Source organism: Sus scrofa, chromosome 7, assembly GCF_000003025.6.
Source record: "Sus scrofa isolate TJ Tabasco breed Duroc chromosome 7, Sscrofa11.1, whole genome shotgun sequence".
NCBI lineage: Eukaryota > Metazoa > Chordata > Mammalia > Artiodactyla > Suidae > Sus > Sus scrofa.
In genome coordinates, this window is record NC_010449.5 from 118,470,052 (window position 1) to 118,542,140 (window position 72,089).

At 46.8% G+C, this 72,089-nt stretch overlaps 1 long non-coding RNA gene across 1 annotated transcript; it reads left to right on the forward strand.

Annotated features, from left to right (window-relative positions):
* LOC110261732 lies at positions 18,076-42,139 on the forward strand. Its single transcript, XR_002346202.1, has 5 exons — positions 18,076-18,366; positions 32,134-32,367; positions 33,210-33,281; positions 40,493-40,640; positions 41,869-42,139. It is a non-coding gene; the product is annotated as an uncharacterized LOC110261732 (long non-coding RNA).

The window sequence follows — 72,089 nt, forward strand, 5'->3', positions numbered from 1 at the left end:
ATAGCCCAGGGAACTATATCCAATCACTCCTGATGGAACAAGATGGAAGACAGCATGAGAAAAAGAATGTGTTGTGTATAACTGGGTCACTTTACTGTACAGCCGAAATTGGTGGAACATTGTAAATCAGCTATAATAAAAACATTAAAAAACATTAAAAACCAAGAAGAAGCGTTGCTCGGTGTGTGGCCCTGCAGAAAGGAGCACTGGAGTAGGAGTCCAGTGTGCGGAGTCCAGTGTGCGGAGCTGGGGTTTTGGTTTAATCCTTGAGTGTCTACTTGTCTTGCCAGATGCTGAGGACTGATGGAGGCGTGGAACCTGATTCCTGCCAGCAAGGTGTTTGCCACCCAGTGGGAACAGGGACCCACAAGCAAAACCGTCAATGCCATGTGAGGCTGTGGAGAGCTGAGCAGAGCTGCCTGGGAACCCAAAGTCCAGAACCCAAGTCCACAGGGCGTGGGGCTGGGGTGCCCTCGGCCAAAGCTTCGGAGAGCAAGTAAGCTCTGCTTTGCCTCTTCCAAGATCCAGAGAAGATCTCTCTGTGGGAAAGTCCTGGAAGGATTCGAGCAGGGAGAGAGAACAGTGGAAGCAAAAGTTTGAAACAGAACCGTGTGCTCGGTCCCCTGAACCGCTGGAGCGTGAGAGGTGAAGGTGGCGACGGATGGAGGTGGCGCTGGTGGGGCCTGGCATCGAGGCCCATGGTCCCTAAATCAGGCTGCGTGGAGATTATTTTCTAAACAACAAGAAGAAAAGAGGTTTCAGCCTAAGACCTCCTTCGCTATTTCTGAAAGGACACCTTGGTTACCACCCAAGAGCCGTGAAGCCTCGTCAACTTATTTCATGCATCCAACCTGGAATTTCTCATCCGGGAAGTGGGAGTTTGATGCCATGGTCTCTGAGGTCCCAATAAGCATGTATTCCCCATACCTCTTTCTTCTTCTTCTTTTCTTTCTTCTTTCTTCTTTCTTTTTCGAACCCGTGGCCTATGGAGGTTCCCAGGCTAAGGGTAGAACTGGAGCTGCAGCTGCTGGCCTACACCACAGCCACAGCAACATGGGATCCAAGCCACGTCTGTGACCTACACCACAGCTCACGGCAACACTGAATCCTTAACCCACTACGCAAGGACAGGGATGGAACCCACATCCTCATGGATACCAGTTGGGCTCTTAACCTACTGAGCTACAACGGGAACTCCTCTTTATTTTTGTACTTTGATATCTTGGGGCTTGCTGAGCCTAGGAAACCTGCCACTCCCAGGGCTGGCTAATTCCTAGAGATGGCCAACCGCCATTCCTGTGCAAACCAGCTAACCCAAGCACCCCCTTTCTCAGTTCTCACATTCCAGGCCATTCTTCCCCTGCCCTAAGCACTCGGAGCCAGGGACCAGCCAACCTGGGGCAGCCCGAGGACCCAGAGTTGAAATTCGTCAAACTAGCCCATCATAAACTGGTCCCCCATCTCCCGTTCCTTCTGTGAAACCGCAAGGAAAGTTCACTGACCGCCTCCTGACTTTGGTGCTTCCCACGGGGGCTCCGTCGAGTGGCTGCTCCCTCCTCTTGGGGTCTGTGAGTAGAGCAAGTTGTCTTTCAGTGGCAATTGCCTCCTGACCTGCTGACCTCTAATAAATAATAAATAAACAATAAGACGACCTAGGAGTTCCCGTCGTGGTGCAGTGGTTAACGAATCCGACTAGGAACCATGAGGTTGCGGGTTCGGTCCCTGCCCTTGCTCAGTGGGTTAACGATCTGGCATTGCCGTGAGCTGTGGTGTAGGTTGCAGACGTGGCTCGGATCCTGTGCTGCTGTGGCTCTGGCGGAGGCTGGCAGCTATAGCTCCAATTAGATCCCTAGCCTGGGAAACTCCATATGCCACAGGAGTGGCCCAAGAAATGGCAAAAAGACAAAAAAAAAAAAAAAAAAAGACCACCTAGATTTAAAAAATAAATAATAATATAAAATGAAAAAATAATAAAACCTAGATTTTTAGAAAATAAGTAAGATAAAATAAAATCTGATTTAAAAAATAATAAAATACTGAAACCTAGATTTAAAAAATACGAATATAAAATAAAAATAATAAAATAATAAAACTTAGATTAAAAGATAGGCGCACCTGTCATGAACCCGACTAGGAACCATAAGGTTGGGGATTCGATACCTGGCCTCCCTCAGTGGGTTAAGGATCTGGCATTGCCGTGAGCTGTGGTGTAGGTCGCAGACGCAGCTCAGATCCTGCGCTGCCGTGGCTGTGGTGTAGGCTGGCAGCCTTAGTTCGGATTCAGTCCCTGGCCTGGGAACATCCATATGCCTCGGGGGCGGCCCTAAAAATCAATAAGTAATAATAATAAACAAACAATAATATAAAATTAAAATAGTAAAACCACCTAGATTTTACAAGACAGCAGGACTCCTTTTTTTTTTTTTTTTTTTTAATTTTATGCCCACGCCTACGGCATATTTCCCAGGCCAGGGAGTGAATCTGAGATGCAGCTGCCACTTAAGCAGTAGTTGTGGCAAAACCAGATCCTTTAAGCTACTGCTCCAGGGCTGCGCATGGAACCAGCACCTCTGTAGTGACCTGAGCTGCTGCAGTCAGGTTCTTAACCCACCGTACCACAGCGGGAACTCCAAGACAGCAGGTTTCTTGAATGGAAAAGACAAGGGGGCTCCTGGCATGGGAGTGGGGCTGAAATCCAGCCTTTGGCCGAGCCAGGTCCCGGTGTGGGGGTGGGGGGCATGTGTTTCCAGTTTCCAACAGAGGTCCCTGTGGACTAGCAGTAGTCCAGAGTCAAGTCATTGCCACTCTTTGAACCTCAGCGTTCTCATTAATAAAATCTGGGCATTGGCTGAAAAGTTGACCAGGTTTCCCAGATTTGAGATTCTGTGACAGTAGAGTTCCTCTCTGCGGGATCTGAGGCGAATCTGTGCCCCAGATTTTGCCAGGTGTCAACCAGGCCTGAGGTCCCCCACGTGGGTCCCTCCTGGGCCTGCTGACACGGAGTGGGAGAGGCCTCGGAAATGGCTTGTCCACTGTTGAGTGCGGTCCTGCCGGTGGCCTGCGATCAGCATCACTGGTGGGTGCGTCTGAACTGGTCCCCGGCTGTAGGTGTGCGAGGCGTTCAGGGCAGTGCCATGTGATTTAGCCAATTATCTCTTCAGTGTGCTAAAGAGTCCGCCAGGAGTTTGCTCACTGCAGCGTGAGGGAACAAAAGACCTCGCTATATTCAATAACAGTGGCTTAATTATCATGATTATCTCGCATTGGTACAAAGTCTTTGCTTTCAGGATCTCCAAGTACTTTATAAACATTAAGCCTCCGGGTCCCCACGGGAGACGTTACTTGATGCCGAGTTTGTGGGTCTCTCTGCTTCCTGGCTTGGAAGGGGTTTCCTCCCGTTCAGGTGAGGAGAGGGAACTTTACATCTAAGTTTGGGCGCGTCAACATCAGAAGTTTCCGTTTTGTGGGTTATGGACCAAGGTGAAAGGACTGGGAAGAGGAATGACCTTGGATGGAGAGCCAACCAGGCCCTGGACCTGCATTAGATCCTGTCACAGCAGGAAGCAACCTCCACTTCACAGACGGGGACCGAGGCTCAGAGAGTTGAGTTGCATCCTCAAGGTCACACAGCCAGGGAGAGGTGGACACTCACTGGTAGGTGGGACGCAGCTCTGTAGTTCTCACTAAGACCAAAATTGCCTGTCTTTGGACTGAACTCAGTGGCCCTCCGGGGCCCTGCTTGCTGCATGATTTTTTCTTTGCTTCTGTGGAGTCAGAATGACTTCTTATCGCTCTGGCCTTGAGATTCAGCTGAGGAGAGCAGGAGACAGTAAGCTTCCAAGAGGACGCAGGGAGGGGGGTCTGAGTCCTCTGTCCTTAGCCAGACCTACACCTCTGGCCACTGCCACCTCTGTTCCAGTGACTACTGCTGCGAAGAAGTTACCCCTAAATTTAGCAGCTGAGAACCACCCTTTTTATTATCCACACTGAGGAACTGGTGCAGTTAGAGCTGGGCACTTTTCCCCCTAATCCATGATCTCTGGGGGCTCCCCCAGGGAGACTCAAACGTCAGGTGCGACTCAAGGGCCAAGGGCTGGAATCATCGGAAAGCATCTTCATTCACCTATGAGGCTCCTGGGACAGTTCGCGTGAGTCATGTACTCACGGCCTCTTCACGTGGCCTGGGCTTCCTTCCAGCAGGGCCTCCGGGGGAAGCCAGACTTCTCACGTGGCTGCACTGGGCTCCAGGCGTGAGTGGCCAAGACAACAACGGGAAACCTGCTGCTTTCTTTTCTGCCAAGCACTGGCCGTCGCATGTGATCATATCTTTTGTCTGCTGTGGACGAAAGGTGGGTCACAAAGGCCAAGCCGGCTTAGAAAATGTGGACGTCAGTGGGCCATGCTCCCGTGAAGGCTCTAGGGGAAGACTCCTCCTGGCCTCTTCCAGCTGTGGATGGTTCCAGGCATTCCTTGGCTTGGGGCTGTCTGACGCCGATCTCTGCCTCCGCCTTCTCTGGCCTCCCCGGTAACTGTGCGTCTTCTCCTTTTCCGTCTCTTGTGAGGACACTCACCCTTGGAATCAGAGCCCACTCTAATGTGGGGTGCCTGCATCTCAGATCCTTAGCTTAGTTCCATTTGCAAAGACCCTTATTCCAATAGTCTGAGGTCCCAGGTCAACATAGCCTCCCCCATCTCCAAGGGAGGAGGACCAAAGAATTTGAGGACATGTTTTCAAGCAGCCAGAGTCCTGCTCAAGATCCTTCCTCATTACTGAGAAAGTCATGCGAGCACTAAGGGCTTGGACCCCCATGATTCTGTAGGTGGCCATCCTAGCTTCAAGTCCTAGTCCAGGTACTTCCTCGCTGTGTGACTTGGCCAGGTCACCTTTCTGAGCCTCAGTTTTCTTCATCTGTAAAATGGGCAAGACCTTACGTGTCTTTCGAGAAGATATTTAATTTATAATGTATATAGCCTCTAGGATATAAGAATTGCCAATACACCATGGTAATGATTACCAGTGGTTTCATCTATGACCTCGTTTGTGTCTTTACAGAAATAAGTCTACACAGAATCTCCACATCCTTCGGCCTCTTTGCTCACTGACCCATTTACAGCCGCCACATTTGCATTACGAGGCTACTGTGGCTTAAGTGTGGCCCACCCCCAACTCATATGTAGAGGCCCTAATCCCCAGGTGGTGGTGTGTGGAGACGGGGCCTTCGGGGGGAACTGAGATTAGATGAGGTCGTGAGGAGGAGGCCCTTGTGATGGGATTATAAGAAGAGATCCCTTACAAGAAGAGACATCAGGAGTTCCTGTGTGGCTCAGAGGATTAAGAACCTGGCCTGATGCCATGAGGATGCAGGTTCAGGTTCAGTCCCTGGTCTCACTCAGTGGGTTAAGCATCTGACATTGTCACAAGCTATGGCATAAGCTGCAGACGTGGCTCAGATCTGGCACTGCGTGGCTGAGGTGAAGGCTGGCAGCTGCAGCTCCAATTCAACTTCTAGCCTGAGAACGTCCATGTGGCACAGGTGCAGCCATATAAAGGAAAAAAAAAAAAGAGAGAGAGTGACAGCAGAGAGCTTGCTATTCCCCTTCTCTGTTGTGGGAGGATGAGCTAGAAGGCAGCCATCTGTAAGCCAGGGAGAGAGCCCTCACCAGACCTTGACCTTGCCAGGGCCCTGATCTCGAACTTCCGGTCTCCAGTACCGTGGAAAAATAAACGCCTTTTGTCGAAGTCTCTGGTGTTTTGTTATGGCAGCTGGAGCTGACTAAGGTAGAAGCCGTGCAGAGCCGTTTCGCGTGCAGTTTCTTTTTTTATATATATAATGATTTTTATTTTTTTCCATCATAGCTGGTTTACAGTGTTCTGTCAGTTTTCTACTGCACAGCGAGATGACCCAGTCACACATACATGTACACATTCTATTTTCTCACATTATCATGCTCCGTCATAAGTGACCAGACGGTTCCCAGTGCCACGCAGCAGGATCTCATTGCTTATCCATTCCAAAAGCAATAGGCTGCATCTTTAAACCCCAAGCTCTCCGTCCATCCCATTTGCTTCTCCAAAGAGCAAAGTGGTCTGGGCAGTTTTACCAATGAGGAAACTGAGGCCCCGACAAGGGGCCACCACAAACCAGTGGGCTTAGAAGCTTAAATGCTATCTTACTTTTTTGTGCAGTCAAGTCCAGCTCAGACCAACAGACCACTGCTGGGCCTGTGAAGGCCCCTGGGTCATCCAGAAAGGGGAGCTCACCAGGGCCAAGCTCTCCAAGGAACTCTCCCTACCGGGTAGCCAGGGGGCGGGGGGGGGGTGTCCTTGCATAAGTCAGTCACTCTCTCTGAGCTTCAGTTTTTTCAGTGGTCAGTGTAGGTTATAATAGGGACTCACAGGACAGTGCAGGGGCGGAGCCACAACTCGGAGGTCCCTGAAAACCTGCTGTGTCTCCAGTTCTGCTGCTGACCCCCTATCTGATGTGACTGTGCCTTTCACTTCAGGTTCCTCACCTCTAAAATGAGAAGGGTCCCTCGTTACAGCGTTGTTGTGAAGTTTTAGTGAAGACGACGTTAAGTGTGGAGTACAAAGTGCTTCATGGATGGAAATCATTATCGAGCTTAATACACAAGCCACCTGCTCTAGGCAATGGCGATATTGGTATTTGGCTTCTTCCAGGATCTTTCCGATATTCACTTGCCCATCTCCCTGTCACTAGATTATGACCCCTAAAGGGCAGGAAACAAGTCCAGTGGATGCCTGAATGTACGGAACCCGGTTCTGGATCTAGCGTACAGACGGTGGCCAGGAAAGGTGCAGCGAATGAGTGGATGATGGAATGCGTGAATGAATGAGCAGGTGGAGGCCCTGGGATGGTCTCTCTCTTCATAGCAGCCTAGTTGCTAATAATGTAGACTCTTTTCTGCACAAACGGGTGGTTGGTTTTTTTGTTTTTTTGGTTGTTCTTTTGGTTGGTTTTGTTTTTTTTTTTTTTTTTATTTTTTTTTTTTTTCATGGTCCTCCCTGCCCCTCAGAGGAAATGAAACTAAGGGGCAATTTATATAGCCCAAGAGGGAGTTTCTGAATTGCTACAGGGCCGGAGGGGTGGATGAACTGCAGGTGTCTTTTCGCCTGTTTTTGAAAAGGCGGAGCCTGCGGTCCTCTTCCAAGACTAATGCTGGGTTTGGGGTTTAACCGTATTTCCCGGTCTTCTCTAGAGATTGGATCACTGTCTGCGTCTTCCATCCGGAGGAGCTGTGAATTCAGAACCCAGGCCTTTGGAAAACACATCCACGTGGCCTGTGGGCTGGGAGGTATTCCAGGTGCATCTGCAAAGCCAGCCTCTTGCTCACCATCCTGCTGCTGCCCTCACCGCTGAAGTTAGAAGAAGCTTCCATCGGCAAAGTGATTAGCAACAGGGGGACAGAAATCCTTCCCATGAATACTGTTTTTGCCTGGGCGGCATCTCCAAATTGATGTTTCCATCTCATTGTTTTTGTATTTGTTTTTTAACTTTATCTAAAGATTTTTTTTAAATGAGAATTATTTAACAAAAGGAAAACTCTAACCACTCTCTTATGTAAAGCTAATGTGACAATGCAAGTGTCAACAAGGGGGCAAGATCTGTCTCGGGGAAATCTTGAAACCTCTAAGTGGAATTTGCATAAAATAGTTCTGGTATTATTATTCACTATTCTTTCCGTGACAGATATGTCAGGGCCTTGAAACCTAAAAGAACAATTATGCTATTGTATCTCTCAGAGGATTCAAGGGGTGTGTCTTCGGTGGAAAAAGTGCTATTAGAGCTTTGAAAGCAGTTAAAAGGCAGCCCAAGGGACTCTTTAGCTAGTCATTTTATAAAGAATGCCTCAGCTTTAAGTGTCTTAAAGTACATTTATTCAACTCGCACTTTCGGCTTTAAAAAAAAAAAACCTACTAATAATTAATGGCTGTACTTTTTTTTTTTTTTGAACGTTTGCATTAGCTATAAATAAAAACTCCCGATGAAGTCATCATTGATTAAGTTAAACTATGATTCTTATATGAGGGGACCCATATCTTTGTCAAGCTTCTTGCAACGAATTACCTATAAGCTTTTTCTTTAAAAGATTTTTTTTTTTTTAAATAGCTAACATTGCAGAAGTCCTTGCCATTGCCAATAATGGACCAGATCAGGAACTAATCAGTAAATCCTTGCCTTGCACAAGCTGGCTTACCGTCATGTCTGAACATTAAAAACCGAAGCATTGATAAGGCAGGTGTCTCACTGCAGCTGGATGAGGGTGCAGTAGGCAGGGATCTGACTTTAATTTCCTCTGAAATCTGCTGATTATGTTATTCTTCAGTTCGGCTGGGCTTCCCTGAGAAAAGGCAAAGGCAACTTTTGATGGGAATAGTTTTGAAATTCAGGAAAGACATGGGGAGGCACAAAAACGCCTCTGTCACGTCAGATGATAAGTTGGTGTGAAAAATGAAGGAGCCAGGAAACTTTTAGTCAAGATGCTGCCAAGACGGTGGGTTCGGGGGAGGGGGGGACTTTTGATTCAAATGTACAAGAAGAATTTGCACAGGCATGGATGGGTGGTCTGTGTCTTTAACAAGCTCTAACGTGGTGTTCATTTCGTACACTTTATAAAATCAAGATGATCCTGGTTTAATTGCATCCATGCCTTCTTCTTCTTTGAATTTATTGGGAGCAACAAGGTTCCCTTGAAACCGTCTAGTCCGATTTGTTATTTTATGGATGAGCAAAAGGAAGGTTCCGCGTGGGGACACCTCCATCCAGTCATTCCACGATGAAGGGCAGAAGAGAACTGTATCTTCCGAGCAGCAGAATTCTGGCCAGCGCAAGAGCACCTTAAATAAAGACTTCCCATCATCTCATGCAGCCATAGCTGCCCTTATGATAACCTTCCTGACTCCATGGGGTACCATACCTGTCTTGGACTACCTGCCACTGCTGCTTCCATGAGAGGGAGGAAAACTTGGTCTGTTAAGTCCACTGTCATTGGGGGTCCTGCCACTTGCATCCATGTGCAATCTTAAGCGGATAGAGTTAAGTATAGCAAATGCTCGTGAGCCTCCAAGCAGTGTGTGCACTGAATGGATTTCTTAGGCCATTATTAATAGGCCATCACATTCTTTTCTCTTCTTTTTTGGCTGCACCCTGGCATGCACAAGTTCCTGGGCCAAGGATCAAACCTGCTGCACAACAGTGACTGGAGCCACAGCAATGACAACACTGGACCCTTAACGCCCTGATCCACCAGGGACCTCCAAAACCATCCCACTGCAAGCACCATGGCACCACTGCTAGCATCTGGTTGTCTTTTTTTGTTTTCATTTTTTTTTATTACTCAAAGGAATTTATCACATCTGTAGTTGTATAATTATTGCCTGCTAGGCTCTGTAACCATGACAGATGACTATATCATTCACTTAAAAATCTCAAGCACCCAACACAGAGTCTGACACATTCTGAGGGTGCTTGATAAAGTTTTATTAGCAATCCGTAGACAAACATCCCATGGAGAGATGAGTTGAAGAAGCCGGTGGGTGACTTGACTCTACCCCTGTGTGTCCTGGGTGAGCTCTGGAGAAGTGCAAGTCTAAGCACGCAACTTGGGCCTGACCCCACATTACCATGGATCGTTTGATGACAAAAAGATGTATTAAAACATCATGGATTTGTCGTTCTCTCCTTTTTTCATTTCTGGTATTGTATCTCAATGTGCTATATACACAGCATAAATCTTGGCTCCTGCCAACTGCTCTTTTCTTAAAATTGCCTCTATGGTCTTGGCATATGTCAGAGTCTTTAAATTAACAGAGGAGAGAATTGACTTTAAAAATGGCATTTGCCTTAAGGGCTATAAATGGGCAATTTAGGAAGCACGAGGATATACATAAGAAGTTATGCACAAATATTACGATGAGCACAGCAGTGAGGTTTTGACTCCACGAAATATACATTCTTGAACACCCAGTGTGGTTCTACTTAGGTGCAGAAAGTGTGTATGTGGCATCGTTTGTCTATTCCAGGCTCCAGGAGAGTTGTAAGGTCACTATCCATCCAGACAAGCTGTGGCATCTTGGATTCTGGGTAGATTTTAGGCATTTTTCGTTTTTTGTTGGTTTTTTGGTTTGTGTGTATATGTGTATGTGTGTTTCTTCCTGACTTCCTGAATTTCCTAATACCATTGTCATCGTTTTGGACATAACTTATTTTTACTTATGATTCATGTCCAGATCAGAGCTTAAGCGACTCACACTACACCCACGGCGAGGAAAGCCCCACTAGGTTCCCAGATAATTAGAACAAAACCTAGACTACCTACCTCTAATTACTTGTGACACCTTCCTTCTCTCCACCCATTTAACCGTTGACCTCTTGTCTCAACATCTAACTGTGTGTCTGCTTGAACCCGCTGGTGGCTTGATTGAGCTTCTTCTGGTTCAGCAGTTCCATGAATTCTTGGGAACCAACGTCTTCCCTCGATGTTTCATCTGACCATCGACCACCCATCTGCCTTGTATGTACTGGGCTGAGATGAAGAAGATACAATCCTTCTCCTTGGAATTGCTCACAGTTTGGTGAAGGACACAGACAAGGACAGAGGTCAAAGGAAGCAAAAGAAAGGAAATTAGCCAGGGAAGGAGGTGGCCCCTTCAGTGAAGGCAAGAGATAGGCTAGGAATTCCCAGCAGGACACTTCAGAAAAAGCTCCAAGAAAATAAATACTGATTTACAGACACAGCTCTTCAAACCCTTAGCAACACGTGTGTGTTTTTTTAAATTATCATTATGGTACCATCATCATTGTTGGTATGGATCCAGCAGAGAACACACATTTTCAGAGAAGAGCACGAATAGCTCTCCTGGATACACAGAATGTTTATTTCCGGAGACTAACTTGACATTGCTGAGTAGACATGGGGCCTGGGTGGAGGATGGCAAAATTCAACGCCTTATGCTCACAGGTAAGCTGACTTCGATTGTGCAATGCTAGAAACAAGTTCCTATTGCAAAGAAATCATTAAATTCGAATACGAGTCACATGCCAATGCAGAGGCTTAATTCCCTTGATTCTTGCTTCCTGACACCCAAATATAAAGGTTCTCATTGCATTTTTACCAAGATAAGTACAAGCACTAAGAATAATAACAATGCCAGCAAACACTTCCATAGTGTGACAAACATCACTGGATAAGCACCACTCCAGGGTTTTTATTTCTCAGTTGGCATTCCTTACAGCTCTATAAGGTTAGCATCATGGTCATTCCCATTTAACAGATGGGAAAACTGAGGTAGAAAGAGCAAGATGCTCTACCCAAGTTCACACAGTGAGTGAGGGGCCGAGATTTGAACCCAGGACTTCTGAGTGCAGGGCCGAAGCTCTGATCCCCTGTATAATGCAGCAGAGACAAGCTCTGATTTTGTGCCTAATCTCCATTTTACAGGCGAAGAAACTAAACTCAGCAACGTTAGCTGATAACCGGCCTCTGCTCCTGCACTGGGAGTTAAGGTATGGCTCCAACTGGAGCTGGAATGATTTTCATTCTCTTTCCCAATTTTAAGCTCCTTGCAATGCAAGCAACCCATTATGGCATCCACGTGAACCCTGCACATTACCTGGGAAGATTTTATTTGGGGAGATGGGCTCCCAAACTGGGTTGACATTTTCCACCTGAAAAGCCTGGGGATTCGTCACCGTGTGGGCGTCATCTGCCCTCTGCCAGCCCCTCCCGTGCTCTGACTCATTTCTGTTGCTCTTTCTATTCCTAACCTCTTGATTCTCCCAACGAGTCTGAACCACACCACAGGGATGCCTCAGCCATCAGACTCGAGTCCTCCCTTGTTTCTCAAGGTCCCTTTGACCCGGTTCCCCTACCCCCAGCTCAACTCCTGTTCAGCTTCGCTTTTGAAAGCCTCACCCTCTCCCGTGACAGCGGGAGCCTGCAGAATCCTACTCAAGTTGTCCAAGTTCAACTCTGAGCCGTGCCAGTCAGATGATGAATTCAGTGCCTGGTCTGACGGGAGATTGAAGCTAGTGAGTGAAAGGGAGGGAACTTTTAAGTAGACTGAACGCGAAATTATTGCTGGAGTAAAAAGTGGCAAAGGAGACGGGAAATGGGCATTCTGCTGAGTCTCAGCATCCTCAGACAAAGGGGAACCTGTTAAATAAGGTTTTAGGAAAGAGATGGAGCAACTGAGAGTCATGGGATGAAAAAGCAAGACTTATGAGAGTATTAGCAACTGCGCCATGCTGGCATGGAGCAAAGGTCGCTGAGTCTGGAGACTTTGCTTCTAGGACAATTTCTGCCTTTACCTGTGTCTGGGGCATCTAGGTGGTGGCACATCTGTTTCTGTCCATGCTCCTCTCTCTCTGTTTCTTCCTTTTAACCACAGCACCTGCTGCATAGGGAGGTTCCCAGGCTAGGGGTCGGAATCAGAGCTGCAGCTACCCGCCACAGCCACGGCAACGCCGGATCCGTGCCTCATCTGCAACTTATGCCACAGCTTGTGACAACGCCAGATCCTTAACCCACTGAGTGAGGCCAGGGATGGAACCCCCATCCCCACAGAGACAACAGAGTTTTACCAAGCACTCCTCTTTCGCAAGCTTTTCGAGCACACCTGGTCTGAAAGCTGTGCCCAAAGCAGAGAGAGACCCTCCAAGGTATATCCAGTGAATTCAAATGACCAGAGCAGGTGATTGAAAATTCTGGTTTAGCCAGAACATAGTCCTGAGGTTCAGGACTCTCAGTGCTAAAACCAGGAAAATTCCAGGTGAACCAGCTTGGATTGATGCCCCCGACTCCAGGACTGCTCAGAATAACCAAGCCACAATGCCATCTCATCAAGCTGTTCTCTGTCACATCTTTAGGGCACCTGGAGCCATCTCCTGTGAGCTTCACAAGATCCACAGCGGTTAAGAGCCAACCGTGCCCCGCATTTTCCAGATAAGAAACTGACACCTTAGAAGATGTAGGGACTCCCCTGAGGTCAGAACAGGGCTAGTCCTCACTCAGGTGAGCTTCAGCCTGACCCCAGCAGCATCGGCCAGTCCCCGTGCAATGGCGTTCTACTGTTCAAGGTCATCCATGCCAAGAGGGGCTCTCTTTTGACTCACACACCAGAATGTGCAGACTCCCTGAACACAAGAGGCGCTCAATAAAGAATTGTTGCCTCAACAAATGGAGAAATAACGCAATGAAGCCTCACTGAATAGAAACAAGGGTAGTTATTTTTCTCTATCCGTCTCCACTGGACAACTGTGCCATGAGGGTGGGATCATGCCTGCCTGTCCTGCCATGGTGCCCGTTCTTACAAGAATGTCAGGGATGGTGTGGTCACTTGATATAGACATGCTGGATTGCTGACTTGAAGGCTAGGTTGGACATTAGGATGAAAGTGACAATTGGTGGCCACTTGAGACACTTAGCAGAAAGAATGGCCATGGCATTGTTCATGACAGTTCACCCTGATGGAAATGCAAAATCATGCCATTGGCAGCAACATGGATGCAACTAAAGATTCTCATAAGTCAGACAGAGAAAGTCAAACACCATATGATATCACTTATATGCAGAATCTAAAATATGGCAAAAATGAACCTATCCACAAAACAGAAACAGACTCACATATGTAGAGAACAGACTTGTGGTTGCCAAAGAGTAGTGGGGAGGGAGTGGGATGGACTGGGAGTTTGGGGTTAGTAGAGGCAGACTCTTATATTTGGAATGGATAAGCGATGAGGCCCTACTGCACAGCACAGGGAACTATATCCAGTCTCTTGGGACAGACCATGATGGAAAATTATAGAAGCAAGGGAGTATATATAGTCCCTTTCTTATATATTTATATACATATATGAATGACTGGGTCACTTTGCTGTACAGCAGAAATTGGCAGAGCATTGTAAATCAACTATACGCTAATAAAAATATATGTATATCTTTTAATCAAAATTATTTAAAGTAACCTGCCTGAAACCTATGACAACAAAACCGTATTCTCGAGATGGCTTTTCATGTGCAACACCCGGTAGCTCAGAAGGAGGTAAGGTAAAGTAGAGATTCTCGAAAGGAAAAGGGGTGATGACTCCTTCAACAGGAAACTCTGTCCGTCTCCTGGGCACAGCTGGACATTGACTCTTGGGTGCTCACAGTAGTTGACAGCTTGGTGGAAGTCCCGGAGCAAAAATCTGGTTTCAGATGAAAGGCGAAGGTTCACCTCTGATGGTCCTGCAGATTTTCCAAATTAATCTGGTCTGTTCATCTCTCAGAGAGGGAGCTGAGACAACCCCGTCATCTCTTGATCTGTAATCCCCTTCTTTGGGGTCATGGCTGAGCCCCAAATGCCTCAGCAGAGTTGGGAACTCGAACTAATGTGACTTCTGGTTCAAAGATGATTTGATAGGCAGGCCCGGTTTCAGAAACAGAAAGAGGGACCGTGGTCAGCGTATTTCAGAGAAGGAAGCTGGGGAGACATCGTCAGCCAATAACACATTCCCTGCAAAGGAAGCAGCCCCGATGAGGTCAGGGGTAGAAGATTCTGTAGACGAGATCCTATTTAGTGTGGGCACTTCTGAGCCCTCGTGACGTCATGCTCCAAACACTGATTGAAGAGCGCAGATTTTCTCCTGCAAAGAAAGGCTGGACAATTTGTGGGGTTTTTTTTGTTGTTTTTTTTTGTCTTTTTGCCTTTTCTTGGGCCGCTCCCGTGGCATATGGTGGTTCCCAGGCTAGGGGTCGAATCGGAGCTGTAGCCACCAGCCTACGCCAGAGCCACAGCAACGCAGGATCGAGCTGCGTCTGCGACCTACACCACAGCTCATGGCAACGCCGGATCGTTAACCCACTGAGCAAGGGCAGGGACCGAATCCGCAACCTCATGGTTCCTAGGCGGATTCGTTAACCACTGCGCCATGACGGGAACTCCCGATTTGTGTTTTATATTAAACCAAGGAAGTTGTTTTTTGGTGGGGTTTTTTTTGGGGGGGTGGGTTGTTCCATCTTTGTTGTTCTTGTTTGTTTTGTTTTGTTTTGCTTTTGCATCTAGGAATATAGAATGAAACTCCAGGGTAGAATCTTTAGATGTACTTGTCCATGTATTTTTTATTCATGCAACAAACAGTTAAGGTACCCCCGTGATGACCAGGTTCAGAGACATCTTCGCCAATGACAAGGGTCTTTGCCCTGAAGAAACCAACGGCCTGTGAATAACCACAAAATAGTGAGGCGTTGTCCTGCTGTAGAAAGATGGTTTTCTCCCTGGTACCTGCAGGTGCATTGTGAGCTTAAACCTTCCAAGTTTCATGAAGGAAGAACAGGTGTAACCCCTCTGTGAGCGGCCCAGCCACAGTCTTTGTCCCTTAAACTTTCTCCTGTACTTGAAATTCTATATCATGTTCCACTCTCCTGGGTGTCTATATATTTTTGAATTCTCTGAATCCTGTCCTGAAGCGCCTTTCCTTCTTAAAAATTACTTTTCATCCCTCAACACCCGAATCACTTCCTCCATGAAGTATTTTCTGCTTTGCTTTGGTCTGGTGCCCAACTGGAGTGAGGACTCACTGTGCATTATCATTTGGCCTTTTATCCCCACCTCAGATGTGCTGGTGTCATGCCTGAGGTCTTTTGCACCTGCCATTCCCCCTGCTCTTTGGCACGTGTGCTGTCTGATTCTTCTGACCTGTGTTTATGTCTGAGCTAAGAGGTCATACCTGTAGGGGGCTCTCTCTGTGCCTCTCTGAGAACCTGGCCTAGTTCTGGCTGTTGCCTGAGTCTGGATTTGCAGGGGGTGAGGGGTAGCTTCCTATGTAGCTGGGCTTGTTCCTGGTAAGCTGGGGCTGTTGTTAGGCTCCAGATACGAGATTGCTAAGTCACATGCAATAAATAAATTTGCTTTCACCTTCGCTGGGTCAAGACCGAATGTAAATGCAAGATCCGCCTAAAGATCTGAAGACCTGATTCTCTACACACGGGTCTCTGTTGAAAGCTTCTCAGTGGATACTTGGTCATCTCTGAGCATCATTCGAGCAGTATTTCATTCTAGGGCTGCACCATCTTATTCACGTTTGAATACTACACATCATGTTAAAAAAGCATAATGCCCAGTGTATCTTTTTTCTATTTTCCTTTTTAGGGCCACACCTGTGACATAGGGAAGATCCTGGGCTAGGGGTCAAGTGGCAGCTGCAGCTGTTGGCCAATTCTGCAGCCACAGCAGCACCGGATCCTTAACCAGCATCCTTAACTGAGCGAGGTCAGGGATCAAACCCGCATCCTCACGGACGCTATGTAGGGTTCTTAACCCACTGAGCCACAACGGGAACTCCAGCAGTGTATCCTGAGCACCAATTATGAGTCAGTTATTCTTCTAGAGAATTCCGTATATACCATCAGGCATCATCATAGCTCTGTAAGGGGACTATGGATAGACCAGTCTCACAGATCAGGAATGGTCAAACTACAGCTCCTGGGATGAATCTGGCCCTGGATTTTGCAAATCAGGTTTTGCTGGAGCATAGGCTGCTCCCACTTTTTGTCATACGGTCGATGGCTGCCTTCAAAGTACGGCGCAGAATTTAGTAGTTGGGACAGAGATCGTGCGGCCATGGGGGCCAAGATGTTTACTCCCTGGCTCTTTAAAAGTGGTTTTCTATCCTCTGGTGCAGAGGGCATGGTTGACTCAGAGAGGTTACAGACTGTCCTCTGACCAAGCCCACAGCCAGGGTCATGGTGCTGGATCCTGGAAGTCGCAGCTGCACTCGGCTTCAATTTTCAGGTGGGTGCAGGCTCCCCACCTGTTCCTGGGGCCTCAGCTTCCCCAGCTGGGAGATGAAGTGGTTGGAATTGCCCTAGCAGCTCAGGCAGCATCAAGAAGATTCTGTTGTGGGAGGTCTCTGGGTCTGTGTGCTGGAAGGGCTGAGAATGGTTTAGGGGAAGAGGAGGAAAGTGCTGGTTGCTGGGGTTTAGGTCTAGGATGTCAAGTGAAGATTTTCCCAGGATCCTTTGCATGTCCATTCTTGCTGTCTGATGGAGTCATATCTCTGGGAGCAGAGCGACAGCTGTTTAGAGAATCACTAACTGGAGGGATGCAGGCCACTCCCAGTCGCGTCTCCACCGGAGCTTTCTCGCGTTTGCCTCCCAGCGACACTCAGAGCGAGAATTCTCATCTATAAAGTGGGGTAGCAGCGGGATCTGATTTCTCGGTGAGTCAGGCGCCCGCTTGCCCGGTGGAGAAGCTCACACCCCCGGGCAGGGCCTTGAAGCCGCCTCCACGGATGCGCTCCCCGCTCTGTCCCCGCTCCAGACAGCCTGCCCTGGGTCAGGGCTGGCTTTAGATCCACCACGTTGGGAACCACAGGGGTCGCTCTCTCTGCCTTTTATCTCCATTCTCCCCCAGAGGTGGAAGTCTTTTTACTTGGCATTCACGCCTTTGAGGAGCATTTCATTAAAAAAAAGTGGGACACGTGCAGGTGCACACACAAGTGAGAACAGCTGGGAAATAGGAAGACAGTGGGTAGATTGTACCAACTTCCTGATGTGACAGGACCGCACAGTGACCTAAGATGTTGTCACTGGGGGAAAAGGCAGACAGAGGGTACATAGGATTTCTCTGCATTACTTCAAAGGACGGCCCATGAATGTACAATGATCTCAAAACAAAAAGTTTAATTAAAAAAAAATAAGTTGATACTGGTATGGTCCCAGGAGTTGTCGTTTTTATTAAGTCAGGATATCTGTGAATAAGTCCATCTGTCAGAGGAGTAAGCGGGCTTTTGGTAGCAGCATCAACACCAGGTATTTATTGAAGGTTTGGTTTGTGTTAATTTGGAGACAATCATACATCTCTTTGAGAATCTGTTAAATTCCGTGAGCCCTTTTTCCTCGCTTATATATGTGTGCACATGTGTGTGCAGCAGTGTGCACACAGGGGTGTGTGTGTTGGGGGGGTATCGATGGAGTTCACCCAAGGACCCCACAGAACAGAGAAAACCAGAGCAAGGACTATTTTTGGAGCCCTGGATCATCTCCCTGCTTTCCCGTCCAAGCAGAACCGCTCTGCTTTTCTGTTTCATATTTTGGATATTTAAGATTTCATTTGGAAAAGAATTTTCACGGCTTCAAAACCAATTTAGCCTTGTCTTCCCCGGTGGTCTCGTGGGTAGGACTGAGCGCGTTCATGGCTGCAGCCCGGGTTCCATTCCCCGTCTAGGAACTCAGATCCCACATCAAGACGCAGCAGGGTGCAGCCAAAAAAAAAAAGACAAAAACAATCTAGCATCGGCTGATGTCTTAGGGAGGAAGAGCAGAGGATGAGACGTGGAGTATGGAAGATCTGCCTTTGAGACCGAGGTTTGTGTAACGGTCACGGCTGGGCTTTGGTTTCCTGATCTCCAGATCAGCCTGGGGGGGTGGGATTCAGATTTGGGGGATGGGTTTTGGGGGTCAGTTCTGAAGGACACAAGGTGGATTGAGTGCCTGTCCTGCCTCCCTTGCTGGGCCAGGCCTATTGATCTTTTGGTTCTGGACAGCACTTTGCTCTTTGCCAAAGGGTGTTCAGGAAATGGGTCGGTGGGCATCTGAGCTGGTCCTCTGGCTGCTTTCCTCCACGCCAGAAGGGAGGCAGTCCTTGACCCATCCCTGCTTCTCCAAGCCCTGTCTCTCTCTCACTCTCCTTCTGTCTCTCTCTGCCACCAAGAAAGAAATGCTGACAAGTAGGGATGGGGGAAAAAAAAAAAAAAAAGCCGCACTTGTAAAACTTTCCCTCATCTTGGGGAATTTACTTTGAAATTTGTGCCGGCTAGCATAATTAGTAAACTTGCTCTTAATAGTGTTTCGAAGACGTCATTTTTTCACACCTTCCCTGACTTTGACACTGCGGCTTTTGAAACTTCATTTTGCACTGTGCTTCATTGTTCTTTAATCTGCTACACTCTGCATTGAGGATCACGGAAATTTCGCACTTACTATGTCAATAACATCTGGCAAAATTGCCACCTATTAAGAGTAAGTGTTCTTTTTTCTCCGGTGAGAAATGTGATGGTGTATTATATTGGTTTCCCTTGAGAGGCTAAAGAGACAATTTTAAAGCAGACAAATGCATTAAAGAAATAACCTGAACTCTAAGAAAAGGTTACAGAAAGTCAGAAACTTTTTTTTTTCCTTTTTCTTCTTCGGGGTTTATTTATTTATTTATGGGGGGGAGGGGTGCAAGCAGCTGCTACATGGGGCGAGGGTGGGTTTTTACTGCAGGGACGCTTCCTCTTAGATGTTTCCTCTAAGGTGTGGGGGGCGGGGGTTCCTTCCCAGCTCCTACTCTATAAATTGGAGACCGTTTGCACCCACGCCTTTGCAGGACAGGCCAGCTAATTGTTCCAGGATCCCAGACATCGGGGCTGCCGTGAAAGAGCAATGCGGGGTTACCTGGTTTAGCTCCACCACCCACTAGCTATGTGTTGTCAGGCAAGTGGCTGAATCTTAGGACCCTCAGTCTCCTCTTCTGGGTGATGGAGCTCAACCTGCCTGCCTTTCGGTGACAGCCTGAAGGTCACTGGAATGTCTCGGGGTCCTGGATATAGCAGCCAGCAGGTCAGTGATATCTGGTACTGTTGTGACTACTTAGCATCTTTAAAACTCTGTAGGTGGTTGTTTCTTTAATGTCCAAGCCATTGGGATCTGCGGATACGGTGAGCCATAAATCCGAATCCCCAAATGACGCGTCCAAATGTCCCAGTGCGACTGGAGTGGGGAGGGGACTCTGTCTCCTCTCTGCAGCCTCTGCTCATCATCCCAGTAGAGGGCTATCAAAGGCAGAGCAACCCCGTCTTCTCTCAGCTGTTCATCGGGAACACAGGGTGAGGGAGAGCCTGGCACAGACCCCGTGCCCCCAGCAACGTGACATTCTTGGGGGCTGGACCAGGCCCAGTTGCCTGTCTGTTTCTTGGTCCAGGACTGGCTGGTGTGGCCTGGGCACAGAGATAGGTCTGTGCTGATGAAATAGGGACACCATAGTGACAGTGGCTGGGCAGTACTAGGTGCTTGGATGCCTAGGGCCCTGTTCTCACTTATTGATGCTCAAACAGCCCTGGGAAGTAGTATTCCTGTTGTCCCATCGCATAGCTAGGGAAACAGAGTCACGGAACAGCTGGGAAATTTTCCCAAACTTTGTGCATCAGTTTCAGGATAAAGTTCCCTCTCCCTGGTCTGAGGTTCAAGGCTCACAACCTGCTCCCTGTCTCTTTCAGACCCCAAATCCCATCATTTCCCCGTTTGCCCCTGTAATCCGAGCAGTTCCCTGAAAACCCAAGGTTTCCACCTGCCTGGCTCTCACGTATGCGTGTGCAGTTCTCCTCTGCCTGGAATCCTTTCCTGGAATCCTCCGCTGCCTGACTCGTTCATTCATTTCTCCAGTGAAGAAGATGCTGAGACACAGGGGCCTGTTAATTAACCTCTGGACACCTCAATGTCCCCATCGCCCGATTACCTTCTGTGGAAGAGCAAAGCCAATAGCGTAGCCTAAATGTCTGTGAAGTTTCCTAGGACTTGACACATCAGAAGCCACAAAACCAGCAGCCCCTGAGCCACAAAAGGACCACAGATCCGTGTGGCCAAACCCTCATAGGGTATTAAAGAAAACTGAATCAGTTGCTGACATATCCAAGTTGGGAGATTGCATAAGATGAATGTAGGTCTCTCATTTCTATTGAATAAACAGAGAGCTTTGGCTGCCCTGAGCCCACATGCACGTGCGGAAACCACTGGCCCTGCCCTTAGAGGGGTGTGCACTCTGCAGGTTGCCACCGCCCACCACCTGCCCCCGGCACCTCTCATCCGGCCTCTCTACTCATTGGAGATACTGATCTGGCCCCTGGAGACGAGCCTTGCAAATAGTTACTTAAATCTCCTAAGTGATCATTTCTTAATTGTGCTGCATGTTGAGCACACTGGTCTGGTGCCAGGTCTGTGCTTGATGCCGGGTACTCAGAAGCAGGTGAGCTCAGTCCTCGAGACTTCTTTCCACTGCGACTTCTTCCAGGAAGTCCTCCTTGATACACCTGTGACTTTACCGGCAGCCCAGGCCGGGTCCTCCTGGAGCCAGAGGTTTAACCTATCTTTAGAGTCATCACTCCAGCAGAAATGGTCATGTCATTTGTCAGTTTCTCACAGCAGCCGTACAGTCCTCAGTCATAGGTTCTGTATCTTATGTGTCTTTGAATTCCCAGCCCTTCCATCAGGGCCTGATGGAGAGGCGGGCCTCTGGGCTCCCTTATCTCAGACTGGATGGAAGACCCCGTGAACAAAACCCCAGACGGAATGCCCAGACCCTGTACTGCTCATCTTTGAACCAAGAAGGCTGAGCTAGTTATGTCTTAAGCTGCTTGCTGCTCGAAAATTCCAAGTCCCCTTTGAAAAACATCAATATTTAGATGACTGTATTTTCTTTCCAAATGCCCACAATATTTTATGTCCTGATAATATTTACGGGTTGTCCCGAGAGATAACTAATTGGAGTTGCCATCAAGCTCACGGGGAAAACGTATGGAGGATTGTCTCTCATTACTCACTCGGGAAGGTAATAGCTCACTCCCCAAACTTATATGCTGTGACTCAGAGAAGGCTGAGATGGTGCGGGGAGGAGAAACGTCCCCGCTGTCACCCTGGTCTTTCTCTCGCATTTACCACTTGGACAGAGCCATTTGCATCTGAATTGAACCTGCATTAAAATTTCGAGTTTATGTACTGCCGGTTATAAACAAAGAGAGTCCAGAAGAAGGCGGCGGGACTTCGGAAACTGATACCCCTCATTTTCCGAGGGCTGCCTTCTTCCTCCACAGCCTCACGGTTCAGAGGTCGCCCGGCTCTGGAGGCCAAGGGCACATCCTCTGGGAGGTGCGGGTCTGGCGCGTCTGTCAGAAGCAAATGCAGAATTACTGGGCTCCTATCCTTCCTCCTCCGGTTTCTTTCTGAAGTCACAGCCCCCCTCTCCAATTTTCATCTTGTTCTTTTACCTTCCATGAATCTTTCTAAGCGTCTCGTCGGGGGCGGGAAATCAAATGTAAAGTGCTCTGTTGAAGTCGTTTTTTAATTCTGTCTCCCCCCCCACCCCACCCCCCGACTTCCTCTCTCTGAGAGCAGGGACTCCGTCTCACTTGCTTTCATTTTCCCAGTGCGTCTAGCAGAGTGTGCCAGTGTGATCCAAGAAAGAAAGGAGGAAGGATGGAATGATGGAAAATTGACCTTGGCCACTCCCGGGGTCTGAGGCAGCCAAGCACAGGGCGACTCGTACCTTGCCTGTGACTGCATTTAATCGTCCTAACACCACGTAGCAGATCTTCTTGTCGTTGTTGTTATTTTATAGGTAGGGAAACTGAAGTGCAGAGAAGGGAAGTGATTTTTCCCAAGGTCAGTGAGAGGGCGTTGGGATTCCATCTCAGGAAGAGGAATCAGTGTTCATTATAAAAATGTTAGAATGCCATGGTGTGTGTGAATGTGTGCGTGCGTCTGTCTGTCTGTCTTTCTAGAGAATGGGTCATAACTCGAAAGGGATAAAGCCAGGATCTCTCTGATTCCAAAGCCAACTATGTCATGGAACTGCTTACTTTCTATGTGGCCCTCGGGGAGTGCACACCTTAAGGGCTGGCAAAGGCCACATCCAGGGCACTGTAGTGCGGGGACCTTGTGTGATGTGGTTCGCTGTGATTCCGAGAGTCACATGTACTGATACTTGATTCTCAGGTGTTCCATTATCTGCTGACCTTTCCCCTAAACACCTTCTAAGATCGATCACGGTCTGGGCTCTGGCACTTGCGGGACAGGCTGGACTCTCCTTCAGCCTAGAAATGCTTACTGTCAACCTGTCCAGCTCCCGTGGGAGGGGATGGAAGGGGAAAAATTGAAACAATTATTTATATGTGGAGATGCAAGACCCCTCTGGCCTCAAACATAAAACTTTCACAAAGGGGCTCTTGGCTACGAGAGAAGGTTCTGCATCACTCCAGGTGCTGAGGATTGTGTGGGAGGCAGAGTTCCAAGTTCCAAGATGCCCCCTCCGCCGCCCCGCCTCCGTTCTTCCCCTAGTGTACACACCTCTCATAATCCTGTCCTCTTGAATGGGATGGAACCTATGACTATGACGGATGTCCGTCCCTTCCATGGTCAGGCTACATGGCCAAGGTGAAGGGATTTGGCAGCTGTAATTGAGGTTCCCAATCAGTTGATTTTGAATTAGTCAAAAGAGAAATTATCCTGGGTGGGCCGGACCTGGTCAGGTGAGCTTTCAAAGGCAGAGAGATTCTCCTGTGGATGTATTTCTATATTGTGATCGGGACCAGGGAAGAGGGCATGTGACAAAGATACACAAACACAGGCATTCTGCCAACTCCCAGTGAGCGTGGAAGAGGATGCTGAGCATGAGCAGAGATGGTAGCTCTGACGACATCCTGATTTCAGCTTGTCGAGCCTGAGAAAAGGACCTAGCTAGCTGATACCTAGATGCCTGAGCTGGGGAAGCTGTGAGTTTTTTTTTTTTTAATTACATTGTTTTAAGCCTCTAAGTGTGTAATTTGTTACATACCAGCACAGAAGTAATTCAGGGATGTATCAGTTAGCACTTGCTAAAATAATGCTGTGTAACAAGCAACCACAAAACCTTATGATTTACAACAATGAGTATTTACTGGTCATGCATCTGTTGACTGGGACGGCCCTACTTCTTTCCTCCAGGACACATATAGCTCTCTCTTGGTAGCAGCAGCAGACTAAAATGACAAATGGAGACACTCAAGGTCCCTAGGGCCCAGGCTCAGAATGGACATGGTGTCACTTCTGCTCATACAGTATTGGCCAAAACAAGTATGACGGCCAAGACTAAATTCAAAGGCAGAGAAATCCGTCCTACCCTTGAGGAGGCAGGGAAGGAGAAGGGTAAAGAATTGCAGCCAACAATGCAATCGAGCACAGCAAAGAAGTGGCACTGGTGACAGATACATTTATTGGTGATGATAAACAAGGCCAATGGCCCCTGGACTTGTCCACTCAAACACTAAAGATGATGGGTACTGCATTTTATTAAGATAGGATTCAGTTAACACCAGGGCAACTCGCCCAGACGACAGTGCCCTCCACCTCCCTGATAATCGAATTCTTATTTATCATCAAATGTGGGAGTTTGACTTTTAAGGAGCATGGCTGTCAGGCCATTTCCTTGATTTGCATAGCATGCCCAGCGTGCTGGCCATCCAGTGTGGATGCTTCACTCAGGGAGAAAGCTTTGGCTGCTCTCCAAATTCTAGGAGGCTACAGATCAAAGACCACATCTCAGCCTCTCTTCTGATGTCTTAGGATGAGGACAGACAGGTTCAGGGCGGCTCCTCTAAATGACATCGTTGTGGAAGCATGATGGCATTCATTCATTCACTTGAGGAAATATTTACTGAACACATGGTGTGTGTCGGGCAGTAAACCGGACCCTGCGGATGGAGGGGCAAATAGGGCATCATCGCTGTCCTTGAGGGATTACCCTCTGAGAAGGAAGCTGGTCTTTGAAAAGTCCATCATGATACAGCATGGTAGACACCAGAGGGCTATGGGCTAGGTCCTGGGACCACTCGAAGAAGGAAGGGGATTGGTCAGGAAGGGGATGGGTTAGCATATTCCTGGACATACACTTGATCTGGTTTTGGAAGATGAGGGACATCTCCATGGGAGGCAATGGGACTGTCTGGACCAGTGAAGGAAGCCATGTCTAAGGATGCTCTTCATGTTTTGGAAATCATAGATCTTGAAGCGTCTGTTGAAAACTGGAGCTCCTCTCCCAGGACCCAGGATGCTTATAAGCCTGAGAACACTGATGTCTACAACTTCAGAGCATTTCTCAACCTGTCAGCAAGGGGGTTCTCTTGAAAGATGCTCTAGGAGTTTCCATTCCTTCTGTATTCTTGTCAGGAGAACCTCACCTTGTCATCCTGCCACCTCCTGATTGGCTAGGATGCTAGCTCAAGTGCCAGGTATTCCCAGGGGCCTCAAGGGTGAGGCAGGGTTCCCTCCAAAGTCTCTAGGCCCAGGCATGTCAGCTGGTGAGATGCAGGGGAGACTGACTCTGTGTCACCTCCCGAGAGCCCTGAGGTTGGAGCTCCAAGCACTAACTCGGGGGATGCAGTGGAATGTCAGTCACAGGGCCCTTCACTTGTAGCCTGCCATATCTTCTCTTAATTTGTCGGAGTATCTCTCTGCATGTCTGACTGCTGATGGCTCAGTTTCTGCCAAGCAGGAGAGAAGAGCCGGGAATGAACCCCGAACTTGGTCAGGAGGCAGGAGCTTCATTGAACAGCCCTCTGTAGACTCCCGACAGCAGGCCCAGCACCTGCGAGGTTCCGCCAAAGGCATGGGAGCAGCTTGCTGATCTAAATCCGCCCTGGAGGGTACCCTCAGCATCCCTCGGCTAAATGGCTGGGATATAGCCACTGGACTTTTTGATTCTCTGTAGCACAGAAGCAGTTGGGCTAACCATCAACAGCAACCACAGACAAGAATTGATAAAGGCGACCACAAAACAAAGAAAAGAGGTGTTCCCACGGTGGCTCAGTGGGTTAAGAACCCATCTAGTATCCATGAGGATGCAGGTTCCATCCCTGGCCCGGGAGCTTTCCATATGCCACGGGCTTGGGCTTAAAAAGGAAACACACAGAGAAGAGAAATTCGACATCACGAGCTTCTTTTGCCTTAAGGCTTGTGTGCTGGCTGCCCCTAGCCGGCAACTCTGACCCTTGACCTCACTTGCCAGGATCCTTCTTGGTGCCAGGATCTCTCCATCACTGGAACTAAATTCATCCCAAATGTCCAACAACCAACTCCTCCAAACCACCCTGCCTCACTCCCCCTTCTCTAGGTCCTTGGCAGTGTGCACACAGACTGGCATAGACTGAATGCCTGCCCCTCTCTGATTGGATACACTGGAGGACTGATCATGTGCTTGGCTGCTCATCCATCATTGGACGCTTCACTCCAGGGCAAGGACTGAGTGAGACTCACTGACCCCGGATCCTCAGGACCCCACAGAGGGCCTGAAACTTACCATGTGCCCTGTGACATGTAGAATTGTGTGTCCTCAGGTTCTCACACCCCAGGAGCTCAGGATGGGGAGAAACACAGTCTTTACAGGGGCGATGAAGGTAGCAGGAGGCTCTTTGGGTGAACACTAGTCCAACAGGCCTCCCGTCCTTGTAAGAAGAACAAAGTTGGGAATTCGAGCGTGGCTCCATGGGTTAAGGATCTGGCGTTGTCACTGCTGTGGTGCATGCGTTTGATCCTGGGCCCAGGAATTTCTCCACACCGTGGGCAGGGCCCACAAGGATTTAGAAAAAAAGGAAATTTAAGCACAGACACATAAAGAGGAAAGACGATGTGAAGATACAGGAAGAAGATGGCCATACACAAACCGAGGCGAGAGCCCTCGGAAGGAAAAAGGAACCAACTTCTGCCCCTGTGGGCCCCCCGTGCCCCCTGCGCCTCCCCCCCTCCCCTGCTACCTCCCACCCCGAGGGGCCCAACATTCTCATCTTGGACTTCTGGCTTCCAGAACTGTGAGAAAATAAACTCTTGTTGTTGAAGCCCCTCAGTGTGTGGTACTTTGTGGCTGGCCTCGCAGACTAATACAGGTGCGTTTTTGATATAAAAGAGCCCCCGCCTGCCTGGGGGCACTTGATCAGGGGAGGGAGAGATAGGGCCGTGTTCGGAGTGAGCACCGACTCAGGGCTGCGGGCCCCATGCGATGGTTTTACATCAGGATCTTCTTGGAAGTTATTTCTTTCATTTCCCAGAGGAGGAAACGGAGTGAGCACGATGGAGCAACGTCTCCAGGCCCCCGGGGGACCTGCCTAGCTCTCTCCCAGCGCCACCCTCCTCTGGGCTGCTGTTTCTTAACCTCGATTCCTGGGGAGTTTTCAAGGGCAGCTCAAGATTATCATGCCCCAAAGGGAACCGTGTTGGTCTGAATGTTTGTCTATGCTGCCTCTCACCTCCTGCTTCTCCTGCTGCCGTAAATGGGCTCTCCATCAGCCTCGCATCCTTTCACGGCAGAGTCCTCATCTTTGGTCCAGGCTACCAGCCCCACTTACCTGGGCTCCAGGGTATCTCTGCCACTTGCCCATCCCTTTTTCATACCACAGTGATGCTTTCAGAGCACAAATCAGGTTAAGTCCTTTCCCTGATCAAATAAAACTGTTCATCCCACAGATTCTTCCTGATCATCTCTCATCTGTCCTGTCCCATAGCCCTCTTCAGCCTGTTGCCACCAGCCACTCCCGTTCTCTCTCCTTTCCCTGCCTCATTTCTTTAGGAGCTGTCTTGCAATCTGATGCCCTCCTCACCCTTCAGTGTAATTTCCTTTCGGAATTTACACCAATCTGTCGTTTCGGAATGAGAAAGACTTTTCAAGGATGACACAAAATCCAGAAGCCATCAAGGGAAAGATGGATACATTTTATTTTTTATACATTTAAAACTTCTGTTTGCCATCACGTGTGTTATGTATCTTAGACTAATGCCCTCAATATATAAAGAGCTCCTGCAAATCATTAATATAGAAAAAAAAGTCCTGTGAAAAATAAAGTTAGCAGACAATTTTTTAAAAAAGGAAATGCATGTGATTATTTAATCTAGTTTCTCAACTTGTTCATAATAAAATGCAAAATTCAAATATGAATAGGGAGAAGAGCTGTGCGTACATAATCCGTGTGAGTGGTAGATCCACAGATCCTCTTGGCAGGACAAGTTGTTTGTGTGTATCGGTCTTAACTGGATTCATATTCTTCAAGCTGGAAGTTCCACTTTAACAAAATAGCTTTCAGATGCATTGACACATATTTACAAAAGTGCCCTCTTTGTGGCTTTGTTTAGGGTAGCAATTGATGGGAAACAATCCAACTTAGATTTGAAGATTAAATAAAATATAAAACATCTTTATAATGCAATATCACACAGCCATTAAAAAGAAAGAAGCAGGAGTTCCCTTCGTGGCTCAGAGGATAACAAACCCGACTAGGATCCATAAGGATGTGGGTTCAATCCCTGGCCTTGCTCAGCGGGTTAAGGATCTGGTGTTGCTGTGACCTGTGGTGTAGGTTGCAGACCTGGCTGGGATCCTGTGTTGTTGTACCTATGGTGTAGGCCGACAGCTACAGCTTGAATTCGACCCCTAGCTTGAGAACATTCATATGCTGTGGGCACGGCCCTAAAAAGACCAAAAAAAGAAAGAAGCAAATCTATATATCTGTTGATATCAAATGCCCAGTATGCTATCATTTGTCATAAGGAAGAGCTATTGCTTTTTGGAGGAAAAAAGGTAGAGATAAGGGGAGATGTTGCTTTGGTACAGATGATTTTTAACAGTACATGTGACTTATTTAAAAAATTAAAATTGCTGGAGTTTCCGTCGTGGCTCAGTGGTTAACGAATCCGACAAGGAACCATGAGGTTGCAGGTTCAATCCCTGGCCTTGATCAGTGGGTTAAGGATCCGGCGTTGCCGTGAGCTGTGGTGGGGGGTCGCAGATGCGACTCGGATCCCCCCGTTGCTGTGGCTGTGGTGTAGGCCGGCGGCTCCAGCTCCAATTAGACCCCTAGCCTGGGAACTGCCATATGCTGTGGGAGCGGCCCAAGAAATGGCCAAAAAAAAAAAGACAAATAAATAAATAATTAATTAATTAAAGTTGGTAATAAATTTATAATAATATATTTAATTACATAAATCTGTATTGGATTTATATGTATACATTTATAGAGAGATAGATAAAGCATACTTCTACGACCACATAGAATAATTTCTAACTATATATTCCGTGTATAATATGGCATAACTAAGGCTATATGATAAACTATGGCTACAATATGATTTGTAACGGTGGCCATAGCATAGTCTTTGTTATGTCATATTACACATGCATGTGCATTAATAAGAATATAAATACATATAAATACCAATGTAAACATTTATAATCCTGCTTTAAACAGATAAAAACTGGAAGGAAATACATGAAAAGTTACGTTTGGTTTTGTTTGACTGGTAAAACTATAGGCAATTTTCATTGCTGATATGCTTGTATATACATGTTTAAAATTTGCATTATGAAACATACCTATTTCTATATAGTTCTCTACTTACCATCCACACAGAACGTCTAGGCTGTTTATTTAGTTTTCTTGTGTTTAGTTTTCTTTCATTATTTCTACCTGTTTCAAAAACCCTCATAAGGGAATTACATCTAATTATGTAAATATAATTACATTATATGCTGGAAAGCACTTCATTATTTCCTCGGGTGCTCCCTCTATGCTGGAATTAGCCACAATTTGCATTACAGCTCCCATTTTACAGATAAGAAAACTGAGGTCCAGGTGAGTTTAGTGAGAGGGTGAGAGGCAGAGCGAGAGGTTCTCGACAAGCCTTATTTTGGACCCATCTCTCTGCGCAGTTTCAGGAAGGGGCAGGGCTCTCATGATCCAGGCCCCTGGCTTCCCCGGCCGTCCACAGACTGGGCCCTGAGGAGCCCATTGTCTAGGGCAGAGCAGGGAGGAGTTCTTCAGTGTGACACTCACACAGGACAATGAAGGATCCTGATGCTTGTTCTTCTCTCTTCTGGACTTCAACAAGGTATTTTTAAAAAACCCGACTGTAGGAGTTCCCTGGTGTCTCAGCAGGTTGAAGATCTGGCGTTGTCACTGCGGGGGTGTGGGTTCCATCCCTAGCCTGGGAATTTCTGCATGCTGAGGGTGTGGCCCCCAAAAATAATAATAATAAAAAAAACCCAACAACACAATCATAAATCAGAAAATGGGTGGATGGGAGTTCCCAATGTGGCTCAGTGGTTAATGAACCCGACTAGCAGCCATGAGGACGTGGGTTCGATCCCTGGCCTTGCTCAGTGGGTTACAGATCTGGCATTGCTGTGGCTGAGGCGTAGGCCGGTGGCTACAGCTCTGATTAAGCCGCTAGCCCGGGAACCTCCATATGCCGCCAGTGCAACCCTAAAAGACAAAAAAAGAAAAAGTGAGAAAGAAAATGAGTGGATGTATTAATCATGAAACACTGGAGGAAACACCACTTTATTTCTCCTCCCTTTGTGGCCCATTTCCCTTTTTTGTAAAAAAAACCTTGGATTTCTGAAACTGGAGCTCTCCATTCCACCTGCGCTGGTTACATTCGGGTGTAAGTCTGAACGTGGGGCTTCTGCCTGTACCCCCCTGAACTGAGGCCTTTGTCTGCATTGTGATAACCTTCCCAAATGCCTCAGGAAGGGGTTACATCATGACCCTCTGAGCATGACGTCCGGTGCTGGTCATCCGGTGCTCAACGCTGTCCCCTGACTTTGCATCCTCTGAGGTCCTGCCTGAGCCCCTCCCTCCATGCCCCAAACACGACCCCTATGGGACCGTTCTGCTCCCAGCACTTCTCCTGTTCTTCCTGAATGGGCCAGGCAGGCTCCCCCCACCCGCTCCCTGATTTTTGAACTCGCTCTTTCCTCTACTTGAATTTCTTTTCCCCTAGAGGGACATGTGACGTCGCTTCTTTGTGTCTTTGCAGAAATGTCACATCTTGTATGAGAGCCTTCTTAACCACTGTACACGGAATACTAACACAGCATCCTGGAAATCCACAAGGTTTCATGTCCCCTGCATGATTCCTTTTTCTCCATGGGGCACAGTGTACATAATCTCCCCTACAACACACACCAGCACCAAAGACCCTTGAGGACAGGGATTTCATCTTTTGTGTTTCCTGCCATCACATACCACTCTGCAGAGAGCTGGATGTGACAACTGATGCAAACCCCCTTATTCATTTTTTTTAATGTTGTGATCGCACCTGGGACATACAGAAGTTCCCAGGCCAGGATTGAAGCTGAGCCTCAGCTGTGGCAACGCTGGATCCTTTTGACCCATGGCACCGGCCCGGAGTTGAACCCACGCCTCTGCAGACCAGAGCCACTGCAGTCAGATTCTTAACCTACCACTCCACAGCAGGAACTCCTTGAAAGCCCTTTCAATTGCCTGGTGCTGTGCTAAGGGGACAGCTTATTTTCACCCTCCCTGCTTCCTCTGACCTCTGAACTCCTGTTGGAATGATCCAGACCGTTTCATTTGGCATTTGAATTATACACTGTCTTGTGTTACCAAGAATTCTAGTTTGATTTATTTACTTGTTGGATAAACACTCCCCCAGCTCCAACTTGGTACCAAGCGCCTCAAAAATCCCAAATGGTTCTTTAAGAGCAGAATAGATACCATGTCAGCTTTTTTTTTCTTTTTCCAAATTTCTCACCTCGTTCCACGGACACTGCAGCTGGAGAGGCAGCCCCTGGCAAAATGGAACAATGACAAAACAAGGGTGATGCACAGTTAGCAAGCTCAACTGGTAGTTAAGTGCTCGTAGGTGAATGAATTAGGAACACGGTTTCTCGGTGCAAATACGCTCCCAGCTTAGTGAAAAGGTTCTTCAGTTTGAGTTTGTTTGGATGAAAACAAGATGGTTCCAAATTTCTGTGTAAATCTGAAACCAGAGAAGTTTCACACTGTTGCACATTTCAAAAAAAAAAAAAAAGTTCTGCTCCTGTTTGGTAAGTACTCCATGTATCTGAAAGGAGGTAAAAAAAAAAATTCCCCTCGTACTTTCCAATTGCAAAATGATGCGCCATCTCCTCTCCAAAGCCATTTTGGTGCCGTGAGTTTGTGAACGTAGACTGGATTCCTGCTATGTGTGCACAACTCTGAGAGGCTGAGAGTCACTTTTGTGACATGTCAGCCTGAGAGACACCATGGAACCTGTCGGAACATTCGCCCCACAAAATGCTCTTTCTTACCCATGTTAGCTGGAACCTTGACGTGAGGCTTCAAATCCAGCCAGGCCTGTGTGAAGCTGGATGTTCTGAGCTGTTTTTCCACACACACACACACACACACACACACACACACACACCTTTATCTGTCATTTTCTGCCTTACCCACATTCTTAAAACCTGGAGGAATGCCATCTTTTTTTTTTCAAAAAGGAAAAAAATTCCAAAGGTTTTCGGTCCTTGAAATTCCTGAAAAATTACAGTCTTTTTCCTCCTCTTTTCTTTTTTAGAACCACGTGTTCCCAGAAATAGGACATGGAGACGTATGGGAACCAGCGCTGCCTGTGGTCCTGAGTGCCACCAGCCTGCCTCGTGGCCACCCCAGGCTGAAAAGGACCAGGGTCTGACCTCCACGTCATGGGAAAATGAAAGCCGGATGCCAGGTTGTGGTGTGGCTCTAACAGGAAGCAGGTGGCCCTTTTGTTGTGCACCTGTGTTCTTTGCTGTCACCAAGGTGGGCCCAGGTAGAGCCGGCTGTGGGAGCCTGGTCCCGGGGTCCTTGGTTTGAGTTGATTACATATTCCAGCGATAGGCTATGATCTGTCATGGTCGAAGGTGGTGGCCTCTGCCAATTTATCCCCCAGGAAAAATTTCAAGGAAACGCTGTAGTCTTGTAGAATCCTTGACTTAATATCTGAGAAAAGGTTTTGTGTTTTTATTTTGTTCGAATGTTTGCTTTAACACTGATATTACCATTGCTTCTAGGAAATTCCTTTGATAAATTTTCTCCTTGGAAATTGTCCTTTTCTTTGCAAGGCCACACCAAGAATGTAACTTTGGCTTATTAATGATGTCTCATGACTCCTGGTTAATTCAACTGCAACGCACTTTTAAAAGCATGGCTTTTTTTTTTTTTTTTTTTCTGGAGTTCCCATTGTGGCTCAGCGGTTAATGAACCTGACTAGGATCCATGAGAACATGGTTCAATCCCTGGCTTCACTCAGTGGGTTAAGGATCTGGTGTTGTGGTGAGCCCTGGTGTAGGTTGCAGATGTGGCTCGGATCTGGCGGTGCTGCGGCTGTGGCATAGGCCAGCAGCTATAGCTCTGATTGGACCCCTAGCCTGGGACTTTCCATATGGGGCAAGTGCTCCCCTCCAAGAAAAAGTAAAAGCTTTTTTGGCATTAATATCTTTTCATGTGTGCTTGTGTCCACATGAGAGCATCTTTCCATCTCAGTGAGAAAAATGAGCATCCCCATAGGATAATACACTCTCACCTTCTTCTCATGCCGCTTCAAATTGTAAGTAAAGAGATATAAATTGGGGGCTAATTATACTCTTGCCAGTTTTCTTATTTTTCCTCCAGAGCGCCTTCGGAATACGGCAGAGATACTGTAACGCCACCTGCCAGGGCTGTGACTCGAACCAGGCAAGTGAGGTAAGCACCTCAAAGGACAAATTTTAAAGAGTGCCCCAAATGCAGTAATCAAGAGAAATTAGCATTTAATATAATGCTTTTTTAAAAATAAAAGCGAATGCACAAAAATCCAGGTTGAACAAAACCCCTACGTTTTAAATGAAGAATCTGGTCCTGCGCCCTGATATTAGAAGAGTGAAATTTCTATGCAGATTTCTGATAACAACCAGCATCTGGGGAAACACCTTGCTGGGGAACTACGATCATGGACTCTTATTTTAGGATAAAAGTTGACAAGCCCAGGGGTAAGTTCTGAAATTCTGAAAATCGAATTCCGCCCTCCTGGCTTTCGAGGTTACAGGATCAGAAGCCTGAGCATTCCTAGCTGAGTCTGTTTTCCAGTTCTGGACAAATACTTTTTATTTCTTAAAGCATCTCGCAGGGGGAGCTAGGGAGTAACACATCGCTGAGAGGAGCTCTTTAGAAAGGGGCTTTTTTGTTGTGGCTGGATTTTGATAGCAACTTTTGAGCGGGGCGCCCCAGAATGGGTGGATGGTTCCTAAAGGTCATTGTCAAGGACGTGGATTCAATTAGTATGCAGATCAGAGCCAGGGAGTTCAAAGGTATTGTTCCAATTCAATCACATTAGCCAGGGCAGAAATGAACAAGCAGCATGACCTTAGTCACCAAGCCTTACCCATTCATCGTGTGTGTGTGCGCGCGCGCGCGCGCGCTCGTGTGCCAGTGTGTGATGTGTAAAGTCTGGCTGACTGTGTTCAGATATATAAAAGCCCCCTCCCATTATATTTGTGAAATATAATATATACCTTTCCTTCCATGTATATTGAGGGATGATTTAACTGAAGGCGAACAAATTGATCCTTTTCTCAATGCATGCCTTCACACATACCCAGACACTTTAAAACTCCTTGGGGGGGAAAAAACTCACTCATATAATGCCAAGGTAAGTTTTTTTCCCCCTTATTCGCAGACAATCCTATTCAAAATGTGCACAATTCTTTCGAGTTCCTGCAAGTGAGGACTTAAAATTCCTCATTCTCCAATACACTCTCTGCAGCCTAAATATACCTTTCAATAGTGTGGTGAGAGCTATCATGGAGATAAATGAGGAGATTTTGAATTTTTAAAGCATCACAGGAAGAATCTCCCCCCCCCCCCTTTCTCAAAGGAAAACCCAATTATTTTTCTGATTTGCCGGTGTTCCACGTTGGGACGTGGGCAAACCAATAGACACGGCGCACTCCCCATGTCCTTCAAAACATACAGCACGAGGAGGCTAGGGACGCAGATGCATAATGTAAATAAGATGCGGGTACCACCTATAATCGTATCTACAGCACACCGGGAGAGATACTTTTCCGGTTTGGGTGGAAAGGAAGACCACATAGGGATTAGCCTCTGACAAAATGTGGCATTTAAACAGGTTCCTCTGTTTTGCAACACTTTGCCCTCCTAGTCGCTGTTGATCTGCGTTCACGTGTAAGTTGGCTGCCTCAATGTGGATACACATTTGCTAAACTCGGCAATGACCTGGGCAGGGAGAGGGTTACCCCAGGAAGCTGGAGGCTGCACAGGGGCAGAATGCCGCCTCCGTATCTTCATTTCCATCTCACATCAAACTCGATTGGTAACTAAGGTTTTCCCTGAATCCAGTCTCTGCCCCCACCCCTGGCCCCGGGAAGACAGTTAATCATCGCGCAGGAAGATGAAAGATGCGCCGGGAAACGCAACTCTTGCTGGCAAAGCTGCACCCCAGGGGGTCATGAATACTCGGGGAGGGACCATGATTCCTCGTTGCAATAACATATTGAGACACTTTCGGTTTTACACTCCCCGTCAAGTAAATACAGGACATCTCACCCATGAAGGGTGATTATCGCTCCTGAAAGGAGGAAACGATTTATTAAAATCTTGTTCCGGGAGAAAAAGAAAGCGAAGAAGCATTATTGATGGAAACAAACAATCTGGGCTTTTCCCTCCGGAAATATATTTCCTCTTAAAACTGTTTTGGCAGTTGGGTTATTATTGTTATGATTATGACTATTATTAATTTTGGTCTGAAATGGACCGTGTTTCCAAAGCGGGGAAAGTAAGTGCAGGTTTCAAAGGAGGCTATTCCCCGGGCGTCTCGTCATATATTTTTAGGAGTACTTTTTAATCTGCGGCGGCAATTAAAGACATTTTAAAAGGTAAATCTGTCGCCCAGTTCCATAAAAAAAAAAAAAAAATCATTCACTGTTCGGTAGTTTATTTGAAAATATTAAGCCCGTGGAAGAAACCAAAAAGCCCCAAACAAAACATGACTGTTATCATCCCAGCATTTACCCAATTATTCGCAGAGCCACCGTTTCTCCATTGTGATGTTCTCCCTGAATTTTGGTCTGAGATAGGCAGTTCCCTCTTTTTTTCCTTTCCTCTAAACAAGGTCATAGGGTTCCCCCCCTCCAAATGAGAATCAGGAGCCCCCCCGTTCCAAGATTAAGTAAGTCCTTACAGTGTTATAAAAGTGAGTGCTTCTTTCCCATAATAAAAGGTGTTTAAAAGGTTCGCTACAGCTTTAAACAGAATTACAATTTACTTCTTTCAAGTGTCCAGGCCATAAATTCTTCTCAATTCCCTCTCTCTCTCCTTGTCGGAATTAATGAGATCAGATCTGATCAGGGCGCTGATGTGTTCAGCGCCAAATCACACAACAGCGCGCGCACCGTAATGGAATTTGCATCTAATGCATACATAAATCAAACATCTTTCTGGACATTTTCATATGCATAATGTCATTTCATCCAGTTCTCTCTGTGCAGAGGGGGAGATTTTTCTCTCTGAGAGAATGACTTTCTTTAATGCTTTCATTTTATTTTCGCTGACTGCAGTCCCGGAGAATGCGCTTGGTCGGAGAATGTTTCGGGGCGCGGCTGACAGTTCCTTTTCCAAGAGGGGTCCTTCACATTTATCATGCCTCTTCCTCGGGGGCTTTGTTATGCAAATGTGGCTGAAATTGATAATTCCAAAGTGCTTCATTTCGGCTCCTCGGCGGTTGGAGATGGTAGATAAAAAGAAACTGACAAGACACACTGATTGCCCTCAATGCATGTAACTCTCTTGCTAACAAGGCTGGATATTGTTAAAAATTCCTATTGTTATGAGGGTGGCGCTCCCATTATGCAGGCCTTGCAAATTTCTGATTTGAATATTAACCCTTTAATCACCTTACCCCCATAGCCCCTCCAAAAAAAAAAAAAAATCAATTGTCATCAAATGGCTTAAGGACCCCAAACATCAAATTATTCTTCTATTATGCTGAACAGCTGGGAGACACTGAAAACACTTCATTAATCATTTGTTCCCAAGGTAAACTTTACATTTATTTTTCAAATGCAAAGAGAGGGGGTTATCTTAAGCAAAGGGGGAGACCCCCAATGCTAATAAGCAAAGAGGGAGCCCTCCCCCAATGCTAATAAGCAAAGAGGGAGCCTGGGCCCCCCCAGGGCTAAGTCAAGATGTTGAGATTGAGTCTCCTTAGGTGTAGACAAAGAGTGGAAGGTTAAGAACTGAGAACCACAGTTTGTAAAAGGAATCTGGCCTTCTCCCCCCACCCCCTTCCTGATTTTTTGAAATATCCGTATTTCTCCTGCTTTTCTGAATAGACCAAAGAAGGCCTCAGGGATGCGATCTTCTGTCACTGAGCTAAGTTTATTTTACCTGTCTGACCGCAAGCAGGGAAAAAAAAATCCGGCATCCACATTCTTCGAAGGGATGCGGAAATCTGAATACCATTTCTAGGGTGGAATTGCAAATTGAGGCAGCTCTGGGCATTAGCATACCAATAAGCTGCTGAGAGCCTACGGGCTTTGTAAGGAGGCGCCTTGGGCTGTAGGCTGAGGTCCGTGGCAGCCATGGGGGCAAAATGCAAGGATGGGTCATTTCTGCTCTAAACCAAGGCCCTGTCCTTCCAATACCAAGATCAGAAACCAGACTCCTGTTACACACACACACACACACACTCACACGTACACATACAATTTCCCTAGAAAGTGATCAGACCCAGTCATAGCTTCCCTGATTGAAAAACAGAAACTTAACAGGAATTGTCTGTCAGCTAATTCACATTCGGCGACTGGAATTTCTCAGCAGCTTTTCCACGATGGCTCTGTCACAAGAGATGTCCCACCAGGTAACAGGCCTGGCTGTTAAACCTCGGAGCCATTGAGGATTTTGGTTTTCTTTTGGAAATGTTGTTAGGTTAGGGAAAGAAGACCTGCAGATTGGTGAGTTATGCTTTATTTATTTTTTTCCCTCTGAAAGAAAGTTCTGGAGCTTGACAGAGAAAAGCATCATGGGGCTAGAATTACCCTGGTGGTGCCCTGCACCCAATGCCCATCAGAGATTGCCAGGCATCAAAGTGTTCATCTTAGTTCTATAGATGCAAAAAATGCTTGCAAATGAAATCGACTTGATTTTTTGCAGAGGGCTACCTGCCGAAGTAGCACACGTGATAGGGAATAACAGACTCTTGCTACTCCTTCCATTAGGACGGGGATGCAGGGCAGGAAGGGGTTTTGCATCGTGACCCCTCTCCTGTGGGCAAGCCCACAGCAAGTTTTAGGCACATGGATGCCCTTGCAGAGGAGCAGAGCCACGACAACAAGGACATGCCCCAGGACCACGCAGCCATGAAGGGACCCAGGACGCACACAGCATAGGCAGGCTCTCAGGAGCCCTCGTCCCTCTCCTTGGCAGCCCTCACCGCATGTCAGACCAGGCAGGACAACAAATTAAACCACCGTCACAGATATCCCTGCCTGGGTCGCTCTCCTGCCCAGACATTTTTGCCATTACCTGCAAACACTAAGCTACATTTTAATGCCTTGTCATTTTGAGTACCAGCACCCTCGTCCCAACTTAAAAATTAAAACTCCCCCGCCCCCAAACATTGTTTACTATGGAAGCAGAATTTGGTAAAGTGATGAAATCAGGAACCATCCTTCCATTTAGAGCATCCGTTGGGCCCACTGACTCGAGCGTCTTTCCTGCTTTAATTACTTGTTTCTGTCAAGTCCTGATATTTATGCTAGCTGTTATTAATATCAGGAGCGCGGCCACGTTTGCGTAATTAAGACTGCAGCCCGCACTCCTGAAACTTAGCGTGAGTCATTAAATCAGCAGGTTATAGTCAAAGTTGCAGTCAAAACAATGCTTATTCATTAATATCTGCTATGCAAATCAGCACCCGATAATCAGAGAGGTGGGTGAGCCTGCACCGAGTCCAGTCCCTGCGTGTCCCCCCGCCCCCAATCAATTGGATTTTCAAAGCTTACACTTTCCGAGGAAAAGAGAAGCCTTATCTTTAGTTGCACAAGAAGCTTTTAGGATGCAAGATTTAAAGATGCGCCTGTGTGCATTTAATGTCTATTTTATTTTCAATTACACTTTGCAGCGGATCTGAATACCTAAAGCTATCTGAAGATTGCATGATAGCGTTGGGCACTTGAAAGCGAGTTTTCCTGAGTCTATTTGATTTGAGAGTATTCTTTGCATCTATAGGCAGAGTGGTTCCCCCCCACCCCAGTTGCTTTTTAATGAGAAAACTTGGTAGTTGGTGTCCATCCCTGCACGGACTACTGCCCAGCAGGCACTGGGTGTAATGACTGAGGCGGGAGGGCGCGGGGGTGGGCACGGGCCTGGGGTGCTCTGCAGGCATCCTGGGGGCCTCGTCGCCTCCCTCTGGATGCGTGGCCTTGGATGCTGCTTTGTGTGCACGGAGGAAAGGTGTAGGAATGTCCTTGCTCGCTGGCATTTAATTTACCAGTTGCCTCTGAGCTGGGGCTTTGGCAGATTCTGCTGGAATCTGAAAGACAGCCTGTCATACCGAGGGCCTGCTGCCGACTCCTGAAATTGAGAAACTTGGCAGATATGCAAACAGTAACTGGGTTTGAGTTGTTTTGATTACAAGTTAAACAGAGAGTCATTGGCAGGGCCAACGTGTATCTGCCGAGGTTCCCACTCTCTCTCCTTTCCTTCTCTTCTTTCTCTCTCTCCCTCTTGGCAAAACGTATGGACCGGCTGGTAATTGCTACAGAATCCGGGAACACCTCGGGAGCTGGGATTTTTCGGGGGATGAGGAGAGAAATGGTCAGTCTCTCCCTTGGGCTTCGTGTTCTGCTGCGTTGGGAAAAGGGTTAACCAATTCACAGGGCCTGGATTGAGAGCCTTCAGCACGTCCAGCATTTCCCCTCTAGGTGGTCGTCGATGACAGAGGCTGGTAGTTCGAAATCTCGCAGGATTTAGAGCTGCGTGGAGGTGTTTCAGCTTTCGGAACTATTTGAGACGGCTTTCTAAAATAAGCCTTGTGTGAAGCGTTCCCCAGGCAAGGAGAGGAACCTGCTGTAGCTGCATTTCACGTCCCCTTGTCAAGTTGGGACTCTCCAGCCACGCCCCCCACCCCCACCCGGTCCGTCCACATTTGGGTCCGTGAACATTTAACTCATGGGGTGGGAGGTCTTGCCTCCACGCTGCCTTATGTGGGGAAAAAAGAAAGAAAAGAAAGAAATCTCCCCTGGCCTGGTTAGGGAAAGGCACCAGCCCCTTCTCCCCCTGCATCTCCCCATCATCAGACGCCTCTGTCCTTTGCAGCCGGGATCTTGCTTGACATCCTATCTTGGCCTGAGCTGCCCTAGCAATTTTAAGGCAAAACCGTGTTGATTCTGGAGAGAGGGCAAGATGACCTCAAATTGTTGCTCCTGCTGTTGTCTCGGGCTGGCTGGCTGGAGGCGGATTTCCCAGCGAGGCTCTTTCACGTGGCAACAAGCACAGTTAATTTCCAGAAATGAGACTCTCCCCGCCACACACAAGTGGAAAGCTGAAACTTTGAAGGCTGAAACAGAGTTCTTGGAAATAGCCCAAATATATCAAATCAGACTTTTTTTTTTTTAATCTACCAATTTGACCGTAAAAAAACTTTATTGAAAAACATTAAAAACAACCACCACCACCACCAACACTGGGCTTAGTGATGTGTCTAAAGAAACCGAGTTCTGAAAGGGCCTCATTTGGACAAAGTTAATTACTGCACAATAATTGCATTTTAAATTCAGTTTCTTTCTAGATGCAGTAAATTGTAAAGCTGGTGATTAGGGAAAAAAGTAAGTTCCTGCGCATACAACTTGTAAATTGCCTTGTCAGACACTGACGTCCCACTCCTTCCTCTCCTCTAGAAGAAATAAAACTTCCTGAGTTGGGAGGAACACAGGCCCTGTGGACCAGGAGCCGCTGGAAGCTTCTGGAGCAGAAGGGCTCAGCCCTGCAAGGGCCACTGAGGCCAGGAGGGTGGCTTCGCAGGAAGAGGAAGGACATTCAGGCTTAGTTGAGTGTCACCTCTTTGTCATTCCCTTTTGCGTGAACTCTGCATGTTAGCTATCATTAAAGCTTCTGTTATTATGTTTAATTTTCATTGTGTTACACGTATAACACAATTTACTACCCTAATCGTGATTAACTGTACAACGCTGTGCTGTCTTGTTACAGTCTTATACAACTATCACCTCCTTCCAAAATTTTTGTTACCCCTCCTGCCCCATAGAAGTTCCGTACCCCACTGAACAACAGCCTCCCATTCCTCTTCTCCTCTGCCTCTGGTAACCTCTGGTGCACTTTTTGTCTTTATGATTTTGCCTTTTCTAGATTTTTCCTGTAAGTGCAGCCATACACTTTTGTCCTTTTGTGTTGGGCTTATGTCACATAGCGTGATGTGTTCAAGGTTCTCCTAGCTGTTGCCTGTATCAGAGCTTCATTCCTTTTGTTTTTAGGGCTGAGGAACCGTCCACTGTTTGGAGAGACCGTATTTTGCTTATCCTTTCATCTGCTGTTGGTCCCTTGGGTTGTTTCCCCCATTGGGCTGTTATGAGTAGTGCTATTATGAACAAGTATCTATTTGCTTTCCTCTTTTCAATCGGCGGGGTGGGGGGGTGTGTGTGTCTGTGTGTGTGTGTGCGGTATGCACCTAGGAGTGGAATCCTTGGGTCATAGGGGAATTCTAGCTTTCACTTTAGGAGGAATGTCCCCGTCTTATGTTTACAAGAGAGGAACCTAGGGCTCCCAGAGGTTAAGGAGCTGGTCTATGACATGTAAGTTGCCCAGCTAGGATTCCAGCTGGCATCTGTCTGAGGTAGAAGCTCAGATTCTTGCCCTCTATCACACATCCTCCTCAAAGGTCCAGGTTCCCTTTTGCCTTCAAGAGGACGCCCGTGGATTTCAAGGTGAGACTTTTACCTGGGAGGCAGCTGTCCTGTGACAGCCGGATCAGTGGGAGGGGAGCTGTGGTCCCCCGGCGTTTCCAGCTCCATTCAGGCAGTCATCTGAACTCACAGAGCCTGTACACAGATAGACCCCGTGCCGGTAGGGTGGTTTTATTAGATACAGCATCTGCCAGGTTTTAAGCAAGTGGTACCGAAAGGCCACCTGGACGTTGTTTAGTTTTGGTAGGGGGCATTCAAGGGACACATGCATACTAGTGAGCCGAAGTGATTTGGGAACGTCCAACTTTTTTTCCATCTTTTCCCCAGTCGCTGACGTTAATCTTTTTTTTCCCAAGGAGCACAAATCCCAGGTGATCCTGGAGAGCATCTCTGGTTCTGTTCTCGTCTGTGTTTCCTACGTGTTGCGCTGGGGACAGCCAGGCACAGTGTTGCGGATCTGTGTGAATGGGCAACTAGAGATCACGCATTTTATCACTCATGTCCAAAGTGCTTAAAAGTTACTTTGCTGATTTAACGTGGAAAGCGTCCAGGTAGATTAATTTTATGGGCTCTTTTTATGGGGGTAACATTTCAAAAGACTGCTTCTGGATGGGTGTCATCAGATTTCATTTGCCCCTTTGTCTTAATCATTCACTGGTCTAAAAGGTAGAAATTTGGTCGAATTTTTAAAAATTTTCCTGTAATCGCTTGCGAAATCAATCTGACTCCTTTTCAGTTCAGGATTTTCTACAACTGCTATTTTCAGCATTTTTAAAGTCTGTATGAGCCAAGGTAAATTTTTTTTGACTCCTCACCCAGAATACTCAGAATTATTACTAAAATATATCGGGCCAAACAAATCCATTCTTTTCAGAACGTAAATTTAAAAACACAGCTCATTTTTCACACGAGGTGACCTCAAGCATTATGATGTTGAGCCACGGGGCCTGGATGCTGAGGACTTTTCTGTTTGGAGACTAAAAACCCCTGTTAAAGGCTAATTTCCTTCAATTGGGGTAACCCTCTTTGTTATACAACAAAGTCACATCATTTTTTTTTTCAGGCTTGTAATTTTTTTCAGGCTTCTAATTTTTTCCCGTGGACTTACTCTGTGGCCCTCCTCCAACCAGAAAGAATTCCCTGTTTCCTTCCTTCTGGGGTTATCTGCTTGCCTCAGTTGGCCTGGACGTTCCCAGCTTTGGTATTTGGGGGGGGGGTCCCAGGACTGGGGACCCCTTCATTCCCAGGAAAATTGGGAGGGTCGGCCTTTGGACCCCATCATTCTTCTTCCCTGCACTTAAATACGTGAATGCTTATTTACGGATTCCTTAGCAAGCGGGTCTTATGACCTTGGCAGTGGGTTGGCTTAGCCGCGCTGTGTGAATCTAACACATTATCCTGCTGTGTAGTCACCACTCGTGCCATGATGGCTCTGTTCTCATAACAGGATGGACTTCCTGTGACCGATCTGACGGGGGCAGGTGTTTACCTGTGTCCGTGCATCACTCTTCAGACGTGTTCTCCGTGTGCGTAATGGATCCGACACGTTGTCGTGTCTCCTACAAGAGTGGGCAGTTGTGTTCCCTGTACGTTTCCGTCTTGAAAATATTATCGAATGTTCGTGAGCCAGACGCCGCGTGGAAGTGAAACCCTGTACGATGGTCCATCCCGTCCTGCACGTCTCAGCACCTTGGCTCTTAAACATTTTCTTTTTTTCTCAAAATACACCAAGGACGTTAGTCTGTATTATGGACTCATGCCCTGCAACAGTATTGTTTTTGGAAAATGAAGGCGTCATCAATTCACGGAACTAGGCATTTGAAAAATACCCATGTCTATATGTCTGTTGACCTACTCGTTACAGACTCTGTAAAGCCTAATTTCGAAGGGGGTTGAGTGTCTCCCCTTTTAAAACTGTGAAAACATTTTGATTTGGAAAGCTGGGTTCCCCATCATGACACTGAAAAACCAAACCAAAACAAAACAAAAAATCCCTTAACTATCTGGGCTCCTGCAGTAAAGAAGGGCATGGAGAGAAAAAGAGAGATGCCAAGTGTGAGAGAATGATGATTTTTTTAGTGGCAGTAAAACGGCATGAATTAAGGGTACGTACACTCTGAGTGATTTATAAGACTTGAAATTTATTTTAAAAATGGTTCCGTGTAAGGAAATAACAAAAGCTGGTTGTTATTCATAAAATGGATAAAAGAACATGAATCTAAATATGGATCCAAACAGCTGTCTCTTAAAAGGATCTTATTATACCATTTATTTAAATTATTTCCTTAAATTTTTCTTTTAGACAGTGCACTTAATCCTGCAAAGTGGCATTATATATTTGTTTATATTTTAACTTCATCACTATTCTTCATATGCACTGCTTCTCTGTTGGTATAACTCTTGGTCTCAGCTTATCAATAAAGTATTTAATAACTGCACTTACTCTCCCTTGCCTCATATTATTAACTCTTTGTAACAAGTACAAAGACCACTGATTTAAAAGGGATTTATTATCCCGAGGCTAAAAATACCTTGTTAAATTGCATAAACTTAGCAATTATATATTTTTCCTCAAATAAAAAAAAAGTCAGAATTTATTAGAAAGCCCGCCTAAATGGATGTCACCTTTGGTTTTAAAAGCATGAAAATTGGCTTTAATGCCTCTCCGACTCATTTAACATTTATGTACACAGGTAGGATGAATAGTTAGAAAGCAATAGAACACCTTGTTATAAAATACACTTTCGTCATTACGATTAGAAATAAAAGCCCAGGCACCATATTTAGAATATTAACTGATGTGGAACAGAGAGTGATGTGTTTTTCACGAATTAAAAACTGAAGCAATCACGTGTACGTGGAGTCTAAAGTCTGGCACAAATAATCTCTCTACAGAGCAGAAACAGATCATGGACATGGGGGCAGAGGTGGGTTTGCTGGCGGGGGGCTGGGGGGGCTGACGGAGAGTTTGGGGTTCGCGGATGCAGACGGTTCCATTTAGAAAGGCTGGGTCCTGGGGTCCTGCTGAACAGCACACGGAACTGTGTCCAGGCTCTTTGGTAAGAACCTGATGGAAAATGAAAAATACAGGTGTGTTTGGGTGGCTGGGTTACTTTGCTGCACAGCAGAAATTGAAGGAACACTGTAAATCAACTATACTTTAATTAAAAAATTAAAAAAACCTAAAGTAGATAGAATTCATTTCCAGCTACTGTCTAGATTTGAACGCCAAATACCATTGATAGCTGTAGAAAGAATTCCAGTTATGGGGCTGTGTGTAGTTCAGAAAATGAGAGTTGATGGCATCCGCTGGTATTTTTGATCCCATGTGTTGCCAAGCCTGACGTTTCTCTGACTTAACTTCCCTTTCCGGGAGCAGCAGTGTCCACTCAGCTCTCTAATTTTCCCTGAAGGAGGGGTTCCCCCTGTGGCCGATGGGATCGGTGGCGTCTTGGGAATGTTGGGATGTAAGTTCGATCCCCAGCTGGGCAGAGTGGGTTAAGGATCCGGCGTTGCCACAGCTGCGGCTTAAAACTATAGGTTGCAGCTATGGCTCGGATCGCACCCCTGGCCCGGGAATACCATATGCCAAGAGGTGGCCAAAAAAGAAAAAATTTTTCCCTGAAGAAGACAGTTCATTAAATCTCTCTTCATGTGCAGGATGGGGTTGAGGGTGCTGTGGATCAAAGACAGGTATGCCAATTTGAATGATGCCAATTTAGCTGGTTTCATATCTACATTTTCTGACTTGTGAATCAGAAGGGGAAAAAAAAAAAAAGGCAAGCAAGAGATTTTGAATGTCCCAAAAGAACTGCACTTGGCAGGGACCCACGTCTGCCACCTACACCAGAACTCAGGGCAACGCCAGACCCCCCAGCGCCCTGGTCAAATTCACATCCTCACGGACACTAGTGGGATTTGTTTCTGATGCGCCCCAGTGGGAATTCCCTCACAATCCCTAATCCCCTAAGATTATTTTCTTAATCTGCAAAAATAACCTGCCTGCCCTCTTTTGTCAGAGGTACCCACCTGATGTGAGTTTTGAATTTAGGTAGGTTCCTCAGGTATGGGGGCCTTCAGGAGTCCCTTGGGGAAAGTGGGAGCCTCTGGTAGAGGCAGGAACGCCTGGGAAATGGTTTGCAGGACTGCCTGCCAGCAGCATTTCCCTGGGTCGCTGAGCTGTATCCTTAGGAACCGGTGCTTTGGTTTCCCCACGGAGGACATGGGGTTTCCCTCCTCATCAGGCGCCACCTAAATTCTCTTCCTTTTCAAAAGTCCAGGACTCCTGCCCTTTACGTAGGCCATGGGTCTAGGAGCAGGGCTGCAAAGAACGTTACGCCCTCGGCCGTGAACCAGAATGAATGACTACCCTGCATTTTCGTTAGCGTTATTTCTAGGGTTGCCTGCTCTTGGAGACTAATTAGAAAACCAAAAAAAATCAAGACACGGATGTTTTCCAATTCTGGCCTCTAACTTCTTTTACAAAATGAATACATGGTTCGTCGTGCCTTTCACAAAAATTGCATGAGTAAAATTAAGTTTAGGATCATAATTTGTTATTTTAAAGAGAATGAATTGGCTCTCTAAGATGACCCCCCCAACCCCCGCCTCTTGGTTGAAATTTGGGGGAAAATACCAAATACCTATGACGTATTTCCAGAATCACATTTCAAAATGTGATTTTCATAGCCTCTACCAGTGTACCTGAAAACGAGATTTCTGGTCTGAAATTCGAGATGGCGCTAGATGTGCTGATTCTACCTGGTTTTCTAGGCAGAAACATACGGAAGCTGAAAATTTCAGGGGTAATGAAGTCAGAAGCCTGAGGCTGGGTTGGAGGAGGTGAAGGCTCTACAACCATAACAGGCGAAACAAAATTGTAGTCACACATTGGAGGGGTATGTTTTTGTGTGGGTGCTGTATGTTTTGAGAATGAGGGAGAGGAAGAAACTGGGGGGGGGGAGACACTCCCGACCTAGAGAATCAAATCGTCTTCAAATTTGTGCCCCGTCAATATTCTTTATTGTAAAAAAAAAAGTGTTTCCAGGCTCTGCCTGTCGTAGGTGTGCGTTTCTTGTCATTATTAAACCCTTGTCTTCGTGTATGATGCGTTAGATTATCTTGGAATGTTAATGCTCGGTATATCCCGGGAAAAAAAAAATACTCGGAAAGTATTTGTAAAGTAAATAAGCTTTAATTAAATATCATTGTCAAGCATTCATCATTGGAGCGCTGGTCCCTATGGAAATAAGGGTGGATATTCAATTTGTTTTGATTATGCATGAATTTTAACAGAAGCCCTGTTTGTCTGTTGCTGTGCTGCTCACGGCGGAGTCCCGGTGCGTCTTGGTCCAGGAGCCTGGAAGGAGGGCGCCTTCTGCTTTGACTCAGGATGCGAACCCGTCCGTTTTTTTGTGTACATGCAGGGGTGAATATTGTGGAAAACAGAAAGGACCTCTCTACGCAAGCACGGCCGTCAGGGTGGAGGGAGGTCTCTCTCTGTCCATGCTTGTACATGTACAGGTGCTAAAATTTTTACGCCAAGGGCTGAGATTTGGGAAAATTTCATCAGGAGACGAAAGAGGCACAAACACGCTGCCAGTTGTCACTGACGGTCAGAGTTGTTTTCGGGGACGCCTCCTCCCTGAACTTCCTGGTAATTTTTAGTGGAAGAGAGCGATCAATTTTAGACGTGTACAGACTTCCCCACTGAGGAGCCTGCGTGGTCGTCCTCTCGAGCCACTGTTTTTGGCTGCCTCCCTCCCACCCAAGGACGTGTTCTGATAAACATTCCCTGCTGAAAAGCCCTTAAAGAGCGCTGATAGTTGAAGCCAGGTTGAGGGTGTGCAGTGGGAAAGGGGAGGGAATTAGTATTTTGTAAGCACCTCCCCTGTGCCCGGCACCTCCTTTGCACGCTCCCCTGTGATGCTTATAGCAAAATGCAATGTAATTCGCCTGCTTTCCGTTTTCCAGATCATGAACAAAAGATGGGAGCGGGAGAGGGCACTGACATTGCTGATGAGTGTGGTTCCTGGACTAGGACCTGAACCGTCTTGGCTGCCAAACCAGTGTTCTTTCCACCAAAAACTTTGCTTTCTTTTATGATGAGGGTACCTTTTTAAAACAAAAGTCAAGGGAATGATGAAGAGCCATTGAACATTGATTGAACAACAAAACCTATCAACATAAAGGGAATGAAATGCACAGCGAGGGTATTGCCACCCCTGCCAGTGCTCCAGCTCCTGTGAACTAACTCCATCCCACTGAGGTCCAGGTAACCCGCAAAGCTCAAGGACGCACCTGCCAGGGGATGAGTCCTCTGACAGGGGCTGGGGAACAGACAGGAACACAGGAAGGAAAGTCAGCAGTCTCCCAGTAGAGGGGGCAGCACATTCATTCAAAGCACTACTGAATACCCAGCACTGTGGCTCCCGTGGTGAGAACGCGTGGAAATTGGCCATGGTCGCGTTTCAAGATGAGCGAAGAAGGCAGGCAAGTCAGTAGACCATGCCTATGACATGTAACCTTGGCCTTGAGAGTGGCAGAGAATGAGAGCTCTGCGAGTCTGACCTGGGAGGACAGAGTGGTCAAAGAAGACTTCCTGGAAGAGGTGTCTAGGAATTGCAGAAGAGGTACCTGGATACCGAGAACCGTAGTGGTGGGTAGGAAGGAGATGGCTTGGGTTTGGGAAGAGGGAGTGTAGGTATCAAAGGCTGCAGGTGGTCAGAAGAGGTGTCCCTGTCAGTACATTTCAACCTTATCTTGTATCTCTTGGGCTCCAGGGAAGCTATTGATCTGGGAAGGTTGTGGGCAGTGTGGCATCTTAGACCTATCCTTCCATAGAGGGTATGAAATGAATTAGAGGGACATTGTCATGGGCTGAATTAGGTCCCCCCCCATTCATATATTAAAGTCCTAACCCCTAGTATCTCAGAATGTGACTGTATTTGGGGGTAGAATTTTTAAAGCAGTAAATAAGTTAGCATGAGGTCATGGGGGTACATCCTAATCCAACACGACGGGTACCCTTACGAGAAGAGGAGACAAGGACACAGATAACACAGAGGCTGAGGGACGGCCGTGGGAGGACACAGGGAGAAGGCAGCCATCTTCAAGGCCGGGAGGAGGCCTCAGAAGAAATCAGCCTTGCCCACACCTTGGTCTCAGACTTGTGGCTTCTAGAACTGTGAGAATGGACTTCTGTTTAAGCTCCCTGGTCGGGGGTGCTTTGTGATGGCAGGCCTAGCAACCTGACCCAGACGTCCAGCCAGGTTAATCCGGAGGCCAGGTGGACATCCGCTGCTGCAGTGCGTGGAGGGGGGAGGAGGGTGGTCCAGAGCGTGTCCCAGGAAGCCAAAAGGAAGGCGAGATGCAGGCCACGACCTGGACAAAATAGGATGTGGCAAGGGAGAGGGGGATAAGGAGGGGGGCAGGTGCGTTGGGAGGCAGGTGTTGGGAGAAGGGGCGACGGGGGTGTCAGGTTCCTCTGCTCCGCCTGCACATGGCAAGGATTTGGCGGTGCAGGACCAGAAGCACTGCGGTGGGCCCTGGATAGAGCCAGCGGGCTTCGTTGTGCCAGGGTGGAGGCAGGCGGTCTGGCGGGAGGTGGTTCCGGCCGGGAGGTGCTGCAGCAGTGCTGGGATAGACCCCGGGGTCTTGCTGCGCAGGGATGCCAGCAGGAGGGCTCTGTAGGCAGGAGCGGTTCTGGGTAGAGGGGAGCATCCCCTTGGAGTGAGAAACGCTCCTGTGGGAATCAAGTGTTGGGAAACAGTTACAGCAAGTTTTATTTACGCCCTCAAAGAGCGCAGGCTGCCCTGGGGTAGGGGCTGGCCTTCTGTCCCTGGCAACTGGGTCTTTCTTTATATCCTATATCTGGACCTGTTTGGGGACCCTGAATCTCTTGCCCCACGCCCACGAATTTCCTGTCCCAACCCCCCTGTGCTGTGAGTGTGTAAGGGCTGAGTGCTGTTTTGATCGCTGTATGAGGGGCATGTGTTGATCCTCTGGCTCAGGGCAGGGGATGGCTTATTTGCAAAGTGTTCAAGGCAAGTGCTCCGAAGAGCACTCCTCTGGTACCTGCATGTGTCTTTTCAATGTTTGATCGCATACCTCCTGGTTTTGGTAATGAAAAATGGCCTGGTTTGTTTGTTTGTTTTAGGGCCATCGTCACAGCATATGGAAGTTCCCAGGCTAGGGGTTGAATTGGAGCTGTAGCCACCGGCCTACACCACAGCCCCAGCAACGCCAGATCTGAGCCAGGTCTGCGACCTGCGCTACAGCTCATGGCAATGCCAGATAGGATTCTTAAGCCACTGAGTGAGGCCAGGGATCTAACCCGCATCGTCATGGATCCTAGTCAGGTTCGTTAACCACTGAGCCATGAAGGGAACTCCTAGTGACCCATTTTTCTTACGGCCTAACTCAGAATGGCCTTAACCTTGACTTTTCTGTCCTTTTAAAGGAGAACTCTGGGCTCCTGGAGTGCTTGGGAAACCCTGTAGAGTGTTCTTTGCCTTGTTTTCTGATAAATGGCTGTATTTCATCTTTTTCTTTGTTTCAGGAAGCTTGTTTATCCTGAACTCTGGGTAGAGCAAGAAGCCTTTGGAAAGTTCTTGTTTAATTGACTAGAACTGAATCCAACCAAAGAGAAGCAATTTTTTTTTTTTTTTTTCTCATGCTTGCCCAGTAGAGTTCCCATTTAATTGTTAGTCATTCACTGACACATGTTAAGCATGAGCTGGGCCCTGTGCTGGGCAACAAGGAAACACTGTGAACATAACAACTCCTTCCACCCAGAAGCCAGTGAAAAGGCTCACTCGGCTTTTTGTTTGTCTTTATTTTAAATTTTCTTTCGGGGAGTTCCCGTCGTGGCGCAGTGGTTAACGAATCTGACTAGGAACCATGAGGTTGCGGGTTCGGTCCCTGCCCTTGCTCAGTGGGTTAACGATCTGGCGTTACCATGAGCTGTGGTGTAGGTTGCAGATGCGGCTCAGATCCCGCGTTGCTGTGGCTCTGGCGTAGGCCGGTGGCTGCAGCTCCGATTCAACCCCTAGCCTGGGAACCTCCATATGCTGCAGGAACATTTTTTTTCCCCCAAGAAATGGCAAAAAAGACAAAAAAAAAAAAAAAAATTTTTTCTTTCGGGGGCAATGGTGGTCTTTTTTTCTTCTTTAATACTCGTCTCTTACGGAGACGCTCTTCCAGACATACCTGAAGCCTGCGTTTGCCACAAAGGGGGGACTTCGAAAGGAGCAGCTCCTAAGAGTCTATCAAGTACTCTTTCTGTGTCGTGCACGTCATGTGTGTCTTAAATCTGCTCAGGCTGCCTAAGCAAACTGCATGGACTGGGTGGCTTAAATAAGAGGCATTTATTTATTTTTTTTTACAATCCTGAAGCCTGAAAGTCCAGGTTCAAGGTTTGGGCAAATTCCTGGCTTGTAGATGGCACCTTTACCATTGAGTCTTCAGCGGGCATTTCCTTTGCGTTCATAGGAGGAGGAGAGAGGGGGAGAGAGAGAGAGGTCCCTGTTGTCTCTTTCTCTTTTTGTAAGGACACCAGCACTGCTCTCAGATTAAGGCCTCATCCTGGTGACCTCACGGCATCTTTATCACCTCCCTGTTGGCCTCATCTCCAAATTCAAGGACTATCCCCTTGGGCCTTAGGGCTTCAACACAGGCAAGGGGTGGGGAGGGGTGGTGGGCAGGGGAGGGACACAATTCAACCCCTAACGACGTGTTTCTCTTGTTTCCTCATCATGACAACCCTTGGTAATGGGTACTCTTACCCTCTTGCTGGCTGAGATCAGGGCGCTTAAGCTCGGGTCCCTGAGCTGTTGGGAGGCAGAGCTGAGCTTCCAACCTCCCTCTGTCTGACTCCAAGGCCCACACTCATAATTCCTCCTCCCTGCCGAGAGCTGTGGGGGCCCCTTAGTCAATGGGCCATGGCCAAAAGTTTGCAACATCTTTTGTCTATTACTATGTATTTTGTTTAATCAAATGTAATGAGGTTTGGGGAAGCCGTAAACTGAAGTTATTTTCAAGTAGGAACTGTATTTAGCACCGTTAATTGAATCAGTCTAGTTAGTTAGAATAGAACAGTGGCTGTTTGCCCTATAATAAGGAAACCGAGTTTCTCATAAAACAGCTAATTCATGTCCTGTTACACCGCAGAACACACCACAGGCTGAGGGGCCCGAGAACCCTTACAGCCCACGTCGGTTCTGCCCGGACTGTAGTGTCATTGGAACACATTATTTCATTCTGGGGGTGTCCCAGTTGGCCTGAGGGGACAATAAGGGACCCTCAGCTATTGAGACAGGCTGGATGTATAAGATCATGTTGATTCCTGTCTGTACTGTTGGGGGAGATGACAAGTTGGGGTCAAGAAGTCTCAGAGAGGCTCAATAACCAGCTAGCATGGCGCTGGGGATGGAGAAGCACGTGGAAACCTCTCCATGGAGTTTTTTTTTTTTTTCCTGTCCAGCATCTATGCCCCTGTCTGATAACTGCACCCCAATATACCATCAGGGGCCCCGATAGAAGAAACGTGGCAGCAAGGGTCTGGCTATTCCTCCCACTGATGCTGGAATCGAACTCCCTGACCCTTGAATCTGGCTGACCTCAGGGATTTGCTCTACATTGGAATCCAGTGAAAGTGACATCCTGGGCCATGTGAATCCAGGTCAGCAAAAATCTTGCTGCTTCTGCCCTGGTCTCTTGGAACCTTGCCCTCAGCTCCCCCGCACCAGCCATCGAGCCTGCCAATCCATGAGAGGCTGATGTGTAGAGGAATAGAAGGTCCCAGCAACAGCCCCAGAGCAGCTACCTGCTTGCTAGTCATGTTGGTGGGTCTTCCAGCCCCAGCAAAGCTACCCCAGCCGAAGCCTCATGAAGCAGCGGCAAGGGGTCCCCACGCCGCCAGGCTCCACCTTCGGTTTGTGAGCAAAAAGAAAGAGGGCTGATTTTTTTCTAAGTCGTGGAGTTTGGGGTGGCTTCTTATGAAGACGCTGATGTCCAAAACAGGACCTCCCGAACGTTCCATCTGCAGGGTTGGGTAGAAGTGTCATCTGATTTTCATAAGGCACATGCCCCAGGTCTGGCCGGACAACCTGAACTCCAAAGGTGCAAATTTCCTTGGATACAGTGTTTCATTTGGGGAGTCATGTCCCTAATCAAACCAGCAGGACTCAATTCGGGGACTTGGGTCCCAGGTGGGAGACTGGTATTTCTGGATCTTCCAGACGTTACTTCAAGAAGGGAGCCCCCTGAGGGTAAAGCCAAAACGTCGACAGTGAAACTCAAATTCAGAGAGACTGAGACATGAGGCCATCTTCTTTTCTTTTAGCTCTTGGGTTCAGCTGTACCTGAACCCACGCTGTGTGGGACACTTTCTCTAATTCCATCTATCTTTATTTTTACTCATTGGTCACCTGAAATTAAAATAACGGCCAAGGAGCTCCTTGTTCAGGAAGTTCTTTATTTAAACTCTAGACTTCATACTTTTTCTCCCTCAAGTTCTCCCCAAGTCTCCTCTGTTCCACCTAAATGGGGGTGCTCCTGTCTCTAACTGCTCATTATCATTTCTCCTCTCTCTCAGCCCAACAGCATCGAGACCTCTTGATGACACAAGGAGTATGTGACTTCGGGCATCTGTAAAAGTGGGGCTCATGGAAAACCACCCTGGGGCTCTGCTGTCCAAAGAAAGCTGGGAGCTAGAGCTTTGGTGCCTCCGTCTGCTCTCCATCCTACATCCTCCCAGAGTTCTCTAGATGTCTGCAGGGCTCAGGTTTGGCCTCTCTCACTGGAGAACTGGCTTCTGCAGCCCATTTCTTCACTGTGCTCCCTCCTCCTGGTCCCTAGCACAGAATACGATCCAGCAGTGGCTGGTCTAGGACTATCTGACAGTGGTGAACTTGGCCCAGTCATTTCACCCTTCTGTGCTGAGTTTAGTGCATGTAAGTGATGTGATGATCCCTCAAAAGACACGGGCAAGATGTTGGGATGTCAGCGGGCACTTTCAGAACTGTTTCTGTTTGACTCTTCTTCCTGTGTCTTTCCTTCAGCCAGGGACATCCCCATCCATCCAGGTAGTCAAGTGGGAACCCCAGAATGTGTCTTCAAGTCTCCCCCAGCCCAGATCCAAGTCCCGGGAATGTCTCTTGGTGAAGATCGCCCAGCCTTCTCTGTCCTCATCGCTCTCCACCACTGCCTTGGCCGGGCTACAGGAGCAGCTCCTGCTGCTCCACCTCCTCTCCTTCCAGACCCACTTCCCTGTCCTCCTTGAAATGAGGATCTGGTCATGCCTCTCACCTCTTTTAAAGAACATTCATTCCTCCATCTTTGGCATCAGTAATGATGTGCTAAGCCCATCGTCCTCTTCAAATCTCTTCTGTCTCTTCTTCCATCATTACATTTCTTTGGCTGACCCTTCCATCCTCCTCTTCCTTATTGAAGGGTCTCTGTGATGATTTGGGGCTCAGTCAGACAATCCAGGGTAAGATCCCTCTTTTAAGGTCCATATCTTGAACACCATCTCTAGAGTTCCTTTCACTATGTTCTGCATCATGCTCATAGATTTCAGATTTTAGAGCATGGACATCTTTGGGTTATTCCTCTGCGTCTCACACAACCTTAGCACTGTCTGTTCCCTCTGCCTGGATTCTCCTTCTTCTCTCATCTACCAGGAGGACTATTGCCCCCTCATATGGCTTTCCAGAAATACCATTCCCTCTCTGCAACCATAGCTGCCAACCCCAATGTCCAACCCCAACTCCTTGCGTTGTTCCCAGGAAGAGGTATCTTGGGGCACCATCTGGCTCCCACTGGTTTTCACCAGGATGTATCCCATTGCTGGGTAATGACTGGATTGGAAGGCAGTCTTCTCAGCTAGCACAGGAGGTGCCTCAGAGGTGTGTTATTTGCATGAGTGGCAGGACAGCCTGCTGAGCCAGGGAGATGGACAGACTGGGTCACGTGCAAGTTCCCCTACTTCAGAATGACTTTGGGCAAGCCAGTCACTCTCAGGAGGCCTCCGTTTCCTCCTAGGTGAACAGGGGTTAATAATGGTATTTCCCTAAGGCTGCTGTGAGGATTAACCATGCAGTGCCTGGACAAAGGCAGCCATCAAGCTGGAGGTAGCAATATTCTCCATGGTGGTACCTCGGAGCTATAAGGTCAATGGCTATAGGTTGTTCCTAGAACAAAACTTGTTGGTTTCTCACACCCTTTCTCATCTGAAATTTCCTTCTGTAAGTGTTCCTAACTGCCTTGCAAGGGAGTGACCCTTTGGAATGCACCCAGGGACCACTCCTTTTCCCTAGAATTGAACCTTAGAGAGAGAAGGGTGAGGCTGTCAGTGGGAATTCTAGACAGCACCTGCTAATGGGACTGGTGCACAGGGACTTGGCCAGGTGGCCTCTCTGGAGGTGGGCAGCCTTCCCAGCAGCCCAGACTCCTCAGGACCCTGAGAGGAAGGTAGGAGGGCCTAATCTCCATTCATCAGCTTCCGACATGTGCAAATCCCAAACACTTGGGCTGGAAACCGGAGGTTGAGACCAGACTTCTGGCAGCCCAAGATGCTGGAATTCATTGGTATTTAAAAACACTTCCCTGCCCTTTTTCATTATACAGTCTAACATTTAGAGACTCCAAAATCACTACTTATTAGTACAATACAACTCGGAGAGCTTGGAAGTGGTGTTGAAAAAAAAAAACACAACACTGCATTAAGAAGTAGCAGTTTGAGAAAATGCATACGGCAAATAGGGAATTCTTCATAAACCACTTAAACCTCTTGGTCTGGCCCACACGTTGAAGAGTTGCAGGCTGCTCATGAGAAACGCTTGAACCATACAGTTTTGTACTCACAGGGTTTTCTAGAACATTTGATTATATGTTATCTTGGATCTCTCGCCAAGTGATTGTTTGGCACCATTGCTGTCTCCCTAGCACTGTTATGTCCTACTTCTGCAGCCCCTCACACTGCCCAGCCCTGGTCAAGGAACAGAGGAGACAACTTAAAAGTGTCACACACATTAATTTGGAAAACGAGGGGCTTTCTTTAACTTGGTTAAAGAAACTTCTGGAGAGGGATCAGTTAGGAGCTTGGGATTAACAGATACACACTGCTATATATAAAAAGATGAACAACAAGGGCCAGCTGTATAGCATCGGGAACAATATTCAACATCTTGTAATAACCTGTAATGGAAAAAATCTGAAAAAGATTATACGTATAATACATGTAAACTGAATATATGTAAAAACTGATCATATATATATAAACTGATTATATATATACATATAAACTGAATCACTTTGCTGTACACCTGAAACTAATACAACATTGTAAATCAACTATACCCAAACAAAAACAACTTTTTTTTGGCCTTATCTGGGGCTGCACCCGAGCATATGGTGGTTCCCAGGCTAGGGGTCTAATCGGAGCTGTAGCTGCTAGGTTATGCCACAGCCACAACAACACAGGATCCGAGCCACATCTGCAACCTACACCACAGCTTATGGCAACACCAGATCCTTAACCCACTGAGCGAGGCCAGGGATTGAACCAGCCACCTCATGGTTCCTAGTCGGGTTTGTTTACCACCGCGCCACAATGGGAACTCCTAAAGACAATTTTAAATAAAGGAAATTTCTGGGGAAACCATGGAGCAAGAGGGAGGATGATTTTTCAAATGACTTTATTATATTAGAATAACCACATTATTTAACATTTCATCAAATAGTCATTAAGAAAGGCCCCTCAATGCCCTGCTGTGAAAAGCCTGCTGTTGGCTCTTTGGTGTACGTTCTTCTGCTCATGTGCTTGGTGTTGTATGTAGCTTATACGCTGCCATGTGCTGTTGCAGTTCTCTGTGCCTTGGTGCTTGCAGGTTATGTGTCATGTTATCGTATTGTGGTTTAGGTTTGTGACATGGTACCTTTGACCTAGACAGTGTGATTTAACAGAAGCATGAGGGTCTGAGTGCCAGCTTTTGGTGCTGGAACCAGGTGATCCTGAGAGTCCTTTCCCTCGCTGAGCCTCAGTGCGAGCATCTGTACACAGAAGCAGTGAACCATCCTTGCCTTCCTTGAATCTTTGCACTGATGCGTGACCCCAGTGGGAGAAACACAAATGGTGATGGGCCCCATAAAAACCACTGCGCTGTGTTAAAGAACTTTAGAGATGAGTGAAGGGGAAAGAACAAAATAAACACGAACTTCAAAGAGCAGGAAGATCAAGATTCCAAAAGAGGTGTGTCCGTGGGTGAATAATAGCCCTTAAATGTTTCCTTTTCACTCACTCTCTGTTCATTTTTGTTTGTTTGTTTGCTTCTTCATCCTCTTGCTATTAAAACCATCTCGAATCAAATCTTTTTCCTCTTAATGTTCTAATTTGAGAGGGACCAACATAGAGATATGTCCTGCCAAACGAAAAAACACGTGAAGATTTTATTTTTAAAGCTATGCTCTGTGGCTTTAAAAACTGTGTTTCCAGAGTTCCCACTGTGGCGCAGTGGAAACAAATCTGACTAGGAACCATGAGGTTGTGGGTTCGATCCCTGGCCTCGATTAGTGGGTTGAGGATCTGGTGTTGCCGTGAGCTGTGGTGTAGGTCACAGATGCTGCTTGGGTCTGATGCTGCTGTGGCTGTGGTGTAGGCTGGTGGCTACAGCTCTCATTGGATCCCTAGGCTGGGAACCTCCATATGACACAGGTATGGCCCTAAAAAAACCCCAAAAAACAAAAAACAAACAAAAAAACAACTGTGTTTCCATTACTAAATAATCGAAGGGTCACTGGCATCTTGGAGAAAAACACGATTTTTTTCTTTTTTCTAGGGCTGCACCTGCGGCATATGAAGGTTCCCAGGCTAGGGGTCAGCCATAGCCGCAACCACAGCCACAGCCACAGCCACAGCAATGTGGGATCTGAGCCGAGTCTTCGACCTACACCACAGCTCACTGCAACGCCAGATCCTTAACCCACCGAGCGAGGCCAGGATTCGAACCCACATCCTCATGGATAGTAGTCAGGTTCCTTGCTTCTGAACTGCAATGGGAACTCCAAAAGGTGATTTTTAAAAGGTACTGTTACATGGGATTTGTTGAGAAAGGGCAATGGCCTTAAGTCCTTCTAGGCATCAATGTATCAATCAATCAATTTTAGGTGAAATGGTGGAATATGGGGGTGGGCTGGTGGAGAAGATTTTCCAAAAACAGTGGCCAATGCTGAATCTTAGTATTTTTCTCATTAAAAAAATACGTTTATAGATGATTTTGCAAACTGATCTTCTTTGCACTAAGATCAGATGGGAGAGGTACAGATCAAACCTCCTTGATGACCCAAAGCAAGGCCAACATTAAGGAGCCCAGACGATCCTGTGAGCCATCACGTCACTGCTCTGTATTAAGCTCCTTAAATATGTTGCTTCAGTCCATCCGCAGCATGGCAGCCCTGAGGTTACCTGCTCTTTTCTTTATTGCGTAGATAAGGAAGTCATGGGAAATTGGGTCTTTTCCCAGGTTCCCTCAGCCACAGAGAGTGGAACCCAGGCTGTCCACCCCAGAGCCCACCCATGAGCCCCAGGGACCAGCTGCCCCCCTGGAGTCCAGAATTATTGATGCATGTGTTTCATTTAGCTTCCTAATAATAAGTGTGATTCTCTTACATATGAAGAGACTGGACTTTGTTTTTGGAGCATGGGTGAGTCCCAGATCATGTGCCTGTGGGCAGCAGAAGGACCCAAACTGTATCTGCTGTTCTTCAGAGCATATGCACAGACAGCCCCGTCTAACGCCTTGCTGGGTATTTGTATCCTTCAGTGAAAATGTTGACGATGGTGGGAGCCGTCTAATTCTGAAATGTTATGGATATAAAGCTGTCCACCATTTAGGAAGTAATCCTGTTCCTATTTACACTTTGAAATGTCTTTTCTTCTTAGAAGCACAAGTTGAATAAAGATAATTAGTCTGTGAGTTCCCGTCGTGGCGCAGTGGAAATGAATCTGACTAGGAACCATGAGGTTGCGGGTTCGATCCCTGCCTCGCTCAGTGGGTTAAGGATCCGGTGTTGCCACGAGCTGTGGTGTAGGTTGCAGACGCGGCTCGGAATCCGCGTTGCTGTGGCTCTGGCGTAGGCCGGTGGCTACGGCTCCGATTAGACTCCTAGCCTGGGAAACTCCTTATGCTGTGGAAGCGGCCCTAGAAAAGGCAGAAAGCCAAAAAAAAAAAAAAAGATAATTAGTCCGTAAAAGTGTTTGGTCTTAAAGTATTAAAAAGAGCAGAAGGATAGAAAAGGCCATTAGTGGCATGATATATTTTTTTTCCATGAAATGTATATCAGATTCCAAATGTGACTATAGCGTGGTTCGTTTGGGAGTCAGGAGTGAGATGTCTGCTCTGCTTCTTGGCCGCCCCACCCCTCGAGACACTCTTGGACCACCCATCCCATGTGAGAAACTAAAAAAAAACATTTTTTTGTTTTTCTCTAACTTACTTCACTCAGTATGAAAGTCTCTGGTTCCATCGAAAGTTCCATAGGAAGAAAAAGACAAATACCATATGATATCACTTATATCTGGAATCTAATATATGGCACAAATGAACCTTTCCATAGAAAAGAAAATCATGGACTTGGAGAAGAGACTTGTGGTTGCCAAGGGGAAGGGGAGGGAGTGGGATGGATGGGGACTTGGGGTTAATAGATGCAGGCTATTGTCTTTGGAATGGATTAGCCATGAGAGCCTACTGTGTAGCACTGGGAACTATGTCTATTCACTTATGATGGAGCAGGATAATGTGAGAAACAGAATGTATACATGCATGTGTAACTTGGTCACCATGCTGTACAGTAGAAAAAACAGTAATAAGGTATTGGGGAAATAAAAAAAAAAGAAAAAAGTTTTAAATTATAGTTGATTTACAATGTTTTGTCAATTTCTGCTGCACACCAAAATGACCCAGCCATACACATATGTATACATTCTTTTTCTCATATTATCTTCCGTCATGTTCTGTCACAACTGGTTGCATACAGTTCCCTTGTGCTGGACAGCAGGACCTCATTGCTTATCCATGCTAAATGCCATAGTTTGCATCTACGAACCCCACACTCTCAGTCCCATTCCTTCCCCCTCTCCACCCTTGGCGACCACACATCTGTTCTCCATGTCTGTGAGTCTGTTTCTGTTCTGTTGATAGGTTCATTGCTAGAAATTGTGCTGCATGAGCACCTGGAGTAGCCAGGGATGGGGGTGGGGCAGCAAGAAAGCTTTGACTGTCAAAGGACATGGGTTCTGATGCTGACGCTGCTAGTCGCCCACTAGCTAGGGGTGACCTTGGCCGCGTGCCTTGATCTCCCTGTGCCTTATTATTTCTCCTCCAGAACTGGGGATAAGAATGCCTACGCCCTGGTTGGTTGGTACCAGGGATCAGAGAATGATGTGTACAGTGCCAGGAATGGCATAGCCAAATGAGAGCCTAATATCCAATGGAGGAAGCTTGGTTATTAAGGGTGCCTGGCTGGGAGGTTCTTAAATCCATATGTATTTGGCCCTCTCATTCCACCTTCTGTGCTTAGTGTGCTTAGAACAGGATCTGACATGGGATCAGAATTTCATATATATTAGCTGCTGTTATTAGTAGGAGTATTGTCTTTGTTGTCATCATGATCTTTATTCAGAGAACATTTTGAGTCTGCCATGAAGCAAGGAACCAAATGGCAATGCCAGAACGAGTTGGAGACTTCTTTTTCTTTAGGAAGTGTCATTAGAAAGATGCCATTGACAGTGTTGGCAGCTCCATTAAGAAGTCTGTTGATGATGGTAATAAGGCTGGCACATTTGGGATTCATATCGACACTTCTTAAGACAGAGGCAGAACTCGGGCTTGGCACGGCCATACCAAGAGGTGGCTGGGGACCGGCCATGGTGGTGCCTGAGAGAGCGCGGTCTGGAGGAAAGCGCCTCAGTCCGGGGTGGGAGCCTGGAGCCCCGGTGCCTGCTGAGCAAATGCCTTGCTGTCTGATGACTTTGTGCTCATCACTCTGCTTCCCTGGGCCTCTGTTTCCCCAGCTGGATCTGAAGGAGCCTGCTCAGCGGTGTGTTACCCTCAGAAAGCAGAGTCTAGAGGCTTGATCTCCCTGTAGATTTTGGAGCTAATACCAAAGAAGCAGAAAGCAGAGTTTTTGCAGGAGGTGTCAGTATCAAGTCTGTTTTGGAGAGATGACCCTGGGGATTGATTTGACAAGTGAATCTAAGAGAGAGACTAGAGGCCAGTAGGGAGTCTTTGCCGCAAGCCTGGCAAGAGATGATGGGAGAGTTAGGACAGGAGGCTGGGATGCAGGGGGTTGGAGAAGGCCATGACCTTCCTAGAAAAGATGAAGCCTTTCCCACGTGACATCCTGCATCATATTCAGACGTGGAGAAACAGCAAAGCTTAAGAAAGAACAATCAAGGACTATTTAGACCTAAACGTTTGATAAGATTGATGTCTGATGGTGTTGGTTACTGGGCCATGTTTACCTGTAACAGGTGAGCGGCCCAGGGAACCTGTAGGTCTGTACACTGGGCCATTTCGGGGGGTGTCTTTGAAATCCTGCACATGTTCCGACCTGCTTCTTCCCTCCTCCCTTCCTCTCCTCCTCTTCCCTCCCCGTCTCTCTGTCCTCCGGCCTTCTTTCCATTTTGTCTTCCATGTAATCTTTATTCGCATCTCCTTTGCATTAAACTAGACTTTGGGGAGAGCCAATGAATGGACAGACAGTGATCGCTGGGGGTCCCTGCTAGGGAACCACTGGTCAGGATTTAGCATCCTGGTTCCAGAGCCATGTCTGCAAGTAGAAAGTAGAAGATGGGCTTACCAGTCAGGAAGGATAATTCAGCCACAACATTTGATTTTTAAATGGGGAACGATTGCTAATAGTGGTTTTAGAGATTGATCCCAGTTCATCCCACTGCCACTTTGACACCTGTCAGTCAGTCCCAGGCCGCCTCTTGGTCTTTTATCTGGTTCCGATGTGAATGTGTTTAGGGAATAGGCTTGTACTCAAAATGTAAATAGGAGTTTTACTCTTCCTCTTAAAGCTATTACTGTGACGATATGCATGTCTTGCTATAGTTAAGGGTCTGTCAGCATTTACATTAAGGAGCCTTATTTTCTGAGGCTTAAAATGCCATTAAAATCTGTTCGACATGGTTCTTTAAATGGTCACATTATCCAAATTTCTTTAAAAAAAAATCTATCTGGCTCTTTATTCATTGGTGAGAATAGACACATTGTTGTCAATTCTTCGTTTCAGAAGCTTGGCCGTGTTTCCAAGATTAATAACAAGCTGATGTTCCCCCCCTCTTGGTCTGAGTGCCTGTGGTCATTTTGAATTTTCTTTGTAAAAGTCCCTTGTGTTTATCAGGAGGCAGGTGTTAATTTAGGCAGGAATTAAGTTGTATGAAGGTATTTTCAGCATATGCCATGCTTTTAGATTTTTGTAGAGATAAAAAAGAGCAAAGATGTGTCAAGTGTGTCTGTGTGCCAGGAACTGTGCATGTATTAAAAGAAATTGGAGTTCCCTCTGTGGCTCAGTGGTAATGAACCTGACTAGTATCCATGAAGATGTGAGTTTGATCCTTGGCCTCGCTCAGTGGGTCCAGGATCTGGTTGCTGTGAGCTGTGAGGTGTGGTGTAGGTGGCAGATGTGGCTTGGATCCCACGTTGCTGTGGCTGTGGTGTTGGCCGGCAGCTACAGCTCTGATTCTATCCCTCGCCTGGAAACCTTCATATGCAGCAGGTGTGGCCCTAAAAAGCAAACCCCCCCCCAAAAAAACAAACTATCTCATTTATGCTGTATAATGGCCTTTTGAGGTTAGAATTCTCATCACTCTTTTACAATTGAGGAAATTGAAGTTCAAAACCAAAATGGTGGGACTGAGGTTGAAGACCAGCCTCCAAGACCTAGCCTACCCCATCTTCAAAAATCTTTGCGATATTTGTGCTCATACCAAAGGTCAACCAAGACACAAAATCAAGGTCAAACATTGTAAGAGACTTCACTAACTCCAGTGATTTTGGTGGAATTAGTTTTCCAAGGGTTAGTCTTATCACAGTGAACAAACCTCCCTCTTACTCGTCCTTTGACAAATATTCATTGAGCATGTACCATAAGAAGCCCTATTGTCATTATACTTAAATAATTGTGTTGTTTCTGCAATAATTTCTGCTTCAGAGCGGTCACACATGTCATTGACTCTGTTTATAAGGCCCTATCTAACCCTCGTCGGGTCAGGGTTAGGGTCAGGGTCAGGGTCAGGGTCAGGGTCAGGGTTAGGGTTTAAAGCTAAGGGACCATTGTCCTGGATTGCCTGGAACAGGTACCGGTGGTTAGGGTTAGGGTCAGGGTCAGGGTGAGGGTTTAAAGCTAAGGGACCATTGTCCTAGATTGCCTGGAACAGGTACCAGTGGTTAGGGTTAGGGTCAGGGTCAGGGTGAGGGTTTAAAGCTAAGGGACCATTGTCCTGGATTGCCTGGAACAGGTACCGGTGGTTAGGGTTAGGGTCAGGGTCAGGGTTTAAAGCTAGGGGACCATTGTCCTGGATTGCCTGGAACAGGTACCGGTGGTTAGGGTTAGGGTCAGGGTCAGGGTTTAAAGCTAGGGGACCATTGTCCTGGATTGCCTGGAACAGGTACCGGTGGTTAGGGTCAGGGTCAGGGTCAGGGTTTAAAGCTAAGGGACCATTGTCCTGGATTGCCTGGAACAGGTACAGGTGGTACAGCCCATGATGTGGTCCAGGATTAATTATCCATGTTTCTACCTTTTGTGATCAAAATGTCCTGGGTGAGATGGTACGAACATGATCACCCTCTGCCAGGGGCAAATCTAGTCCTGGCTCTTCAGCAAGGCTTCCTCTGAGAATCTACCCCAGTGATATTAGGGGAGATTTCCCTAATCTCCTGTTACTTTTCTCATCACTTCCTCATACTCAATTAAGTATTCTTTTTATCACACTCGTAGTTCTTTCTTTTCTTAAATTTTTTTAAGATTTTTATTTTTTCTATTACAGTTGATTTACAATGTTCTCTCTCCTCTGTGTACAACAAAGTGACCCAGTCATACATATATATATTCTTTTTTTCACATTATCTCCATCATGCTCCATCACAAGTGACTAGATATAGTTCCCTATGCTATACAGCAGGATCTCATTGCTTATCCACTCCAAATAGAATAGTTTGCATCTATTACCCCAAACTCCCAGTCCATTCCACTCCCTTCCCCTTGGCAACCACAAGTCTATTCTCCAAGGCCATGAGTTTGTTTCTTTTCTGTAGATAGGTTCATTTATGCCATATATTAGATTCTAGATATAAGTGATATCATATGGTATTTTCTTTTTCTTTCTGACTTACTTCACTTAGTATGAGAGTCTCTTGTCCCACCCATGTTGCTGTAAAATGCATTATTTTGTTTTTTTTTTTTATGGCCAAGTAGTATTCCGTTGTGTATATATATATATATAGCACATCTTCTTAATCCATTCATCTATGGATGGACATTTAGGTTGTTTCCATACCTTGGCTATTGTAAACAGTGCTGCAATGAACATAGGGTATATGTATCTTTTCAATGAAAGTTTTGTCCAGATATATGCCCAGGACTGGGATTGCTGGATCATATGGTAGTTGCTATATTTAGTTTTCTGAGGTACCTCCATACTGTTTTCCATAGTGGTTGTGCCAATTTACATTCCCACCAACAGTGTAGGAGGGTACCCTTTTCTCCACACCCTCTCCAGCACTTGTTATTTGTTGACTTGTTAATGATGGCCATTCTGACAGTGTGAGGTGGTACCTCAATGTAATTTTGATTTGTATTTCTCTAATAATTAGTGATGTTGAGCATTATTTCATGTGCCTGCTGGCCATCTGTCTATCTTCTTTTTTTTTCTGTCTTTTTTTTTTAGGGCCACACCCATGGCATATGGAGGTTCCCAGGCTAGGGGTCAAATTGGAGCTGTAGCTGCCGGCCTATGCTACAGACACAGCAATGCTAGATCGAGCCCATCTGTGACCTACACCACAGGTCATGGCAATGCTGGATCCTTAATCCACTGAGCAAGGCCAGGGATTGAACCCAAATCCTCATGGATATTAGTCAGATTCATTAAGCACTGAGCCACGACAGAACTCTTGGCCATCTCTCTATCTTCTTTAGAGATATGTCTATTCAGGTTTTTGCCCATTTTTCGATTGTTTTTTTTTTTTTTTTCTGTCGAAAGGTGTAAGTTGTTTATATATTTTAGAGATTAAGCCTTTGTCAGTTGCATCATTTGAAACTATTTTCTCCCATTCCATAGGTTGTCTTTTTTTTTTTTTTTTTTTTTACAGTTTCCTTTGCTGTGCCAAAGCTTGAAAGTTTATTTTTGTTTTTATTTCCGTTGCCTTGGGAGTGCATTTATATTTCTTGATGTGACAGGGTCTTTTGTTCTGTATCCTTCATGATCGTCATGATAGGGATGGAGAGTGCTCAGTAGATATTTGTCGAATTAATGGGTAAGTGAATTCATTGGAAAGAAAATTCTCCTTCTCCTTACTTTGGCCACTGCTAAGGCTTCTCCTCCATGAGGACCAGCAGCGAGGTCATTTCTGCAGGACACTTTTGTAGGTCCTGAGAATTATCCACTTCAACTCTGTCTTTTTCTGTTGGGTGCTTATTCCACCCAATAGATTAAAAAATTTGAAAGATTTGAAAAAAATTGCAAGTAGTCTCTCTTCGTGTTTGGCATGTAATAGTGCTCAAGAATATTAAAAAAAAATCAAAAAAGTGGGCAGAAGAGTGAAATAGACATTTCATCAGGGGAGACATACAGATGGCCAACAGTCACATGAAAAGATGCTAATTATTAGAGAAATGCAAATCAAAACTGCAGTGAGGTATCACCTCACACTGGTCAGAATGGCCATCAATCAAAAAGTCTACAATTAACGAATGATGGAGAGGGTGCAGAGAAAAGGAAACCTCCGACCCCGTTGGGAATGTAAACTGATGCTGCCACTCTGGAAAATTCTAAAAATAGAATACCGTACGATCCAATCCACTCCGAGCATATATCCAGAAAAGAAGAAAAATCTAGTTTGAAAAGATACAGGCACCCCAGTGTTCATAGCTGCACTATTTACAATAGTCAAGACACGGAGGCAACCCAAGTGAACGGTTTTCAATATCTTGTAATAACCTATAACAGACAATAATCTGCAAAAGAATATGTGTGTGTGTGTGTGAATCATTTTGCTGTACACTTTGCTAAACATTGTAAATCAACTATACTTCAATTTGAAAAAAAAAGTGGGAGTTCCTGCTGTGGTGCAGCCAGTTAAGGATCTGGCATTGCCACAGCTCTTGCAGAGGTTGTAGGTGTGGCTTGGATTCAGTCGTTGACTCTAGGATCTCCATATTCTGCAGGTGTGGCAAAAAAAAAAAAAAAAAAAAAAAATAGAGAGAGAGAGAAATACAAAAGAAAGACCGTACAGAAAGAATAAATGAACAAGTGTTGAGAAATGTCTTCTTGAAGCATATGTCTTCACTATGTTTTTTCCAATCAACTGGGCACCTCAGGGAAATTTCAAGCTGAGGCTGCATTCAATTTCCTATAACAGCTGTTTTAAATGCTGATAATTTCATGTAAAACCTTGGCAGGTAGTAAACTATACAATTCCACGTACAGGAGCTGGCTTGAGAGGGACATGTGAATATTTTTTTCTCACCCAAAACTCACATGCACATTTGAGTCCCCATCACGGGTAGGTGCTTTGGTGGCCGTAATAGTGTGGAAGACTCTCTGAAACAATACATTGTGGTGGCTGAGGGCATGGACTCTGGATTTAGAAGCATGTATTAGTTAGAAGTTGCTATGTAACAAGTTATCCCCAAGCTTTGCAAGCTACCACAATGCACATTGATTATCTGTCAGTGGGGTAGGAATCCAGGTGTGGACATAGCAAAGGATCCCCAAGCTCTGCAGCTTCAAACAACACACACAGCCTTTGACGACTTCTGCTGGTGTGGAGTCTTCTCCTGTTGGGATTAAGGGCTAAGAGACAGATCCCAGCATCTGACAAATACAAGGTGTAGGAACAAATACAAGGACAAATACAAGTAGGTAGGACTTATTTCCAAGTGGGACGAACGCAAGGTGTAGGAATAAATGAAGGAATGGGGTGAAAGGACCTCCAGTGCATCTGATGCAGGACCACTGCAGCAGCCTCTATCCGCCCTCTTCTCATCCTGTATCCTCTGCCTCATGCTCCGTGCGCTGTCAGAGCCCTTTCTGAACAACGCAAATCTGACTGGGGACGTGCTCTGTGGCTCTTTGTTAAGCTCGTTCATCCAATGAATGCTTGTGGGCACTGGCTCTGGAGCTACCATGCTGAGCAAAACGGATGTGGCCTCTTTCCTGCGAGAGGACAGACTGTGATGGACTAATCACATCCCCGAGGATGCAATAAGGAAAAGTGAATGGAGTTCTGAGAATAGTATTATCAGTATAGCAGAACCCATGCTGGTTGTGAGATCGGGAAGACCTGACTATGTGGGTGAGAGGGAGAGGGGGCAGAGAAGGAATAAAACCTCTAGGCAGAGAGGACAGGGGACAGCATGCTTGGTGGTGCTGAGATGGGGTGGTGGGTACCCTGTTACCGTTTGGACTGGTCATCAATGCTCCACGCGGCTCCCATGGAGGGCAGTTCACTTTCCACACCCTTGGCTGTGGGGCTTGGCCATGTGGCTTGCTCTGCCCAGTGGATTGGACGTGCCATGAGCAAAGCCCTGAAATGTGCCTTCTCAGAGAAAATTAGCCTCTCATGCCTCTTCATCAACACAAGAGGAACATAGCCTCGATGGCTTATTGGTCCAGGAAGATGAGAGGCATTGAATAAGATCACTCTGCCAACCCCAGACCTGCCATTTGCAATGGAGCCATCCTGCCAACATGCAGATCCAGGAACATGTTATAACTGCTTTGGGGGGATACTCTTGCGTTTGGGGGAGGGGAGAATGACTTTAGGAACTGAAACAGGGTCAGGGAGGCGGGGGCTGAGATAGCAGTTTGGAGAGTGGTGCGAGATTCACTGAGGAGGGCGGGCACCAGATCTCGCCGGGCTTTGAAGGTCAGGGTGAGAAATTTGGTTTTCCCTCTGCCGATGCTAGGAAACGAGGGGGCATTTCAGCAGGGGAACTACATGATCAGATTTTTCTTTCTTTTTTGGCTGCACCCATGGCATATGGATGTTCCTGGGCCAGGGATGGAATCTGAGCCGCAGCTGCAACTTATATGAGCACCTCTGGATCCTTATTTTCCCCACACCGCAGCGGGAACTCCTACATGGTCAGAATTATGGAGGACACGCTGGAGAGGGGTAAGCGTGTCTCATTTGCATGACTTGTAACCTCTGACTGGCCAGTGTTCCCATCCCTTTGCCCCACTTTCCAGTTTCGATAACCATGTTTTTGAGAGTGGCCTCAAATGTTTCTTTTCTATGAAATCTCATAAAAGGTGTGAGTCACCATGTCACTTTTTCCTTTTCTTTTCTTGTTTTTTGCTTTTTTAGGGAGTTTCCTGTCTTGAGTTACCATGCCACTTTTTTCCTTTCCTTTTTTTGGTCTTTTTAGGGCCACACCCATGACACATGGAGGTTTCCAAACTAGGGGTCAAATTAGAACTGCAGCTGCCAGCCCACACCACAGCCATAGCAATGCAGGATCCAGGCCTCATCTGCAGCCTATACCACAGCTCTCAGCAATGCCAGATCCTTCTGCCACTGATCGAGGCCAAGGATCCAACCTGCGTCCTCATGGATGCTAGTCGGGTTTGCTATTGCTGAGCCACCACGGGACTTCTGCCATTCCACTTTTTCCCCCAGGACCTGTCACACACAGCGTTGTCTCACCTCTCTTTCCATCTCAGACTGAGACATCTTTGAAGGCGGGGCCTGTGGCTGTCGTTTCTGTGTCCTTGTACATGTTTCCCTGTGTCTGGGGTCCTCTGTATTCCTGTGGACAGGATTTATCCAGGAACTGGCTGGCCCTCACTAGATACTTCTTAAAGGAAAGAATGGACAATCTTCCTTCCCTTTGTGGCTAATTCTTATGTAGCAGATTAAAAATCTGTCTGTCTTCAGCTTCTCCACCTGCAACAGGGCAAGAATAAGAGTGTTCCACCTTGGGTTGTTATGAGAATTAAGCGGATCGGTCTTGAACAGTGTCTGGCCATTCAGAGGCATTTCAAAATGTTAGCTGATTAAGGTCCTCTAAAGATTTTGAATGAGTGATGAGTGAAGTGCATTTATCCACTGAGGCCTTATTGAAAGGCCACCGGGCCTCCCACACAGGAGGTGGGAGGGACGAGCGATGGACATAAGGTGTGGGGTGAACAACTATTGAACGATCCACAGGCTGGACACCAGATCTTAGGATCTGGCACGTTTAATTGAAGGCCCCCAGGTGGTGGACCAGTTCAGTGAGTCTGAAACCAGAGGGTCCCACCTCTGACTTCTTCAGCTCCAAAAGTTCCAGGGAGAGCCCAGAACACAATTAGGATTCAAGTCCAGCAAAATATTGGGGTCACTGTCAGATTTGCGTAAAAGGCATCCCGGTAGGAGATGACTCCCCTCTAAACTCAAACACGCATCCCCCGTGTCCTGGAGGGTAAAATACACCCATCTGTTATCACCGGATGCCTCAAAACATCCAGTATATGTATATTAGACATAAAATTACACCTTTGTTGAATAGCTGAATGAACATGCGATTAAGATTCCATGGCAGTCCCTAGTCTGAAGAAACTTAGGATACTGTCCAAGAGATTAACAATAATTATAATATAGTAAAATGCCTTTGGTGTGAGTCTGGTGGCAGTGAGGGGCAGAAGGTGCACCTTGAGGGGTGTGGTGATGGAATCCGAGGACAGCGGAGGCACGTGACTCCTCAGGAGTGACGGCTGAGACCTTAACCTTGGGTATCTCCCAGGGGAGGGCCTCTTACCTTTTTAGTCCAAGGACTGTCCCCTCCCATCACTAAAGTATCACCTGCCTCCGTCTGGGATTTGCAAAATTTGAAACTGTCTTATTCACACCTATTTAAGTCACTTCTCGCCTTGAAGTCTAACGTGCTTCCCAATTTACATATACGTCGTTTGACTCACATAAACTGCAACAACAAAAAAGAGGAGCAGCGCGATAAATTATTAGTGACAGAGGCCAGGCTGGATCATGATTATTTTTATAAGCCCCTGGTAAGCAATGATGTGCTGTTTTTACAGCACATAATGTCCCAGCATTACTGAAGTGCAGGCAGCATCCGCGAAGCACATCTGTGTTAACCCATCACACAGGTACCAGCTCTGGGAGAAAGTGTAGTGGCTGAAGAGGTCCAATCTGCTCCGTGGTTTCAAATCGTTGGGGTGGCCCGTCTGCTCCGGTGTTCTCTAACGGGAGGGATTTGGAGCGGAAGGTGTGAGTGTAGCCAGGAAGACTTGGGTCCCATCTTCTTCCTGTTGTCTTACTAGGTGTAAAACCACTAACTTTCTATCTCTTTGACATCTCAGTTCTTTGCTTATAAAGTAGGGATGGTAATACAGGCTGATAAGAGGTCATGAGATATCTAAATTATAATGATACAAGCTAGTATTTATTAGGCACTTATATGTACCAGGCTCAAAAGGATGTGCTTGATAGGCATTATCTTGTTTAGTCCCAAGACACCCCCCTGGATCAGCTTTCTTTTTCTTTTTTTTCTTTTCTCTTCTAGGGCCACACCTCTGCCATATGGAAGTTCCCAGGCTAGGGGTTGAATTGGAGCTGCAGATGCTGGCCTGTGCCACAGCCACAGCAATGCTGGATCTGAGCCATGTCTGCAACCTGTGCCATAGCTTGTGGCAATGATGGATCCTTAACCACTAATGAGGCCTGGGATCAAACCGAATCCTCATGGATGCTATGTCGGGTTCTTAACCCGCCAGCCACAACAGGAACCCCTGAATTAGGTATTATTATCATTGCTATTGTACTGCCAAGGAGACTGAGAGCTCTCAGGATTATTGTATATTTGCCCAAGACCTATAGAGAACTTGAACCCATGTCTGTCTGAAGTCAAAGATCATATTTTGGCCATTACGTTGTCCTGACTCGTCACAGGTCCAGAAAGCACTTACTTGTCGGAGGGAAGGTGGGCATTTCAGGCTGGCCTTGGAAAAGATCTAGCCAGGGTCGAGGCAGGGAAAGCTGCCCTCAGAGCTGGTCTGGCTTTGAGCCTATTGGCTCCGGGACTACCGACCAATACAGAGCTTATCTCTGCCCTTGCTCATCTGCTCCCGACCCCAGAATATGAACAGGGCAGTGGGGGGGACTTTTCCTGTGTGTGGCTCTGCATCGTGCCAGTCTGAAACTGTGCTATATAATGCGTTAATGGTCTTCGCTTAGGCACGGCTTTCGAGAGAATGCAAACCCCGCTTTACATCTCCTCCTCCAGAGAATTAATCTCGAATTGAGCTAGTTTTGAATTATGGGAGGCCTTCGGGAATAGGCCTACATCCCTTGCAAGAAAATTAATCACCCTAGAAATGACTTCACCTGCCTCTCAGGGCTCGGTGGTGGAGACGGAAGGAAAGAATGCAAATTTAAGGATTCAAAACAGAGGTGTCAGTCATCCCGGTATCTGAGCATCCCTCCTGTCCTGGGAGGTCCCTTCCCCTAGACTGGTTTCTTCACTCTCTGCTTCTCCCTTCCTGCAACAAACTGCAAGCTCTAAGGGGTTTTTTGGTGTGTGTGTCAAATATCACTTCAAGGATCCCCCAGAGTTTCATTCACCCCAGAGTGTAAGGTGCTTGTGCCCTGGTTCCGCCTCCATGTTCTCTGAGTGGGCCCAGAAGCAGAGGTGCAAAGAAAGCATTTTCCCCACTAAAGGGAACCTCAGAATGGGACCCGATAGAATGTGGGTCAGGGTGGCTGGGTCTTTGACCTCTTTTTAAAGTTAGAACTGGGTACATGGATGAAAATTTCCAGATTTGTTAAATACTTCCTTGGCTGTCCCCGTGACAACTTCAGATGTCAGTTTGTGATGGCTGGTTAAATCTTTTTACATTTTTCTTTGTATGGCCGCACCCTCGGCATATGAAAGCACCTAGACTATGGGTTGAATCAGAGCTGTAGCTGCCAGCCTATGACACAGCTACAGCAACACGGGGTCCGAGCGGCATTTGTAACATATGTTTCCGCTTACAGCAATGCCAGATCCTTAACCCACTGAGTAAGGCCGGGGATCGAACTTGTATCTTCATGGATACCAGTCAGGTTCCTAACCTGCTGAGCTACAACGGAAACTTCTGTGGAAACTTTGCCTTCCTTCTTCCCCCCCATCCCAGTCCCGGACCCACGGAAACCACACTTTTCTTGCTAATCTGTTGTCTTTCTCATGCAAGCCCATTGCTGGGGGCAAGGGCAAGAAAGCATGCAACAATAAAGCCCAACAATAACAGTGTAGGACTTTACTTGATCCATCTCACCGAAAGCCACTGTGGGAAGGTCTGGTAGTG